Source organism: Sander vitreus, chromosome 20 (assembly GCF_031162955.1).
Source record: "Sander vitreus isolate 19-12246 chromosome 20, sanVit1, whole genome shotgun sequence".
NCBI lineage: Eukaryota > Metazoa > Chordata > Actinopteri > Perciformes > Percidae > Sander > Sander vitreus.
Window position 1 is genome coordinate 8,032,822 of NC_135874.1, and position 72,089 is coordinate 8,104,910.

Here is a 72,089-nt window from a genome sequence, read left to right on the forward strand (position 1 = left end):
TTGCCTTTGTGTGTTACAGCTGCTGATTTGTAGTGTGGCATTTGTGCGTTTGTATACCAGCCATTGTGGTGACAGTTGTGTAGCAGTTCATGGGTCCCAGGGCCCAGCTGCCAGAGTGAGGCAGAAGAGTCAGACATCATTGTGGTGTGATTTCCTCCTCTCCTTGCAGATGGAGTGTTTTTGTCAGAGCGAGGGCTACTGTGATTGCCTCTTCGCCACCGGTGTCAGCCCGGGATAATACTGCAGCCGTCCCCCCAGGAACAAAACAGGATCAGCGCAATCCATTTTCTTTTTCTCTGCCAAAATGGAATAATTTCAAAGAGACAATCCCTGGTAGTCTCCAAAGCCGAGGTAAAATCAAAAGACAACCATTATGGCAAAAATAGTGAAAGAGGTGTTCCACCTTTCCCCTTGGCTCCGCCAAATACTATGCCGAGCTCTAACTAACAAGCATGGCCACAGATGGACAATGAAAGTGGATTGAAGAGCAAAGCTAGCAATCTCACAAAACACAGCACTAAAGAGATACATGAAAGATGCATGCACACAGACTGCAGATGAAGAAACAGTGGCATGGCCCCTCGTTTTAGGCGCCACACTCCGATCTTTACATTCAAAATATGATGGTTTTATCTATGAGCCTTTACATCTGCAGCAATCCGAGTTCTATGGCAACCTGCCCTTTACAATCCTAATGACACTTCAGCAAAGTGTGGTGGCTAAGGGAGGGCGGGAGCCGGGAGGCTTTCCCTCAAAGAGCTAAGAGCATCTTATTGGGAAAAGGGGCTAAGAGTGTTGTTGTGATGTCTGACTCAATATTCTTGGGTCATAGATATTCAAGAACCGCACCTCCCTTTCCATTCTCTCTTCCTTTTGACATAACACGTCAGTCGGGACACAGAGTCCTATAGTCAACCACCTGCAAATGAATATATCCATACAGTGATAGCAGTGGGATGAGGTTGATGGTCTGATGTGTGATAAAGATGGGGACAGGAAGACACTTTTAAGGTGCTTTTTTTCTTCTCATTATTGTGTAACAGAAATGATCAAAAGCGACTTAACTGCATTTACCTGTAGGTTTTTTTTGGGTATCTTTTTCAAGAGAAGTAACTCTTCACATATTTCACTTGGCATGATGTTTGAAGCTCTGCTATGCACAGGTGCTTGAAGGACAATATCGGAGTAGTTGTCTATTATTGTACAGTGTGAATGAATGAAGTGTGATTGAGTGCAGTACTCCACACCACCTATATAAAGCAGTAGTATTGCAATGTGAGGGCCAGAGAGAGAGAGAGCGAGAGAGAGAGAGAGAGGGTGAAAGAGCTCTAGAGGCCTAAAATGAGGTGAAGGGAAGTGGAAGTGTCCAGTAGGGGGTCTGCTGCTGTGGGAAGGGAGAGGAGGAAGTGGGGGAGGAGGGCTTGCTCTACGTACCGCCTGGGCCAATGCATGAGGGTTTGGGGCTAAGTGTCTCATCAGCATCCAGCTCAGGTGCTGCCAGGGCCCACGCACTAACTATGCCCTGACTTGATTGTAATTGCCTGAATTCGACTCCTGCTGCTCCCTCCTGGCAATATCACAGGCACATTTAACTCCAGAGAGCCTGGGGACCGTGCAGCAGGACCACAGAGAGCAGCTGACTGCCTCTTGTTGAAGCCTGTGTGTTGCAGGGGGATCCTCTCTTGTGCTGTCTGCTTTGTTGGGGGTGGGGTCACAGGTGCATGTCCCCCCCCATTGGGTGTTTGTGAACATGAAACAAGTGTGGCAGCACTCTGACAGTGATGGCATGAGCATGACAAAGGTATTTGCTGTTTTAATGTTGACTTATGGGGAATAGAAATTCGCCCAGTAGCTATCCTGCATGTGCAGGTTTTGTTTATACAACCAAATCCCCAGCAATGGTTATTCATGAAAAATTTTGAAAACCATAAATTATTTAAAATTATCTTTAAAATCCTCACACAGTTGGCTCAAAACAAATAAAGCAAACACTCTTGTCAGCCTGTGTTTATTATGTCCAATTCAAAGCCAAATGCACTTGATTGCTTCGTATTGCCACCTACAGTACTTTTATTCTACATAGAGTTGTGAAAACCATTATCATGCTGTCGTTATGCTAATGTTTTGGGGGTTGAAAATTGCTCAAATCTTCTTTCAAAAGAAGAAAACCCCTCCTGATGCTAGAAATAATTGAGTGAAAAACACAATACCACCATCAACAACATCTTTACAGTAAGTACATTTGGGTTGTCTCCTAACAATGCATATGAATTTGGCTCCAAATTTATAGTTATAGAACATTCAAGCTACCTACATTCGAGTCCCTTTGTCTGTGACATTTGTAACTGACAAAGGCATGGATGAAGTACTTCCCTCTTGTCGACAAAAGCGCTTATTCAAAAACAAGATACAAAATTACGATCAGAAATGGATTTTCCGATGGTAATACGTAACCTATGTTTTCCAATTGGCCAGCTTTGGAAACTGCAGCAGGGTTAACTTTAAAAAGTTAGCCTGTGGCGCTCCTCAACCTGTGATAATAGGCCTGTCTGTAACGAAGAACAGGCTTGTTGCCAACAGGTGGTCTCTTTAAAAGACCAGAGCCACAGCACTCAGGGTGGGGAAAAAACTGCCATGGCAAAATGTGTCAGAATCTAATGTTCTGCAGAGTGAAAAGCCTGTTTTCTGTCTTTTGTTCCCAGCTAGAGATTTAGGCTTGTTCCCCATTGTTCAGGGCACAAACGAGCAACAGTCTTTTTTGACACGGAGCCACAGATGAATAAAGACTGGAGCTGACTAGTCACAGGAAAGAGCTTTCTTTTTGGAGGGCTTGGAGCCCATTAAGAGTTTGTGAGATATGAATGGATATGAATCCTCTCCATCGACCCCGCCAAAAAAAATACAACTGGACTCATAGAAGACGAGGAACACCTCTGTGTCTTTTTACCGAGGTTCCCAAGGACATTACAAGAAATCAGGCAGAGGGAGGACTGATTGACAGGCAGGGATTACATACAGTAGAGTCAATGAGGAAGTGGCTCTTTGTTAATTTGAAAGGGTACTCTATGCCCACCCAACCTAACACTGACGCTAATGTTGACATATTGACTTTATTTTCTTGAACTAAGCTGTAGGAAATAAGCCAGGCAATTACAGTGATTACATATTGCATTATTGTCATCTAAACTTTAAAATACTGTATTTAGGTAAATTCACTGTAGGAAGCTGCATATATAAATATCTACTATCTACTGTGCCCATGCAATAAAACAGACAGGATAAAGATAATGAGATATTTAGTGCACCACTTGATGCAGATGCTGGTCAGTGTGCTCGGCTCAATGGGCAGATGATGGGTGGACCCCAGCAAACGCAACCCACAAAATGCAACCTTTTGTCTAACTCCATAATCCATTTGTTACACTTTGACCAATTTGTCCTCATTAACCCTCATACGGGGGACTATGTTTGAGACAAAAGCTCCTGGGGAACAATGACCAACACCCCCCCACCCCCCCACCTTAAATGTCCATCCACATTGCTGTAGCTCAAGTGCTCCCCTTCCCAGCACATTGTGGCCCCTTGTTACCCAGAAGGTTCCAGTCTATGAGCAAGAGACAGACAGAGCTGAACAAGCGAGGTACACCTGAAAGAGGGGGTGAAAAAAAAAAATCCCTATTTCCGCGTTAAGAATGAAATATCTTCCGAAAAAACACAATGCAACGTCTTCTGTTGTATTCAGGTCACTCCATCAATCAACTCTGAAATAAACCTTGACGTGACATACAAAGAGCAACTGCAAAGAAAAGGAAGGGGAGTTACAGTAATTTCCAAGGACGTGAGAAAGTAGTTTTTTCTCTCTTTGTCACACATGTTGCAGAATTAATTATAAAATGCCATTTATTTGTCTTTTTTTTCTGTGAGAAGAAGCACAAGAGGAGTTACTTTAAAAAGTTGCGTGAACCTTTATTTGCAAATAATCCGTTTGAGTTAAAAGTAAGCAAAATGTATTTACAAAGCACTTTTCACAGTTAATATCACAAAGTACATTACAAGGACAAAAAAACATACAAGAGAACATTATTATCATGTATTAAAAACACAATACACAAATAAAATTACGTAATACACAAAGTGCAGACAGATCAAATGGATATGGATATGTCATTCAGGAAGTTGCTACTTTCTTTCTCACTTTCCACTCCTCTCCTTTACACTTGGCTCCATTAGACAGCTGTGGCCGTACATTTACTCACATAACTGTACTTAAGTACAATTATGAAGTACTTGTTAGTAATTACATGTATTATTTATGCAATGTGGACCTGTGTAGGGACAAGTATATAGCTAGAAGGGCCTTTTAAAATACACAAAACTCAATAATAAAATAATACAATTTTAACTGAGTTTAAAATGATCAGATGTCTAGGAGTTGTTAGCAGTTCCAATAAAGGGACATGTTTCATTCAAATAACTGTATTGTGGCCCAAACAAGTTTAATTGATTTACACACAAAAAACAAAGACTGGAGAAAAGTCCAACAATGAAATACAAATTTGTGCGGCAAAACCTAGGACCCCGTTGGAGGGGCCCACCCTCCTAGGTTGGTAACCACTGGATCTAACTACGAAAATGTATATAAAGTACTTAAAAGTAGCTTATCTTCACCTGCTACAACAGAAAAATGCTGCTTACACACAGATGCATGAATATTAACAATCTAATATTATAATCACTCACAGGGGCCATTTGGCTGCAAATCGAGGCATTTTACTTTTGATACTTAAATTTTGATAATTATACTTTATTTTTACTTCAAGCTGATTTTGAATACGGGATTTTTATTATGGGAGTTATTATGAGTATTTTTACTTTGATTAATATTTTAAGGCAGTGATTCTCAAAGTGGGGTCCATGGCCCTCTGCAAGGGAAAGTTTTCTGATTCACTGGTCATTCATTTAAATTATTATGATATAAAAAAAGTTATCAAAGCGAGTTGTAATTAACAGTTTACTAAATTATAGTATTTCAATGACAAATTTTTATTTTTTTAAATATGAAATTACATGTTCTGGCGCCATTGGTATTTTAACAGTCATCATCATCATTTAATTTATTTCTTCTTGCTCACAGTATCTCAAACTATTGTATGTTGTATATTTTATGAAATATGAGTACAGGTAAATCTTCATTATGAAATTTTAGTTGTGATAATTACATCAACAGATCATTATGATTTATCAACCTGCATGTTCTCATCTAAACTCATATTTATGTCCACATTTTTACTATGAATCCATTTATATCTGAAAATGTGTTAATGTTAAGAGTTAACCATAACAGCTGTTAAGAAGTGCACTTTGCAGGTTTGGGCTGAACGACTTATTGCTCTGATGACTCCATGTAATGTACGAAGAATGGGCCCAGGTTTACTCATAAAAAGTGAAAAGAAAAAAATAATTGTTGCTTCAGCAGCTTTCTCAGTTAGAGCTCTATGAGAAAGCCTTTTATAAACATGTCACAGTGTCAAACACAGTTGCATCTCATTTAGTGCTGGTTTGTTGGGTATCCAATATGTTTTCCAAACAGTGTTGCAGTAATCAGGTCATTTGTTATAATGACAACCATTAGGGATGATCATCGACACACAGCAGTCAGGCATATAAATCAGGTGCTCTGAGATTCATCTCAATTACTTACACACACACACACACACACACACACACACACACACACACACACACACACACACACACACACAAATTGAATGATAAGTTCCTTTATCAGTCAGTTTTTGAGGTGCAGTTAAGTGTTGTATTATCTATATACCATTTATGACTTTTTTTTTTGCACTTTTTTCGACATACTATAACTTTTTTCGGCATTCTATACTATGACTTTTTTCTCTATTTGTGACATACTATACAATTACTTTTTCACTTTTTTTTGATATACTATACTGTGAATTATTTATCACTTTTTTTCGACATGCTCTGTGACTTTTTTCAACATGCTATAGTATGATTTTTTTTTTTCAACGTGCTATACTATTTTTTTATCACCTTTTTCGACATACTATATTATGAGTTTTTTCGGCATGCTATACTATGACTTTTTTCGACGTACTATACTATGACTTTTCGACATATACTGTCTTTTTTCGTCTTTTTTTCTCTTTTTTTGTACATGCTATTCTATTACTTTTTTTGACATGCTATACTATGGTTTTTTTTCTCTTTTTTCGACATACTATTTCTTTTTGTCCCATTATATTTTCTCATTTTAATGCTCTTATCAACATGGAAAAGTGGATCGGCTTGCTTTGTGCAAATGTGCTTCTGTCTGAAGTCATCCATTGTCGCCTGGCTTTGATGAGGGGGCGGAAAATTCGCATCAGCTGTGTGCTTGGCCATCAAGTGGACGTGCTGCGACGATAGCTCAGTTCACAACGACAAAACACACAGATCACTTTGGTCTTGTCAATGGAACCATTTGGCAACTTTTTAAAAGTAAACTTTCCATTCAGAATCTTATTGGCATCCATTTCGGCATACTACTCTTTGGCCGGCTCGCAAGCCCGAACAAGTGTGTGCGGCGTGCCTGTTGTTTTGTTTCCGGTCTAGCTAGATCCGGTGTGGTGGTGTAGTTTTTCTAACGTCTAAAAAAATTGACGCTGTTAAAATGGGTTTGCGTTAACGCCATTAATAACGCGTTAAACTGACAGCACTACTTTTTTTCCTCTTTTTTCGACATGCTATACTATGACTTTTTTCGACGTACTATACTATGACTTTTTTCTCTTTTTTCGACATACCATACTATGACTTTATCCCTTTTTCGACATACTATACTATGGCTTTATTCAACATACTATACTATGGCTTCTTTTCTCTTTTTTTGAATACTATGACTTTCATGACTTTTGTTGACACTCTATACCAGTGTTTCTCAAACTTTTTTGAATATTGTACCCCCTTGGAACTGCTTTTTTAAGCCAAGTAACCCCTGACCAGCGCAAAACATTTTTGGTAGAAAAAAAGGTCTCTTTAAAGAGGAAGAATACAGCACCTGCAGTGATAGATTTACTAAACAACAACCTTATTTAAACAGAAACAAATGTTAAGAATCCATCACTTAATTCGTTCATTATTATAGTATAATTATTTTAGGAATTATGCAGGCATATTTGTAAATTAGCATTTCTGCAAAAAATTCAAGTACCCCCTGCAGTACTCCAAAGTACCCCTAGGTGTACACGTACCCCCATTTGAGAACCAGTGCTCTATACTATGACTTTTTTCGACATACTATACTATGCCTTTTATATTTCATACTATACTAACAAAAAAGGAATGCAACACATCAACAATTTGTTTTTGGAATATTTTATTTACAGAACACAAAACACATGTCCCATAACTTTTTTCTCTTTTTTTCGACATACTTTACTATGACTTTTTTCTACATACAGTACTATGGCTTTTTTTTCTCTTTTTTCGACATGCTATACTATGGCTTTTTAATTATTTTTTCGACATACTATACTTTGGCTTTTTTATCCCTTTTTTCGACATACTATACTATGGCTTTTTTCGACATACTATGACTTTTTTCGACATACTATACAAGAGCTTTTTTATTCTTTTTTCAAAATACTATACTATGACTTTTTAGGACTTTTTTCGACATACTATAGTTTCTTTTCTCTTTTTTCAACATACTATACTATGGCTTTTTTCATAATTTTTTCAACATACTATACTATGGCTTTTTTTCATAATTTTTTCAACATACTATGCTATGGCTTTTTCTCACTTTTTGCGACATACTATGCTATGGCTTTTTTCGACATGGCTTTTTTTGACATACTATGCCTTTTATATTTCATACTATACTAACAAAAAAGGAATGCAACACATCAACAATTTGTTTTTGGAATATTTTATTTACAGAACACAAAACACATGTCACATAACTTTTTTCGACATACTATACTATGGCTTTTTTCTACATACAGTACTATGGCTTTTTTTTCTCTTTTTTCGACATGCTATACTATGGCTTTTTTATCCCTTTTTTCGACATACTATACTATGACTTTTTTGTTCTTTTTTCAAAATACTATACTATGACTTTTTAGGACTTTTTTTGACATACTATAGCTTCTTTTCTCTTTTTTCGAAATACTATACTATGGCTTTTTTTAAATAATTTTTTTCGACATACTATGCTATGGCTTTTTCTCACTTTTTGCGACATACTATACTATGGCTTTTGTTCGACATACTATGCTATGGCTTTTTTCGACATACTATACTATGACTTTTTTTGACACGCTATACTATGACTTTCATGACTTCTCGACATACTATACTATGACTTTTTTTTTCATACTATACTAACAAAGAAGGAATGCAACACATCAACAATTTGTTTTTGGAATATTTTATTTACAGAACACAAAACACATGTCCCATAACTTTTTTTCGACTTACTATACTATGGCTTTTTTTTATTTTTTTTGACATACTATACTATGACTTTTTTTTCTCTTTTTTTCTACATGCTATACTGTGACTTTTTTCGACATACTATACTATGGCTTTTTTTCTACATACAATACTATGGCTTTTTTTTATCCCTTTTCTTGACATAATATACTGACTTTTTTCGACATACTATATTATGGCTTTTTTTCTCTTTTTTCGACATACTATACTATGGCTTTTTTTCGACTTACTATACTATGACTTTTTTCTACATACTATACTATGGCTTTTTTTCTACATACAATACTATGGCTTTTTTTATCCCTTTTTTTGACATACTATACTATGACTTTTTTCGACATACTATACTATGGCTTTTTTCTCTTTTTTCGACATACTATACTATGGCTTTTTTTTCTCTTTTTTCGACATACTATGGCTCTTTTATAACTTTTTTGACATAATATACTGACTTTTTTCGACATACTATATTATGGCTTTTTTTCTCTTTTTTCGACATACTATATTATGGCTTTTTTTTCCCCCTTTTTTCGACATACTATACTATGGCTTTTTTTTTCTCCCTTTTTTCGACATACTATCCTATGACTTTTTTCGACATACTATACTATGGCTTTTTTTGACGTACTATACCATGACTTTTTTCGACATACTATGTTTTTCTTTCTTCTCTTTTTTCAACATACTATGTTTTTTTTTTTGTTTTTTTTACTTTTTTCGACATACTATACTATGACTTTTTTAAATAGTTTTTTCGACATACTATACTATGGCTTTTTTCATAATTTTTTCAACATACTATGCTATGGCTTTTTCTCACTTTTTGCGACATACTATGCTATGGCTTTTGTTTGGCATACTATACTATGGCTTTTGTTTGACATACTATGCTATGGCTTTTTTCGACATGCCTTTTTTCGACATACTATACTATGGCTTTTTTTTCCTTTTTTTCGACATAATATACTATGACTTTTTTTGACATACTATACTATGACTTTTTTCGACATACTATACAATGGCTTTTTTTTTCGACATACTTTACTATGGCTTTTTTCGACATATTATACTATGGCTTTTTTTCATAATGTTTTTGACATACTATACTATGGCATTTTTTATAAGTTATTTGACATACTATACTATTGCTTTTTTAAATAGTTTTTTCGACATATTATGGCTTTTTTCATAATTTTTTTAACATACTATGCTATGGCTTTTTCTCACTTTTTTCGACCTACTATACTATGACTTTTGTTCAACATACTATGCTATGGCTTTTGTTCGACATACTATACTATGGCTTTTGTTTGACATACTATGCTATGGCTTTTGTTCGACATACTATACTATGACTTTCATGACTTCTCGACATACTATGACTTTTATTTCATACTATACTAACAAAGAAGGAATGCAACACATCAACAATTTGTTTTTGGAATATTTTATTTACAGAACACAAAAAACATGTCACATAACTTTTTTCGACATACTATACTATGACTTTTTTCTACATACTATACTATGGCTTTTTTTCTACATACAATACTATGGCTTTTTTTTTTTATCCCTTTTTTCGACATACTATACTATGACTTTTTTCGACATACTATACTATGACTTTTTCTAATTTTTTTCGACATACTATACTATGGCTTTTTTTTCTCTTTTTTCAAAATACTTATCTTGGAAATATTGTATCCTGGATAAGCAAACCAAAGATTTGCATACGTATTATTTATTGGAGGGGAAAGAGGACCTCTTTTAATAATTCCATTGAGTCTTACAGTGAAACTATGCAAGCGTAAATGTGTATTTTTCAAAAAGTAGGGAGAAGCCACAACTTTGAGATAGAAGATATTTTCATGAACATTGTACAGTGTGATTTGAAATATGGACATACTTTCTTTGTTTGTGTGTGTTTGCATTTTGCACTTTTTTGACATACTATACTATGGCTTTTTTTCTCTTTTTTTCGACATACTATACTATGGCTTTTTCTCTCTTTTTTCAACATACTATACTATGACATTTTATAACTTTTTTTGACATTGTATACTATGACTTTTTTCAACATACTATACTATATGTATACTATACTATACTTTTTTTTGTGATCAAATGTTTTTATTCAACACACATCATAGACACAACCAGCAGTATGTTACAGGTAACAGAACATACATGTAACCCCCCCCCCACCCCCCCCACAAATAAAAATAAATACATAAATGAAATAAAATAAAAATTACATTAATGAATTAAAATGAAATAAGAACTGTACACTTAAAACAATATCAACCCACCCTCCCCAGGACCCCATGGGCTGGCAGCTGTAATCGCCTGCCATTAAAAGCCACATATCCACATTCACCATTGATGGGAGCTGTTGAAGGTTCCATATAAACTATGTCTAGAAAGGTCAGAAGCCATTGCTTAATGGTCAAAGTGTGTGGGGGGCTTCCAGCGCACCGCCACCATTTTCTTTGCAGTCGTGAGCCCGGCAAGGACTATCCTTTTCTGACATTTAGAAATCCGGAGTGAAGAAGTGTCATTCAGCAGCAGAACTGGTATTGTCGCGAAAACTGTCCCAGAGACGAATGTCGACAGTTCTGAGGCAACATTTTGCCAGAACCGTGCAACAGGGGGACACTCCCAAAACATATGAAGAAATGTGCCCATGATCTTCAGCGAACACAGTGTGCATGAACCGTCACCAATCATTTTCATCAGGCACAGCCTACGGGGGGTCAAATAAGTCCTATGAACAAAATTATAGTGGATCTGCTGGTGGTCTGGATTTCTAGAAGCCAATTTGACATTATTCCATACACTGCTCCAGTCGAAATCCAGCTCTAGCCCTGGGAAATCCCTCCTCCATACTCTGTCTAGTGGAAGTGTCTGGTGTAAGGCTTCCCTTATATACTGATATAGAGTGGATACCATGCCCCGTGAATCACTTTTAGCAATGAACAGCTCGTGAAGCGGATGTACAGGCAAGGGATGCTGCCACGGTACGCCATGTGCCTTCAGAGCTGCTCTAAGCTGGATGTAAAAAAAGGACGTGCCTGGTAGGTTAAAATCTTTCTTAAGGTCTAGAAAGGAGCACCGTCCGTTTAGATCAAAAACGTCCCCTAAAAGGTGAATGCCCCCCTTTTCCCATTGGGGGAAGGTGATTGGCCTACCCCCTATCAACAAACCATTGTTATTAAAAATGGGGGAATAAAGATGCCATCTGCAGGAAGAGTTACAGTACCTTTCCACCGAGCGCCAAACCTCAAAAAGATGAGAAATGATCGGACCAAATCGTAGCCAACACTGCCTAACCGACACATTCGCAAATAGCACATCTGTCAAAGACCAAGGGTGCACAATCTTCTCTTCCATCGCTCGCCAGGAAACCACTGACTGGGTATTAAACCAGGCGACAAGGGGTCGAAGGGTGAAAGCCCAGTAGAACCATCTAAAGTCGTTCAATCTGCCACGCTGAGCAGTGGAAGTTTTCCCTTCCAAATAAATTTGGAAACCGCAGCATGCAGCTTCTCCCAGTAACCAGAAGGGAGAGAGAGCGGGACCATGGAACCTTCAAAATTTATCCGGGGCAATATATTCATTTTTACGAGGGAAATCCGAGCCTGTAGCGAATTAGGCAAACTCGCCCATCTTTTCAAGTCACCCAGAACCGCATTCAGCACGTCAGTATAATTGTGTTTAACAATGCGATTCAGCGAGGGGAGTATATCAATACCTAGGTAAAGCAGTTGTCTTAGCTGCCTCATTCAGAGGCAGTAAAGCCGATTTTGACCAATTAACTTTAAATCCTGAAAGCGCTCCAAACTCGTCCAATATCGTTAAAAGGTGAGGGGTAGAATGTAATGGGTCTTCAAGGAAGACCAAAACATCATCAGCATAAAGTGCCAGATGATGTTGTGTGCTTTTAAGAGTAATAGGTTTTATAACTGATGAAAGTCGAATCATCTGTGCCAAGGGTTCAAGTGAGAGCGCAAAGAGGCTTGGGCTTAAAGGACAACCCTGACGAGAGGATCTCGATATCGGGAATAAGGTGGAGCAGAGATTACCTGTAAGCACCATCGCTGAGGGGTTTGCATATAGCACCTTAATTAATTTTATGAAGCCCTCTCCAAAGCCCATCACCTCCAAAACTGACCACAAAAAGGACCATTCAAGGCGGTCGAACGCCTTCATTCCATCAAGTGATAATACAGCAAACGGAGCTTTAACGTCCACCAAAGCGTCAATCACATGTAGCAGCCGTCGGACATTATGAGAGGCTAGGCGCGACTTAATGAAGCCAGTCTGGTCACAGTGCACCAGTGATGGAATATAAAACTGCAGGCGACGGGAGAGTACCTTGGCATAGATTTTAATGTCAGCATTCAGAAGACTAAGGGGCCTATAGTTACCACATTCAGTTGAATCTTTGTGGAAGAAGTAAGGAAATGACTGCAATATTCACATCTCTAGAGAAAGTGCCCTTCTCTACTGAGAAATTTATCATAGCAAAAAGTAGTGGGCCTAGGAGGTCCCAGAAGGTTAAGTATAGCTCTGGTGGTATACTGTCAAGGCCAGGGGATTTGCCCTGTTGCATGCTATGGACAGCAGCCTTGAGCTCTTCAAGTGAGATCGGCCTGGCCAGATCATTTGCGTCATCATCAGCAAGACGAGGCATGTTCAGATGAGCTAGAAAGTTTCCACATTTGTTCTTGTCGAAGGATACCTCAGATTCATAAAGGTTAGAATAAAAACTACGAAAAGTGTCATTAATTTGTGCAGGGTGAGTGGTGACAGCTCACCTGCCATTTAATTGTGGGAATGTCAGAGAATTTTTCATTCATTCGATCTAATTTTCATGGCTAAAAGATGGCTGGGGTTAGATCTGTGAAAGTAGTATCGTTGCCTGGTCATGTGGATCAAAAATTCTGATTGCTGCTTAAGAATATTGTTAATTTCTTTCTTGACCACTTCATGTTGCATAGCTATGTCTTCTGCAAAAATAAATAAAATAAAAAAAAAATAAAAAACCCACACAGATAAAATCCAGCTGTATGCAGATGATGCTGTGCTATATGTATACACAAAAGACAAAATGCAAAACAACTAACAGCTGTTATGAGTAACGTGTGCAACTGGTTAGAGAGCGCTCACTTGCACCTAAATGTGTCCAAGACTGTGTGCATGTATTTTTCAAAAAGGGTAATTAAGTCTGACACAGACCCCAATATTTTTGTAAGGGAGAAAAAGCTTGAAGTAGTTCAAGAGTTTAAATACCTAGGTGTGATCTTGGACTCACAGCTGAACTTCAAGCAGGACATAAAAAAGAACTGTGAACAAAATGAAATTTAACTTGTCCAATTTTAGATATATTACAAACAATCAAAATTTTGTATAGGCTAGGCTATACTTTGATGCAATGGTAATGTCTCACATGACCTATTACATAGGGCCTCAGCATGTAAGACAACTCAAGTCCTTAGAGACATCATATAAACTAGAAAATCTAAAATGTACCATCACTGTCAGATTTTAAAGAAACTTGAACTGCTAGATTGGGAGAACACTGTGAAATACATTGACTCTATATTAGTTTTTAAAATCCTTCATGGTCTAGCTCCACCCCCTTTACAGGAATATATATATATATATATATATATATATATATATATATATATATATATATATATAAAAAGGAACTCAAACCGCTCAACCAGAGGTAACTGCACTGTTCCCTTTAGTAGAAGTGCATTTGGTCAGGCTATTTTTTCCTTTAGAGCAACCAATACCTGGAACTCTATACCAAGCGCAATACATGAATTATCAACTCTCACCTCATTTTCCAAATAGTTTAAAAAAATGGCTACTGCAAAATCAAAGCTGTTGTCATTAGCTGGGATAATCTGTAATTTACCCTCTGTTGTTGATCTGTAATTTTTTTATTGTGACGTTTTACTATGACTTGTTTTATTTAACTTAACTTCTAGGGACCATCAACCTGTCAGGGACTAAGGATGGAAATTAGCCTTTGGCTATAATCTTGTATATTTACATTCTTCAAAATGTTCATTAACTGTCCCTATTTGAAATAAATAAACTTAAACATCCTGGAGCAAGAAAGGAGGAAGAAACAACCAGCCAAAGCAAGACCACTGCTGAGCACCATCACCTTTGTGAAAGAGGGCCAAAGACCTGTCGTCCACAGCCAAGCCAGGCAGAATCTCCTGCAGTCAGCCCAGGGATGGGAAATGGAGGTTGACCTCGGGAGGAAACTCCACTTCCCCGAGGCAGTACTGTCCACAACTCTAAGACCCGACATCATCATGTGGTCTCCAGAGGGAAAGAAGATCATCCTGGTGGAGTTGATGGTGCCGTGGGAGGAGGGCTGTGAGGAAGCAGCAGAGTGGAAAAAAAGCCAAATACCAGCAACTTGTCCAAGACTGCCGGGACAAGGGGTGGACAACATGGCTGATGACAGTGGAAGTCGGATGTGGAGGATTCCCAGCTCAATCTGTGTGGAATCTATTGACAAGTTGGACAGAGATGCCACTTGAGGAAAGCAGCCATTCGCAGGCTGGGAGAAGCATCAGAGAGAGCCTCCTGTTGGCTCTGGCACAAGAGAGAGGACCCAAGCTGGAAGCCTAGAAGAGAGGGGCAGTGACCTGGCCAGTCACTGCTGACCCTCCAACTGGAGGGTGTTGTGGTTAAGGGTCGAAACACCCAGAGAAGGTTGGGGACCACCTGACGACCTCTCTTCCAGGCCAAGGCTTCATCCATTAGAAATGGGCATATGTTAGCATCGCAGATGTATTATACAACTGACTTTTTTTGACATGCTATACTATGACTTTCATGACTTTTTTCGACATATTATACTATGAATTTTATGACTTTTTTTTTTTCGACATTCTATACTAACAAAGAAGGAATGCAACAATTTGTTTTTGGAATATTTTATTTACAGAATACAAAACGCATGTCGCATAACTTTTTCCAATATACTATGATTTTAAAAAAAAATATTTTTCGATATACTATTCTATGACACACTATACTATGACTTTTTGGGACTTTTTTCGACATACTATGACTTTTTTTCGATACAATATACTTTTACTTTTTCGAAATGTACAATGTAAATTTTATTTATGCAATTTTTTCAGTATAACAAGCACGTACAAAAGGCAAAGTAAGACAAGAAACCATCGAAAACAACAAAAATAGACATACAGCCAGCACTGTATCAGTACAAGGAAATGAAAATGTGTAAATGTACATGTCAATTCATTAGACGAAATGCCCCAAAATGTCTACTAGTTGAGTCAGAAAGGATAAAGGCAGGCCCACAGAAATTGGAATGGCACAGTCCCAGAGTGTGGATATAAGAGAAGAACAGTACAATGTTGAACAATTGAGAAAATGGGTACATTCTGAAAGAAATAAGTAAATTTAAAGAGCACAACCATTTTAATAATGTTAACACGGCCAATTAACGAAAGGGTGAGAAGTTTCCATTTATCTATCATGCTCTTAAGCCTACCAGGTCAAATCAAATCCAAATAATTAAGTTCAAAAATAATATTATATAATATTAATCCCCACATAAGATAAATGGTCATGGCAAATTCTGAAGGGCAAATTGTTGAGAAAACTGGAGTTGAGACAGACCGAGGCATAAAAACTGATTTCCCCCAATTTATGGTAAATCAGAGAGTTGCCCAAAGCCGTCTATCAGATTTAGAAGGGGTGTAAGGGATGTCCTCACGTCTGAAAGAGTCAAAATCACATAATTTGCATACAGTCTATGGTACAGTCAGATGTGCCACATCTTATACCAGAGATTTGGGGGCTGGCTCTGATGGCCAGCGACTCGAGAGCTAGGGCAAAAAGCATTGGAGGGAGGCAGCAGCGTGCTGCGATGCCACGGGAACAGGGGGGGCCTGCGTAGAGCATCTTTAATATGGTCTGAATTTTTAACCTAAAACTAAATTTATCGAGGGCAGCAAACACGTATCCCCCCCACTCTACCTGATCAAAAGCCTGCTGGGCATCTAATGAGATCACCGCCGAGTGGGCCAAGTCAGTTAAAGGGCAACTATTGTTTTTCTCAAACTGGAAAAACCCTATTTTCCTATGTTTTTATGTCTAAGTGACTGATGGGAACAACAATCTTTGAAATTGGTCCAGCATTAAGCAAGATCGGTGCAGTCGGAAGCGGCAGAACAGGCTACAATTTAAGTTATGGGGCAATTGTAAAGCTTGTACTGTATTTACCTTCACAAAAGTGCTTGTGTTGCCACTGACAGGCTCAGATTATGGAAAGGATTTCTAAGGAGGTCGACCTTTCTGTTAGATCCTTCAGTCCCTCCAGGATTTCGTGGCCTTTTTTGAGATTGTTGCGGCCCAAAATGCCTGATTTCGCGGGAGCTTTTGTAAAAGATTGCGATGAAAGTTGCGATGTCTTTTGTATGTATGTTGCAATGAAGTTGCGGGAGACGGTGAAAGTTGCAAAAAAGTTGCGATTTTGTTTTGTATAGTTGTTTTGGGGAGAATAAAATTACTCTGGGCTGAGTTTTCCTAGTAACCTTACCAAAAAGGCTCAGGATGCTGCAAATGTTGGTATAATATGAAAATGGCTGGTGGATTTAAGACAAAAAATAATAATTTATTGAATTAATCAAATTTGAACATATCTGTCAGAGGCTTGTTGATCTTTACATTGTTAGTTATTTTCCTATCCTGGCCTGGCCTGGGACACACATTCATACGGTTTGATAAAGTACTGACTTTAACTTACCATTGCACTTACAATAACGAGCGTAGCTGTCCTCAATTTAGGTCATCGTGTCGTCTCATCTCCTTTTTCTCCTGCATCCACCGTGTGTGTGTTGTTTTGTGTGTGTGCAAGCGTCAGTCGCGGTGGGTACGGAGCAGTAGCCCCACCCGCTGCAGAGAGCAGACAGCCAGGATGGAAACGGCAGCAATCTAAGCGACTTTTAAATCGTTAGTCTACATTGATGTTAAAATGTATCGGACGGTCTGAAATGTTTTGTACGGTCTTTCGCTGTACGTTTTGTAGGTAAATGAGTAACACACACCTCTCGTCTTCATATCAAAAACAAGGAAATGGTCAACCCGTTCTCACTCCCGATTGGTCATTGGCTCTCAGAGTGCACGTGGGACTGCTGTGATTGGTTGAAGTCACGGGAAACTTCAGGTTATTGGTCAAATGTGCAGAAAAGTTGCGGTGATTGGTCAAAATTGCGAGTCGCACCAAATTCATGGTGATTAGTTGAATTCACGTGAATTGGCACGATCGCGATATCCTGGAGGGACTGATCCTTTTTTTAGACACAGAAACATCCACAAAATCCCGTCCGCTAAACCCACTAGACTCCATGTAAATAAACAGTAACTTTAGCATCGTAAAATACACTTCAAAGTACACTTCAAAAAAGCCGTTTTAGGTTGTCTTTCCACTTTTCCAACCATCGCAACGCTGGTTTTGGTTGAAATAAACAGTTTTACCTATTAACCGATTTACATGTGGAAATACGTTGGCTCTATACACGCTAAAAGTATTGCTTTTTTAATTGGAGTCTGGTGGGTTTAGCGCTAGCGACTTCAGAGCTGTTTCTGGTTAAACAAAAAAGGTCCCAAAGAGGTCTCTCTCTGAAGGGATCCTTTCCATAATGTTGTCAGACACTTAGAATATTAATCAGAGCTTGTCAGTGGCAAAACGAGCACTTTTGTGAAGGTAAATACAAGCTAGACAATTGCCCTATTAACTTACATTGTAGCTTGTTTCGCCGCTGCCGACTGCATTGTTATTGCTTAATACTGGATCAATTTCAAAAATTGTTGTTCCCATCAGTCACTTAGACCCAAACATAGGAAAATCGGGGCCAGGTTGAAAAAAACGGTAGTTACCCTTTAAGTACATTTAGCAAACACCTGGTGTTTGACTTGTTACTGAATTTGTATAATTTTTTTGAAATACTATAGTATGACTTTTTTCATGGCATACTATGACTTATTAATTTGTGAATTTTTTTTATAACATAATATGCTAAATACAATAGGGTTATCACACCTGGCTCAACTTTACAGATACTCTCCCCTGCACCATCTCTGGGCCAGCAGGTCACTCTCCTTTCTCTCTCTCTCCTGGGGCCTGGGTCTGAGTTGAGTGGTTTCTGTGGGTTATCAAATGGGCACCCACCTTCATCAAGGTTTCGTCGAATTAAAGGGATATTTCACCGCTGGAAAGCTGAATATATCTTTAAATTGGGTCACTTATGTAGTATAAATGTGAATTTTTTTTAATTAGTGCCTTCAAGGCCGAGAAAAGCCAGGAAATGTGTTTTTGGCTCATGTGGATGAAAGACACCAAATCCCAGAATGCACTTGCTTCGCTGCTCTGAGTCCACTCCCAAGCCACGCTTACCGTTTACAGACAGTGATACGGTCAACTCAATTCAACTGTGTTTTGTCATTTCAACCATATACATGAAACGTTTCACCGTGGCTCAAGTGGTTACACAATTCAAATATATAAAAACTACATACGAAACACAGTGTGCTCCGTAAAGTTCAGCTAACACATACTAGCACTAGCGCTTGGTAGGCTGTAAACAGAGTATAAACACAGCCGTAAATATGCGTGGAATGGTCTCATCTAACCGTCACAAACTCCACCTTGTTGGATACAAGCACCCCATTTCTGCAACAGTCCGTGTTAAAAAAAAAAGCCCACTTCCACTAGCTAGTCTTACCTGGTGACAGAGCAGCACTGTTGTTCAGCCATGTTTCCACAACAACAAAAACACAGCAGTTTCTAAACTTGCGTTGGGAGTTTCGTTGAAGTTGGATGTGAGTCCAGTTTGTTGTCCAAGCAGGATTGATGGGACAGGTGGCCGGCTAGCGTTAGCCAGCCACCTGTTGGTATGAGCTAGGGACATCCTCCGCGTTTCACCGCTGAGGATACCCCCTTACTGGTTAGCGTCATCGTTAGCGAAGCCTGGCACAGGTGGCTGGCTAGCGTTAGCTTTCCACCTAGCTCCAACTCCTACCCTCGTCCCGCTTTCCGCACACCGCTGAGGATGTCCCCTTACCGGCTAGCAATGTATCCCGGTGCGTGTGCGGTAGTTTGAATGCACATAATTGTTGTTCTAAAATTGTTGTTCTGAGAAGCTAAGCGATGATTCAAGATGGCTGACACTCGTTTTTACCTCGGCAATCTCCGGAAAAAGCCGACAGTCCAACCCCCTATGGGCTATGCGGAAGTACTGGCTGTAGTCCTTTGCCTCTGGAAAAATGTATACCGATGACGTAAGACGACGATTTTTGTGTCATCGGTATACATTTTTCCAGACCCACAATACAGAGATCTCTCCTCTCAGGGGGACATGAGGGAGGGAAGCACAGTCATTCAAAAATACTACCGTGTTTCTGCTGATACAAAGCTTAATGCTAAATCGGTGAAGTATCCCTTTAAGCCCATGACATGTCCAAGGGGCTCGACGGTAGACCCAGCGTGCTGGGAGCATTCCCAGTGTCCTCCACTCAACTCAGTGCCCATCACCAGGATGTTTCTGCCACCGCTCATTTAACCAGATCCAACAGGATGCTGTCTCTGCCCGCTTGCTGACCTCCGCTACCAGCCGCTTCCTCGTCATGCCTTCTCTTCCCAGCATCCCAAGGCTTCGCCAGAGTGACTTCCCTGGGAAGCCCCTACTGCCAACTTCCACTGGCAGGTTCCAGGCTTTCCACCCCTGATGCTGGCACTCGACGATGAGGTCCTCTCCTCCCAGGGCACTGTCAACTCCATAAGAACGACCTGCTTTGTACTTCTGGTCCGAGGCTTGTGGTAGTTTCTCTGGGGATTTGAGTTGTTTCTTTAAGTCTACCCGCATCTCCCAGTCTCTTGCTGTGGCCAAGAACCCTCTACTCCTAGTCTCTGCCACACCCGCCTCTCCTGCTCTGAGAAAGTGGATAAACTGGGGAGCCTTAGAATGTTGTCTTGGTTTCTTCCTTGCTTGATCTATGCCAGGGGCTAACTGGGCCAGAATCTGGTTGTGTTGCCACTGGAATTTCCCATCAGCCAGGCTTGACCGGCATGAGGAGAGAACATGTTCAAGGTTAGCTGGTCTTCCACAGAGAGTGTGCAGCTGGGCGTCTCTGCCAACCCCCATGTGTGTAAATTTGATGGGGTCGGCAGAACAAAATACACCGAACATAGCAGGGACTTGATCCGGTGCCCCATTCATGCTCCAGATGTCCTGCCAGGTCAGTGTGCTCTCTTGCACACTCTCCCACCTTGTCCAGCTGCCCTGTTTGTTCATGGCCACAGCCTTGACTTGCCTACTCTCCTCCTGTCTTGCACCATGCCCTGATGCTCCTTTCCCGTCGCTTTCTTCCAGCTTGCCCTGGTGGTACAGCCCCAATCTGACCTGGGCTACGGCCCCGATGATATCGGCGTGTTGCAGGTGCTCTGCTGGCTGACCACGTGTGGCCTGTCATGACCTCGATGTCTGCCTGGCGGACTCTTTCGTCCCTGCTGCCACGCAGCATCATGGCCTGCCACGTTTTTCTTGCCTTGTACTCAACTACAGATGTTACTGCCATTTGCAGCTTGCCACCTGCGCTGTACAGTCCAATAGAGCAGAAGCACTTTGGAACACCCAGCCACCTCCTCAGGGTTTCCAAGTTTATCTTCCTCCACAGCCTTTCCACAGTGGAGATAAGAAAACTCAAACAAGCAGCGACCAGAGCAATCTGGGGAGCACCCCATATTGGTATCCCCAGGCCTTGTACTTGCCGGGTAGGCCGCTCTTGTCCAGTGCTTTCATCCAGGATTCTGCCTAAACAAGCATCTCGTTTACACTCTGCCTGTCATTGAGGTCTGCTCTGTACCACTTGCCTCTTAACCGGCTTCTCTCGGACAACATCCTCTTTAATTTTGAACCGGACACGCACATGAAGAGGGGCTTCAGCACCAGCCTTCTGGACGTTGCAGGTTTGAAATCCATTCTTGCTCAGTCGGTGAGCTCAACCAAATCCTCCAGAAGTTATTTTGCTTCAAGGGTGAGGTCGTCCATGAAGGCCCTGATGGGTGCCGCTTGCTAGTATTGCGCCTCGACATAACTTCTCTGCTGATTTGACAAGAAGGTTCATCGCCGTTTTTTTTATGGCATACCATGGCTTTTTGATGATATACGACTTTTTGTGACATACTGTGATGAATTTTTTGTATTGTAACTGAAATCGACTGCAAATGATAATACATGCATTTCATTTCAGGGGCCGCCGTTTGCCCTCGGGCTGCACTGTAAGAAACTGTGGAAGAAAGCGATTGCACATTGCAGTTAATAGTTAACAATTATGATTCCAAGTTTCCATGAAAGAAAATGTTTATTTATAGAACATGATTCCAAGTTTCCATGAAAGAAAATGTTTATTTATAGAACATTATCTCATAACTACAAAACTGTTTAGAGGCATACAGTTTTTCTGGACGTGAAATGAAGCTCATATTATATACACAGAAATAGACAATGAGCGTTGGTGTGTGCGTATGTTATAGTGGACACTGTATTCCATATCCAGAGCCAAATCCATTCACCCTCTTCAATAGTGCTGCTTTGACTGCACTGATCTTCTCATCCAGCTCTGTCAGACTGCAGGCCTGAAGGACAAAATAATAAAAAGCTGATTAAGCAATCAACAAAAGGTTAACCTCCATTTACAAATTGCAGTGAAAGGAAACAAAACGGCTAACCTGAGCAGGAGACGTCCTTGGTCGCTTGTGCAGGTGACTCTATAAAAAAATTTTTTTTTAAATTAGTACAATTTCTAAACTGATTCAAGCTTTGAGAAGCATACTGAGGTACTTCTGTTCCCCTTCTTACTTTTCCTCAAGGAATGGAAAATAAGGAATGTACTTGGAGACAAGAGACCCAATGCAATGTAAAGAAGTTTTTGCGCAAGAAAAGAAAGGTAGACATTTTATTTAGACTTTCTTGGATATTTTGACCAGTCACAATGGTTACATAATTACCTGATCGTGATGATTTTGCATAATCATTAGATTCCACAATCAGGGGAGTTTAAAGCAAATGTTACAAATGTGGCAACAAATAGAAAGTGAATTAGGTGTGTTTGCATCAGCAGGGTTAAGGCAAATAAAGTGTCTACCTAGCTGTTGGTCAGGTTCTTCTTTGGAAAGCAACCAATACAAAATGATAACAGAGAGGTGCCAATGGCTCTCTTGATTTATAGCAGAGTCTCCCCTCTGGGTGCAGCAGTGTGTTTGACAGCTCTGAGAATAGTTATGCTGGAGTTGTCACTTGCATCCAGCTTTTCTAAGTATATAATTCACATAATGTTTGGATGGAAAGCGTTAAGAGTGGAATAGATCAGTGCATAGTACAAGGTGTTGGCGATCAGATCACGGAATAAATTGAAAGTAAGTAGTAAATGTACAGTTTAATTGCCACATCATTTTGATGAGTAGCCATTGAAACAACAGTGTCGCTGTGTGGTGGACAATTAATCGTCAACGAAAATATCATGATCCTGACAGCCCTACGTGAGAAGAGATGAGAGGGGTAACATCTGAAAAATGTCCTCTGTCACACTTGAACAGGGTATGGCGTGTGTCTAAGGCTGCTCTGAGAAATGTGTTTTTACCCCACATCTGTAAAACCTTGTGAATTGCTTATTTTTAAGTTGAGGCATAATTTAAGGAGCCTCCTTTACTGTTCAGTGTTAAAATGTTTCTGAAATCGTGGGCCAACTGTTTACAGCTCTTCAGCAAACACTAAACTACAGTATTTTCAGAAACTGTAAAAAGTGGTACTCGGAATATAAAAGGCCCGATCACTTTATTCAAAGACACTCGACATCACTTGCTCTGCTCACACAAACATGAAGGGAGTCAAAAGCAGATGGAGAGCAGCGTACACAGACGTAGCAAGCTGTGTTGAGAGATACAAGCGTGAAGAGACATGCAGCATCTTAAGCACACTTTCTCACATATCTAAACACATGCTGGACAGTCTCCTTCCAGATGGGAAATTATAGTCTGTCAGGTTGAATATGAAGTCCAATAAATTAATTACTGCCATCTTTTGAGTCTGTGCTTTTCTAAAAAAGCATGGTGTAGTAAAAAAAAAAAAAAGAAAGTAATTTAATCGAGTGACCTGTTAAAGTAAATCTAACCACACGCGTTGCATTCCTGATTTAAATCAGCTCAAGTGTAACTCGACTTTTTCCTGTACTGATAAATAATATAATTTTGTTTGTGTAGACATGTTTATTCTTGTGCACAAGCTTGCAAAAGGCATGACAGATGAAATACATTTTTGTGAGTAACACTGAAAAAACTTGAACTTTTGTTTTCAAGAAAACTTCCTAGGGCACCTTCACGTTCACACTGACAAACTGATAAGAAGAGGTGGAAATCACACAGTAACTGCCAACATGACAGTATCATGATGTGTTGCTTCTGATAACGGCTGTATGACAGTACATGCAGTTCTGCAATAGACTATCAAAGACAAGAATTTGTTAAATTTGAAGTAAACTATGAAGTTGTTTAATCTGACCAACCTTTATAGACAACTGAAAATAAACTGTTTGGAACATATTGTAGAGTCTGACCCTTTGTAATGCACACACCAAAATGTTCATTGAACATGTGTGTGCCATCATTTACATTAGGGCTGAAACGATTCCTCGAATAATTCGATTGCAAAAAATCCTCGATTCAAAATGATTTGCCTCGAAGCTTCGTTAAATCAATGTTACCAACGTTGTATTGCTAACGGACGGTGTTTCCACACGGACTATTATATTCTCTCTCTCTCTCTCTCATCAACGATCTACTAGCATAAGTGTAACAGAGCTCAATCTATTTGAATGTATATATTATATAAATTAAAATGGATTGAGTATAATTAATATTTACATATAGGCCTATATACAGATCAGTCTCAGGATGAAACTTGTAGTTCTGAAAGTTAAGTTGCACAACTTAAGGTCATGTTTATGTATGTTTAATGTATGCCTTAGTGTGAGGTTGATGTCATTTCAGAAAATGTTTTCTTTAAAAAATTTACAACGTAATATGGCACTTAAATGCACTTCATAGGTTTAGTTTTTTGAGAGATGATATTGTAAGCAATGTAGCTAACACAAATGTTGCTTTTTGCGAAAATTTAACCAAACTATTGTTTATTATTGCTCTTCGATAAAACAAAAGTATTTCTTATCCAATTAATCGCTGGAATAATCGGTAGAATACTCGATAACTAAAATAATCGATAGCTGTAGCCCTAATTTACATGTAAGAGGTCCATAAACTGTTAAAAATCTGCCTGCCAAGAGAGTATACCTGGACTTTTAGTAACTTGATTACATATGTGCATATTAAATTAAGGAGAAAAATTTTAATCGCATACTAGTACAAAGAAAGACCTGTGTATGAACATTGACTAACAATTATTAAGTGCCTTTCATTATCTTTTTCAAAGCCACAAGACTCACCGCGGACTGAAAGTACTCCGGTGAGAGTCCCTCCAACTCCAGTATACGATCCTCCAGCTTCTTTAGTCTCTGGTAGACACTCAATGGAACTGGGCCCGCTAAGGAATAAAACACTCGTTGAAAAAGTCTGAATACTGATCATTTTACATGACAAAAGAATGAGATTATGAGTAAGGCCTGTGCATAAGAGAAGCAGGGTCTTAATAAAAGGAGACTTAGTTAAAAATATCACTGTTTATATCATGTAAAAACTAAACAATTATTTTTTTAAACTGACTTACCAAAAGTGAACTATTTCAGATGAATTATACTTTACATACAGACTGCAATGCATTCATAATCACATTTCAATGTGTTACATTCCCTTTACATTGTAATGGTTAATTACTATCATTCAAAACGCTGGGACTTTTTCTGAATAAAAAGGCAAATATTTCCATTTAGTTGAAAATGAACAGCTGTTAAAGAGTTTGATTTTTGAGCAGAACTTTGTAAACATATGTAATGACATGACCCTTTCAGACATGTAAAACATAACATACAGTGAGACACATTGTGTCTTTGTCCTTCTCTGACCTGTTGGGAGTTTTAGGTGAGTCTCAATATTGTGAAGTCGTTCTTCTATGGCTGCATTTCCGCACTCTCTTGCCATCGGCCCCATCTGCTGATCCCCTGCTTCTCCTTGGCCACCCCCACCACGAGTCTGGGGCCCGTAAATGTTTACCACCCGTGTAACTAGCCAGTCAAGGAAAATAACAAACAAAAGCCATAATATTAACCAGGTTTGAGTTAATAGTATGGTCTAAGGCCATGTACAAAGCATGCAGATTTATAGAGAGGTCCTACAAAATCCTTGACATTTGTTATTTAGTTTAGATGAAACTAGTGTGATGAATCTGTTGGTGTTTAAAATTGTTCAGCACTTTGATGGCAGCAAGCTTACTCAAAAACTGATTTTTGTCATGAAACATGTAATGTACTGCAGTGTGACATTTGAATGTAACTATTAATAAAACTAAAAATTATAATTAAACATTTCTATCATGTCATTTTTTTAAACAAGATTTATAAAGCTTATGGACCTATGACTTTTTCAAAATAATGTGTGCAATTTCAAAAATGATGGTTACAGTTCGTAAAAGTGAAGCAGTTAAAGGGGTGATAGAATGCAAAACCAATTTTACCTTGTCATAGTTGAATAATGACAGTTCGGTGGGTAAATAGGACATACATAGAAGGTCAAAATCCCATTGATACCCCTATCCTCTGCAAATCTCACATTTTGAAACTGCCGCTGAAAACGGGCGAATCTCAACAAAGCTGGAAGCTGACATCAGCATCCCAAATCCATCAAATAGTCTTTGTCACGCCCCAACATTTGCATAGGCTACACCACTGACCTGAGGTCAGCTTAGTCTTCTGAATCTAGCTAGGTCATGCAGATCTCCAGAGGTCCACTATTTAATTACTAAATTCACTTCTGAGACTTTTTTATGCGAGAAATCAACTATGTAGAGGTCAAATATGGGCCGTTGTACGAAAATGTATGGCTAATTGCAAATTTTGTCCAACTGTGTGTCACAGTTCAGCAGGAGCTCAGCAGGCTACGTGACAGCGGCCGGTGCTGCCTCGCCGCCCGGCGTGTCCTACTTCATAGACTCCGGCTCGCTGGACCTCCGTCACGAAGAGAAGGCCGCGGCGCTCCATACCCGCGCAAAGTCACCGGTTCTGGGTTACTGGACTACAATGCCGAGGCCCTGATGGAGCTCCAGGGCCTGCAGCTAGCTGCGATTCATAGGATTGAAGGGACAGTAGCAGCTAACAAAATCCCTAATGTTCACAAAAATGCATTAAATTGAAATTTAGCCTTATAAGACCTTGGGGTACATGTTATGTAAGTGGCGTAACGACATTCAAACTGTAAATATACGAAAGTTATGCCGAAAGTGTAGCAACGATCTTTTCCCATAGGATTAAATGGGACACATAGCCTAGCTTGCAGCTCCGGAACTCCGCGGAGCCCCGGTAGTCCAGTAGCCGAGAACCGGTGACTTTCACTGGGTATGGAGGTTTCCGCTTTCTCATCAGACTGTGTGGAGCGCCTAAAGTCCGACACGTCTTACTAAATTTGCAATTAGCCATCAATTTTCGTAAAACGGCCCATATTTGAGCTTTATAGTTGATTTCTTGCTTAAAAAAAGTCTCAGAAGTGAATTTAATAATGAAATAGCCCGACAAACAACGTATAACTTACAGTGTCTGAAATATGAGACCTGTTGTCTCGTCTCCAATGTGTTTCTATGGGGTTCGCTCAAACCAATCAGCGCGCAGCTCATCTAAATATTCATGAGCATACCATATTTGGAAGAAAAGCTCTTATTCCAAATAGAGCCATATACACAGGGTAGTTAAGGGCCTAATAAAATAGCATTCGGGCAATTTTCAGCCCAACCAATTACATACCCTATTAGGAGACCTTAAGGAACAGTGTAAAATACCCTATATAATCATTCAATCACCCCTTTAAGAAATGTCACATTGATATTTGTAGAAAATTATTTTCTTACCTTTCACGTGGCTTTTAAAACCTGGATAAGGAGTGAAAACTGCATCTGTTCTGGCACAGCTGTTTTCTACAGAGGAGAAAATTTGATTAAAAATATATTCATAACGTAATTAGAAACATAATATTCACTAATACACACATTCAATAATATACACGTAATTTATATACATCACCTAAATTATAATTAGCATTAGTGTGTCCTGATTTGTATAACTAGTGTCTCACACAGGCTTTGAAATTTAAAAAATGCCCTCTTTTTCTGGACTAAGCTGGTTGTGTTTTGAGGCAGTGTGTTAGCTACTTCAGCCCCACTCTTGGAGCAGTTCAGCCTGACCTCTCGCCTGTGGAAATCAGCTCTCTCCCAAACATTGGCAATCTATGTGCAGGCTCCCTCTCCACCCTGTCCCCCAGCCTCTTTCCCATTCTCACCCTGATTGCAGTCGATCACGTTGCAAAACTCCCGTACATTGTTTTCATTGATCTCCATCTGCTTGCGTTCCATAAATGCAGATATTCTTCGCTCAATCTAGGGTTACAATGGAAAGACAAGACATAAAATACGATGGATTGATGAGCTATTGATAGGTGTCAATAATGCAATGTATGCTTTGTCTAAAAATCTGGAGCAAACAGTAATTTACATTAAATGGAATGAGAAATATAGCAGGAAATTATTCCAGGTAGCCAAAAAAGATCAATTCCTTACCATCATCACATGATGGAATATGAATACGGTTTGCTTGGCTACCAAAATAAATGCACAACAGAATGGGACCTCTTGTCCTTCATCCACATGCAATCTCAGAGTAATGAGCATCCACTTCATAATCCATCAAGGACCTGGCCCTCTCTCAAAGCCCTACAGCAATGTGGTCTGTTTTACCCAACCATAGCACTAAAGGACCCCTTATTCTCTGCTGTGCTGAACTCGGCTTATCAGATCTCTATCAAACATTTGCTTCACTGCAGCACGTCATGTGCACATCCTTAGGAGCAATTACTTATGATTATTCACTTGCTTGACAGATAAAAAGAGGGCTCTAAAAATGTCACTGCCAGAACAGCTGACAAATCTGCTGACAGAGAGAGACCAACCTCTGACTTCCTGGCTCTGATCTGAACCATGACGTCATTGGCCGCCGTCTTACTTCCTGCAGCCTCTGGGGTGGGAGGCTGGTGCTCAGACATTGCAGTTGTCTGCTCTCTGACTGACAATGAGGTGACAGCATCGTCTGATGTGTTGTCTTTTGTAGATGATGTAGCACCATGACCATCTACCAGTGTCTTTAAGCTTTCTGAAACAACCTATACAAACAGTTGGGGCGGAAGGAATATTGCATCAAAAGCACAAATAATATTTTTAAATTAAAAACCCTTACTAACAAGCATAAAAAAACACGATACATAAAAAAAAAAAAGCCTTTTACCATCTTAAATAATGATCATCAATTCAAAAGTATTTCAGCATTAACATGACATAATGCAATTTAAAAAATATGTAGCGACATCACCTGTAATTTAGTGATATGCTCCTGCAAACAGCTGTACACGTGAGCATCTGGAGATGACAGAAGACCCACAGCATCGATGTTGACTGCTATTCTTAGAGCAGCATCACCTAACTGGAGCTTGATTTAAAAAAAACAAAAAAACAAAATGAGGCCACATTGCCCTAGACATTAGTGTAAAGCAGATTCTGTGTTTAACATAATTGTAAGTTTCTTAGATGATTAGTCAATGAGCTGAAAAAAAGCAGCCGCTATTTTGATAATCCATTAGGGTTTAATCATTTAATCACTTTTCAAGGAGAAAAGCCAATTATTTGCTGTATCAGCTTCTTCAATGTGCATTATTTTCTGCTTTTCTCTGTTTTATATCATTTTAAACTGAATATGTTTGGGTTGTGGATTGGACGGGTTATCTACATTTATTTTTCTTCGTACATTTTAGAAACAAAAATATTTATCAGGAAAGTAATCTTGACTTCGAGCCCTAATTGTAAAAACAGCAGTGCAAAGCTACTCTGATGATTCTAAAAAAAAATACTAAATATAATATTTTATATATATATATATATATATATATATATGTGTGTGTGTGTACTTGTTATTGCATCAACGTTACAAGAGATAGGACAGGGGTAGAGATCACATATATGGACCATATGAACATTAATTATATGGTGCATATGTTAAATACAGGTTGCAGGGAAGAACTACTGAACGAGCTGTGTACGGGGTTAATGACAATACAGTTTAACGTTAAGTGGAATTAATAGAATTTGTTTATGAGGCGAAGTGGCTGGTTTAGCTACGTCTGAACATGTTGATAGCAATAAGCTGGTTAAAATGAAAATCTAATTATTTAGCAAAAAGCCAAGCACGGTTACTTGTTGCAACATGCTTGTCTATGTATATAAGCATATGGTCTAAAATACCGCTTGCATCTAAGCAATCCTGCTAACGATAAACCGGGATGCTAAAAACATTAGCAGGTTAACGTTACTTAGCTAACGTTAGCTAACAACACGGACGAAAAGAAACGTAACTCGGAACTACATGGTGCACAAACAATGTCAACCAACCTTTTTCCCGAAATCGGACAAATGCTTCAGTATTGCACACATGCATTCCCTGTAGCTGGACATTTTGCTGGATTCATTAGGAGGAGCTTGATTTCCACTCAGCTTCATTGTCTCCGCCATTGCACTTCAACGGCTGCACAACACTGCCTGCTGATTAGTTCAAATGTGACCACGTGTGCGCAGGAGATGAGAGCGAGGCTGCATGGGCTGCATACGCGCTAACACGCATGCGTGCATTTAAACAACTGTTGATGTGTGGGTAGTTGTTCAGAAGAGAATAGAATAGTATGGAGTATATCCAAAGAGATTATTATACTTATACTAATTATTATAACCTCTTTTGTAATACTCTACATGTATAGCTCTCTGTAATCACACAGAAAAAAAATTTAATTTGATAATACTTGAATTAATTTGGCTCTATTCAGTGTAGGTCTCAATCTATTAATCTTTCTATATTCATTTCTTTGTTTCTATATTTTGCTTTTTCAGCAGCTATTTTAATTAGAATCAGAATTATTACCAAGCAAGTTTACACTTGCAAGGAATTTGCCTTGGTGTAGTAGGTGCTTACAATAAACAATAAACATTAAAAAGGGAATAAACAATAAAGCAAAGTACTGCTACAGTCAAAAACACAAATGGAGAATAACTATAATACAATATAGACACTATAACAAATATGGGCAAAATAACTGTTTTAGAAAGGGAAAGAAGGAGGCCTGTATGGGCTGTGCAGGATGTGTAAAAATATTGATTAGGGGATGTGCAAAAGTCTACAGTATAAATATATGTGTTAGGATGTGTGTTAATGAAACGTGTAGGGACTGTGGGTGGTAAATTGTTAATAGGAATACTCGTTTTGTAATATCTTCAAATTATTTGCGTGCCTGCAAACCAAATTTCCTTAAGGATAACATTAAAGAAGTTGAGTTAAAATACTTCACAGTCCAAGTCCTGTAATAATACATTTTTGAAGTACAGACATATTAACAGCAAAATGTACTTAAGCATCAAACATGAAAGTAGCCTATATGCATGTGTTACAGTATGACGTATATTAATAATAATTATTGGTAATGTATTAAAATGTAAGCAGTGTTTCAGTGTTGCAGCTGGTCGAGTTGGTGGTATGCCCAACAACTTTATATAGGCTACTGTTAGGTAGTTTAATTAATAACAAATAATCATTTCATAAACGGATCATACGTTTTGTGTCTCTTTAGCTAAAAAGTATAGTACCACATGAACAAATAGAGATTCAAAGGTGTGGCTTATAAGTAAGCTCAAAATCATTAATATTTTAATAATATAATAATAATTTCATGTTTATCACTTTTTTTAACTATTGTTTTTCCTTTGTTGTCATGCCTTTTATTTTCAAATCTGGATTGCCTCTGGATTTGTTTATATGTTCATATATTCATTTACTCACTGTTTTTAAGTTTGCTTTTATCACATTTAAATGCAAATAAAGCACTTGGAAACTGCCCCGCATATGAATTGAACTACATCAATAAATTTGCCTTGCTTTGCTGTGAAATAAACTGAGGATGTTGCAGGTAATGTTGATATTATTAGGAGAGGCTTCAGCAGAATAAAATCACTTTGTTTCAAGAAAAGGCACACTGGTACATGGCTCATACTTTAGATCAGTACACACTAAAGCCTTTCAGTAATTTGGTAAAATATAAAATAAATGATGCTCAAATAAGAAAATGATCTCCTGGCTGTACTCACTCAAATGAGCATAATTACAAATATTTCTACATTACCTGCATACTAAGCCTGGAACACAACTTAAATAAAGTACATTGTATTGTTGCTCACGATTTTTCACTCTAAATAATATCTGAAGTCAAATAAACAATTGGACATGGCTACGTGCAGATTGACTCAAATGTGAGATTTGAAGCCACATTTAACTGTATTCTCCATCACTTCCTTTTCAAACAGAAGAAAGAATGGTCACTCAATTATAAGAACATTGTCCGTCAGACCGCGGCGGACTGTGCAGCAGGGCATTGGGATGGGAACCTGGCCACAATGGCGTATTTTTCTGAGTTGAGTGACTGTGGGAAAATCTCCCTCCTCTATTCAGACATTTTTCCCTTCTTTTCATATAATGAGGAGAGAGACTGATGAAGGCAACAACAGAAAAAGAACAATTACAGGCAACGAGAAAGCACAACCACTCAGAACTCAATAATGCTCTCTAGAAGGGTTAATCATTTTAGGAAGGGGTCTGAAGACAAGCCTTTTTAGTTAATTCATCTCTGAGGTGATATCCCCCCCACCCACCCCCCAAGCAGGAAGGGGAACTGTAACACTTGACATGGTTTGACAGCCTGAGCCATTGCTGAATGTTCCCACACAGCAAGGAGCTCAGAATTTTTAAAACTGCTCATTTAATTTGCCTGCCTGCAGAGACCCAAGAGCTGTGATGATTTTTCTTTCCTTTAAACTGGCAGGGAGCGTGATTTAAGGTCCTTAGAGAGTTGGGTTAGGTTACATCGAATTTATTTTAACCAAATTTAAGTTACGGTCTTCAAGTGTCACTTGATGCTCTTGTGGTTCTATTTAAAAAAAAGTCATAGGGTTAAAATTGGAAAAGGCCGGTGGTGAAGCAAGGTGAAATGTATCTTTTACTTAAAGTAAGACTACCTGCACTACACCATAAACATATTTATTACAGGTAAAAGTCAATAAACAGTAAAAAAGATTCTTAAATACAGAAGTATTGCCAACACATTATAATTACTGTATCAAAAAGTAAAATTACTCATTATGCTGAATGGACCCTGTCAGTACTGTACCAATTTTTACATTGTTATTGATGCATTAATATATAAGCAGTTAAATAATACTTAAATAATAACACAGTAAAATATTAATTCCGTAATAAACACTTAGAAATGTCCTTGAGACGGAGTAAAGGTGTGACGGGAGGGTCAGTAGAAAGAGGGAGCACAATGTAGAGAGGCAAGTGGATTGCAGTGGAAAGGTTTTACTGAGAGGGGAATAATTAAATGTATTCCTCTTCTGTGGCCTTGAGACTGAGCTCCCCATGGCAGCTGATCCATGAAAATGAAATGTTGCTTTTAATAATGATTTTAACAACCATCTTTTATCATAAGAAGAGAACCACTTGTTCACCATGAAGCAGGAAGACATAAAATATGTTGAAATGCCTGGTTATTTCATTATTCACTGTTTAAAGAGTCTACAGCCTTGCTAGCAGCATTGTGAGGCTGTACTTTGGCACAGCAATGCTTTGAGCTAAATGCTAATGTTTGTTTTAAGCATGCAGAAGCTGTTGAGAATGTTATTCATTTTGCAGGTATTTTGTTTGAAACCAAAGAATTGGAAAAAGGGATCACCTGACCAAAGTTATTACAGTTCATGCTGAGAGGGACATGATGGAAATCCATCCAATAGTAGTGAAACATTTCACTCAAAATCACTGTCAATTGTAAATGTTGTTACAGCGAAAACGTTTGGGGATCACTAAAGTCATTAGGATTCATCTTCTGGGAACCATGAATATCAGTTTCAAATTTCATGGCAATCCATCCAGTAGATGTTGAGATATTTCGCTAGTTTTGCTTGTTAGCATGCTAACATTCGCTAATTAGAATTAAACAAGTAAAGCTGAGGCCCTTAAGAATGTCATTGGTCACAAAACTAAAGTATTGGACAAAAATTTAAATGTTCACCTGATAATGGTTAATGGAAAACTCAACGGATCAGCAAAGTTATCACAATCTTGGGCACTAAACCAGAAATGTCAACCTGCTGGTGGCACTAGATGAACAAAACGGCAATCAACAGCGTCAGTAGGATTCACCCTCTTGGGACCATGAATGTCTGCACAGAATTTCATGATAATCTATCCAATAGTCGTCAGATATCAGTCTGGATCAAAGTGGTGTACCAACAGACGTAGATCCACAATGCTATCTATTTCTAGAGACACACTGACCAAAGCCAGACTGCTTACACAGAGGCAAACCCAACTCCACGAACTCTCAGTGAGTTAATGTGAAAGGGAAAACACACACTCCTGTGCAATACAGTCACCACTAAAAGTGAGCCACAGGGGTAGGCAGGCAAGTTATTGCTTTAAACCACTTCTGACTGTCAAGAGCATTAATGATATGGACAAAGTGCTAAGGATCCTCATAAAGTTATTAACTGGCTTTTACTGCAGCACACTGCTGTTCCCGACACATTTCCAATCAGCAAGAGGAAGATACACGACCACCAGCACTTCAGCCCTTCCATGTGCAACCGCTTAATCAGCTTAATACAGGTTCCCTTGCGTGGATGGAGCGATTCAAGAGGTCTCTTGCCTGACCTATCTTCCATTACATGGCTTTGATTGTCTGTATTTTCTCATATCTGACACGACTGGCAAAAATAACATAACAAAATTGTTGAGATAACAAGTAAGCACCAGTGGTGAAAGAAGATGTCACCATCATAAGCTTTCATCAGCAGACACAATCTGTAAATGTTAAAAAAAATTCTGAGCATCTTAAGGCCTTTTCATCCATGTTGGATCAACAACTCCACCTCAATCCTCGAAACTAGCTGCTCCACAATGTAAACCTACTCCATTACAAATAAAAGTCCTACAATCAAAGTCTTAAAGTACTAAAGATATATACCTAAGTATCAAAAGTATGTTTTATGCAGAATTCCAGCTTTCTATCCACACATACTATATAATTGGAGTATTATTACTGATGCATTAATGTGTCTGCAGCAGTTTTAGCTAGCTGCATCGAATTTTGTAAAATGATCGTATATGCATTGTATGTTAAATCTTAATCAGCAAAGTAACTAGTACTGTAACTATAGTCAGCATAAGGATTTTAGCAATACTGAGGTCATGAGGCTGATGGTGAAGAATAGCCTACTACATCTATTTTATTTTAAGTTTATTGCTTGAAGCTGCAATCAATACCATATGTTTTAATTTTAACAATGGGTCAGATAATGTGAAAGGTGTTTCTCATTGTGATGAAACAACAGAGAATCATCACTCAACTTTGCACTTTAGACTGCAGACGGAGAAAGTTAGCGACTAGCTGGTGAAAATAGTGCAGCATTTAGCAGCTAAAGAGCCAGAGATATCCCTCAGGAGTTGGTGGAGCCCAAAACAGAGCTAAAATGAGAGTGATTGGACTATTTGCCAAATATGACTAATGTTATAACTGATGCTAATGTTGCTCCGTGTCTGCTGGAACTGTAAATAGCCAACTGCTAGCTAACAAGTTCACCATATCAACTTAAAGGTGATGTGTCAATATTGAGTTTACAGCTTGTTCTCCTGACCCCAAGTGGCCAAAAAATACATGAATGCAAATTTGAAAATGTCTAATTTTAAAATAATCTAAAAAAACATATTGCAATCAGCCTTAAAGACCTAACATGTGTAATAGGTGGTAATCGTATAGTTACCTCCCCTAATCATGCCAAAGTCCAAAGTAATATTACTGTCTATGTCCTCATTGGTAGTTATGACCTTGACAATAGCTGTCAAATAAATTGAGTACAAACTACAATATTTCCTTCAATAATGTTGTGGAGTAAAAGTATAGCGTTGCAACAAAAAAAGTCAAAATTGTAACGGAAAAAAGTACATGTACTTAGTCACTCACTCCTTAGGTAAGGAATGAAAGGAATGGAAAAAATGTTTACGGGTAACAAGTTAGTCCTCCCTGCAGCTTAGACAGGAACCAGCAGAGCCTAAACGGCCGAAGAAAAATGCATTGAGTCAGAGTGCTTCAATCACTTAGAAGTATTTCCCTGAGAGGCTGTATGTTGATAGTTCCCTAGTTATTACATCCTCAGTCAGAGCTATGGAGACGCGCCTGAAACATGGCCGTCTGCCAGAGCCAGACATACCGATCACAACATGAGATAAATGAAAGAAGAGAAATGATAAATGAATGTGATGTTGTTGGAAGCAGCAGCAATTAGCAGATGCACTGAATGTAAACTGCTCTAAATACAATTTTGGCAAAATAGATACAGTATTTGCCAAAAAAGTATTAGCAGGCATATGTACTTAAAGTATTAAAAGTAGAAGTATTCTTTATGCAGCCGGATAGTCCCTGTCAGAGTGTCCTGTTATACAATTTGACTAAACTGTGTAAGCAGCATTTATTTCAGCTGGTTGAGGTGGAACTCATTTTTTATCAGATTATATGGATGCTATAGGAGTTCAAGTTGTTAACTACATCAATGAACATTTTAAAATACGCTATCTGCTTTTGACTACATTATCATAATGTATTATAAACCATATATTAATTGTTTATGCATATACATTGTTTATGCAACATAAGCACAAGTACAGTTCCTGAGCAAACATACTTAGTTACTTTCCACCTTTGGTAGCTGGTATATGTGTACCTAAATCCTCCTGAATCTTATGTATTTAATAAAATGTTTTACATTTTTCTTGGAAATTTTAATATTTTTAACTTTTCTCTCAGACAATCTGTCTCACCTCAGCTTGTAAACCTGTCTCCCACTGCCCCTACAAATGCATCTTGCTATATCAACCCCCCCCCTTACTCATTTCATGACACCATCCCTGCCCCCGCCTTGAGCCGACTGCACCTGTCACCTGGGGGCCTCTTCCTACATTCAGGATCAATTTACATAACCTCATTTAGCAGTTCACAAATCAGAGCCATTAAGAGCTACTAACAGGAACCAAGGGTTCTAATTTAGCTTGCCTTTCACAGTGGGAAAATTGTTTAGTTCAGGCCTACAAATAAAGATTCAGGTCTTGGCTTTGATTGTTGATTGTGATGGTAAATGTACAGATGATTAGAACAAATTCCCCTCTGTATTGATTTCCTGCCAAAACACAGCAGGCACTGGGCCTGCACTGGAAAACCACTGGAGGAGGTGAGTGCAAATGGAGTTGTAGACATTGATTTGGTATTTAACTATTATTTAAAGAATCATAAAACTGCTGTGGCAAGGTGCTGCAAAATATAAAATAAAGATGTTTGGATGATCTATTAATCATTCGTGGTTGGCTAGTGTTATTTATTATGCCGTAAAAGATTTTACAAATTGAAACATTCAATTCTGACAATTCAAGAAATACTATCCAGATAATCAACAAAATATTTAATGATTAATTTGATATAACAATTTATTTACAATAACTTAACACTGTGTGATCTTTGATCTCTTTATGCACGTTAGACAGTACTGTATCCCTAAACGAAAAAGCCATACAATCATTTGAAGGATTTGCTCAAGGCTTGAATGCCTTTATTTACATTTGTGTGGCAATGTGACAGGAGCAAAACCAATTCAGGGAGCCGTGAATAGCTGAAGTCAAGAGCTGAAAAATTATTTTCAATCTGCATTTAATTTGGCAAAGATGGGGCTCATAGAATAAAGAGGCTGATTCAAATTTCCACTTGTTCACCACTAAACTTGGTGGTATCAGCATTGTGAACATGTGCTTTTAGGGGGCATTTTTGGGGGAGCAATGTTTAATTAATCAACAAATCAGCGCTCTTCTCGCTGGCGTTCCAGACACATATGTTTGCACTTCAGGCTGTAGGATAAGGAGGACGCTCTGCATGAGATGCGTCCAGCCGCCTACAGTTTTTGTCTACTGCCGTTTCAAAATGGGATTGCATAACATCAGTCATCAGCAGGCAGATAAGAGCTGCAACAGTAGGCCCATAGAGATGGCAAGGTTTAGAGGATAGGCGCTGAAAGACCCAGACACAGGCATTGACTGTATAAAAGCTTCACACAAAAATGAAAATGTTTATGAGGTGTGATTCAGTAAAGTGGCCCTGTCCAGCTTTGGTCCAGCTCGTTTTTAGTTATTTCACTTGAGGATAATTTATTACAAGTGTGCAGAGCAGGTCTATGTGGGGGTTGGGATTTAGCAGAATGGTGCTTGAAAATGCTATAGCAACCAACAAGAGGTTGTGGGCCTTTGGTAAAAGCAACTCTGACTGTGTAAAAAGGAGATAAGATAGCATTCTGATCATGATGGTGGAACATGACATTTTACCACAACAACAGAGTGCAGGTTTTTTTTTTATAAGCAAGTAGGCCGTCTAAAACAAACGAGTGTCAATATTAAGTGTTGCATAAATTGCTTTATAATGATAAAAATGGAAAATATGGAGTTTTAACTTGTTTAAAATTGGATTCAAACATGACTAGGCTAGAGAGTTTAACACATGAGCTGCTAGCCTCAAACTCGTTTTGCTTCAAAAAGTCCCAGACTGAGTGAGATTAAATGCTTCAAAAAGGGACTTGGACCCCAGCGTCTTGTCATCACTCCTTAAAAAAGGACAAGGGGGGAGACAACTGTTGTTGCTGTGAAGCCTAGACGAATTACTTTTAATGAACATGTAATTAATGGAAATAGACTCAACGGTTTGAAAGCAAACAACGAGTCTAATTGATTTGCATTTCCCTTTTTTTTGGCCCGCTCCAATTCCCTTTGTCCGGCGTCTCTATTGATTACCCGCTATGTGTATCGCTCCGCATGTGTTTTCCTTCATTAAGAGATAACGGGTTCCTGACTACTCCCATCCCTGGGTTTAATGTTGCTTAATGTCTACTTTGTTCCCGTGTCATGTCGGAGGGCAGGAAGAATAATGAGAGAGTGGGTGGGCCGTGATTTGCCTGCAGTAAGGCAATAGTGTTTAGGAGGCCGGCTGCAAGGGGATCAGTGGAGAGGTTAGAAAAGCAGAACCTTTTGGGTTGGCTGAGACACAGCATGTGGCCTCTGAGTCCGATTCACCCTCACTTACGCTGTCATTTTACTATCAACACCTGACACCCCTTTATTGAGCTGCCTGTCAGCCTTCCTAAGATGCTTGTTAGGCTTTGTAATGGTAGCCTAAGTGTTTAACATAAATGTGCCTCCATGAAGCATATAGGCTTATAGCTGCTCTTTGGGGATTATGATATACATCCTTATTCTGTCGATTTTCGTTCATTTAGCCTGTAAATTGACCACGTAAGAAATCACTATATCCTACTGAGCAATTCAGCAACCGGAATAACATACAGTGACAATTGGCCTAAAAAGAGAACTATGGCGTTGGGAACAGAATTGCATGTTAGCTAATTGTTAATTTAAGTGGCTCGCTGTGGCTAATTATGTCGGCACAGCCAATCCATTTGCATGATGGACCAGCCACCTGCCTGAAGGCGCTGCCAGGGCAAACTATGTAATTACTGAACAGCAGTGGGGCAATTTTTGACTGTCGCCGCTTTTGTGTCACATGAATTCCTCGTAATGACATATTTCATTACGGGGGCAAATATCACCCCTCCTCCTGGTTGCTGAACAAAACGCGGAAGTCTCAACAGGTCCTAATACACAGGACCTATTTACATGCACCTCCACCCTGTGTTTTTATTAACCTGTAGTTATGTGCGCCTTACTGTGAGTTAAATGTGCCTTTTCTCAGCTCAGCTTATATAGGCTGTGTTGCTCGGGTTAAAATGGGCATGGCCTTTTCTTAAAGTGATTGCAGCCTGAACTCATTAAGCTGTCAAATGTCTAGCCTTTGGGATCTTGATTGCTTATTGTGTAGCAACATTCAAGGAATTTTTTTTTTGTCTGCTCAGAGACATACCCCTCTATTCACTCACACTGAAGAATGGACTGAGTGGTGAACCATTTAGAATGGTTTGCTCAAGTTTCCCCACTTTACTGGGAGCAGGAGTGAAATTTTGTTATTTACTTATTTTAGCAATAACTCGTAACTAATTTTATGCTCAATGACCACTACAAATAAAGAAAAATATGTATATATACACACAACTGAATATTTCTGTTATCATTTTGTTACTATACTATAGTATCACTACTACTATAGTGTGTGTGCATTTATATATATATATATATATATATATATATATATATATATATATATTTATTTATAATATTCTCTTAATAAAACAAAATCCAAAAAAGCCAAAATCAGCCAAATATTAAGATCAGAAGTGAAATTACTCTACGTGTGAAAAGAAAGACAATATTAATGTTGCCATTATAAATGTTCCTAAACAGCAATAACTAAAGCAACATGTAGGCTCTGTGAGATGTATACGTTTTAGTGACTTTTGGAAGAAAGAAAAAAACTACTTTTGACTTTTTCCATTTGGTTTTAGTGACCTGCTCAACTGATATTGCATCTTTAGACAAATTGAGTGCAGTGGCATTAGTAAGCACATTCCTACCACCATAAACAACAGATTCAGTTTTTGCAACGTTCAGTGCTAATTTGTTCATTCTCTCCTAGTCATGGTATGTAACTCAACATATAGATTCTCTTTCAGCTCCATAAATATTGGTAAAGCACAGAACAAAGTTCAGTCTTCAACATAGCCTACATGATAAGCATTTTTAACAACATATGGTAATCCGTTATAAAAATGTGACAATAAAAGAGGGCCCAAGCAACTCCCTTGTTGAACACCGCAAGATGTTTTTTTTGCTTCCAGTAAAACTGCTATTGAAAAATACTCGCCGTGTTCTGCCAGAGAGGTAACTCTTCATCCAAGCAAGAGCTAAAGGTGGAAACACCACAATATTTAAGCTTGGCAATAAGAATACTGCGGTCAATTACATTAAAAGCTGTAGTTAAATCCAAGAGTGCCGCCTCAACTAGTTTCCTGTCACCCAAATGTGTTAACCATTGATCAGTCATGTACCAACACACTGCTAGTAGAGTGCCCTAGATTCTCATTATATTGTTAACAAAGTTGCATTAGATCTTAAATTGTCTACTTTGTTGATAAAGAACTCGTTAAATTAGCTTTGTCACATTGCCCGATGATGAACTGAACTAGCATTCCACATACTTTTGAGAATTGCATGAGTTCTTGCACATTATTTAATTCAAGGTTTTCTATAATTTTATATTTAAAATATTCTTTTTGGTAACCATATTTCTCAACTTAAAATAACTACTTCTAAACAGTACCCTGATTTATGAGCAGCTACCTTGGATTAGTCCCATCATCAATTCACGATGCACTCCTGTACTTAATAGAATTTTCTAGTGGAGCATGCTTATCAACAACTTCACTAATTTGTTCATGAAATTTTTCAAAGCAACATTTACGTCATTTTCCTGACATACATCAGACCGCTGATCTTAAACATCATTCACAACGGAGTCAGCATTACATCTTTTTATATGTTAAAGCAATCAAATTATGGTCAAAGCTCATGCATGTTAGTGAAAGTATTAACATCATCCATGGTTGTAGAAATTCTTGTAGGTTGAGCCATTCCCTGGGTAAGCTCACAAACATCTGCCATAGAAATCAACTTCTTACATAATGGACAATATTTTAGAAAACCAGTTAATATTCAGGTCACCAAGAAGGAACATGTCCTCCTTTACTTAAGTAAAAGTACCAATACCACACTAAAGAAAACAATCTACGTTACGAGTAAAAGATAATTAAGTAAAAGTATGGAAGTTTTGCCAACAAAACGTACTCAAAGAATTAAAAGTAAAAGTAGTCTTCATGCAGATTAATATGTAAGAGGTACTTTAATGTTGTAGTTAGTCAAGGTGGAGTTCATCTAAACTTCTTCATATAGTGTTGAGTAGTTTAATCTGTGGTAATACAATATATGTAATAAACTGGTCATAAATAATCTTAATTTGTAAAGTTACTACAGCTGTTAAATGCATGTTGTGGAGTAAAAAGTAAAATATGTCCTTCTAAAATGTAGTGAAGTAGAAGTATAAAATAGCACAAAATGGAAATACTTTGTACTTAAGTACAGTACTTATGTACTTATTTTTCGCCACTGCTCTTAATATTGCCTAACATACTTGTAATGTTAGACCTCTCTCTCTAAAAATATATATATATATATTATATAATGTATATATCTTAAGTGCCCTAATGTTTATGGCATGCAGATACATTGAAATTCACTTTAGGTCTTGCCATTTGAAAGGGATAGCCTTGGACTATTCAGACCTTCATTAAATAGAGATGTTATTGCTGCAGGCCTTTAGAGTGAGCAGCGGGACCTGGGTCAGTCTGAAGGTTTTAGTGTTAATGGGGTTAGTGATGGCTCGTTGGTTTCTAAATGACTCCTGCTGGTACTGTACACAGACATGACAACTCAGCTTTAGTCTGGTCTCCTTTAATTGGCATGTTTAACGGGAGCATACACACACACACACACACACACACACACACACACACACACACACACATTCTTGAATTTCTATCCTTGTGAGGGCCTTCCTTATAGTCCCTTATTAAGATTAAAGCAGCCCAAGATATTTAATACAGCCAGTAGTTATTCCATGTTTACAAAACTGAATCAAGGCTATATGCTCAAATTGTGTTCATGCTGCTATTGTTTCAGGTGTCTTTTTTTTTTTCTTCTTTTTCTTTTGGGGGGAGCTTTTTTTAAGAAGTTGAACAAAAATTGGCTTTTGATATTTGGACTAAATCTAAACTTCATACCTTTTGTTTGTACATGTGAAGATCATATACTTCATTATGTGTACAAATTGGTTTTGAAATGAATACAGAGTTATCCAGATAACTTTGCAAAGCTAAGTCAGAACAGTTCTTTTCTCAAGTTTTGCAGATTTAAAACATGCATTAGTGAGACATCCAGTTAACGTAGTGCCCTGTCTTGTAGTTAAACTATTGATTTGTATGCTGCTGCTGACTGATGCTTGTCATACAACAAAGTTTAATACAGACATTAACTTAAGCTCAACCTAACTTTATAACCTAAAACCCACATTAACCGTCGCCTGCATCCTACCCCGATTCCAATCTTTTAAACAAATCCAAATACTAAATGTGAGTAATCTTATATTTATCCTTTACCTTAATCTGAAACTCTGATTGCGTATTCTTAGGACAGAAGTACGACAACAGAAACACTGAACTGAATGAAGACAATGTACCCACTCATATTAGCTTAGTGAGAGGAGGAAAGTACACTTCATTAGTTTAAAGGCAAAGAGCCAATCAACAACTGACTGAAAGGGTTTGAGTATCAGTGCCAACACGTTCTGACCTCAGCAGATTTGACTTCAGGGCTGTACACAAATGATAATTATGTCTTCGTTTGAGGTCTATATTTTAAATCCTGTCCCTCAGTATAATAGATTTCTGTTTTAGTTTAAGTAATAATATTTTTAATATTATAGTTGACCTAAATAAACTTGGCTATTGCAACTGATTTGTAAGTGCTTTTGTTTTTACTTTTGAATAGTAGTTTGAACTGATGGTATGTATTCATCAGGCCCCTGTCATCAATATTTCCCAAAACAAAAATATTGTGCATCTTAGTGGACGCCATGCTAGTCCTATATTTAGCTAGCATACTTATCTACTAATTTAAAATCATGTGCATTTATGGTTTTATTTGAATCTATTCAACTTTCTGCATTATAAACATGTCTGGCATCAAGAAACTAGTTGAGACTCCAATCTGTAGGCAAATATTTGTGTGCCTTAATGAGTATTTCTACACCAACATTTCTTGCTACATGATTTTGACAAATGGATGTCACTCTTGTTCTGGGCATTTTGTGTGTAGATGTTTGTTTAGTTTTCATCTTGAACGTAGCTCTAACCTTATTCCAGTCCAATCAAATGTGATTTGGTGCGACTAGCTAACCAGGGGCAATACACAAAACCGCAATTTACCTTTAGCTAGTGGGTAGCTAGCAGAGCATTATCGTAGTAGGAGGTGTGTTTGGATTTCAGTGAAAACTTTGCTTACATTTCCAAAGAATGTGGTGTATTGCACTGTAGATGCTAGCCACGCCCACCGTGGCAATCCAATAACATATTGAGGACTTTTCAAAAATCCATCTCATAACTAACCACGCCCACATGTTCTGTTTCACTCAGACATACCGCACATGAATGAAGCTTAAGTCACTCCAACCAAGCCACTGTTTCACTGTGAATTCTATGCAGACGATACTCTCCTTAAAATTGAATTCTGAAATTATAATGGCTGGCCTTCAAAACTCCCTGAGCAGATACAACAGCTAGTTGGTTTGTTTGCTGCGCGACTAGAAAAGATTATAAAACATAGTTCTGTTACTTTGAAATGAGAAAAAGTACATCAAAATCACAGTATAGAGTAATGTTCATCAAAAGAACCCATTTCAGGCTTACAGTTTAATAATCAGGAGGTGTTAGGAAAAGCTAAATTATACCAAGCGTTCTAACTAATTGCAGAGGTAAATTTATTTTATGGTGTCACATTATCTTTACAAAGGTGATTTTTAATGCAGAATATCTTCAAGGAATAATTAACATAAAACACTTCCAGCTGCATTTAACAACTTGAGGTCTGAGAAGATGATCAAGGAAGAGTTTATACCTGATAGCTCCTTAAGGGCTAGAGTGCACCAGTATTTGCTTTAATATTTGATTTAGGTTATGTTGTATATTGTCCATAAATTATTCAGTTTTTCTCCGATTTCGTTCCACATTTGTAGTAGGTGGCAAAATAAGTATATTTTACATTTCTGTTAAAGACAAAATCTTGACAGATTTGCTTTTCTTTAAGAAATTAGTCTTGCACACTGTCAATAACTATACTCATTTTTTAACATGTCTGTCCTCAGACCTTTAGCAGGTAAAATATATATGATATTGTTTCCTTCTCTGTCTCTTAGAATTTAGTTGACTTTATTTTCAACTTTGTTTCTGTATGGTTTTGAAGTTTTGGTTTTGTTTTCTGCAACCTTTTGTGATTTCAAAGCTCATTTTACAAATAAATAAACAGGTATCGAAATCTGAAAGTTTTGTGGGTATCATTGTGAATTTTAACCAAAGAAACACTCAACATCCAGGCTAAAAGATGCAGGTTCAACCCCTGCAGCAGTCACAGTCTTCCTGAAGTGTCCTTGAGCAAGAACCCACAGCTGTCCAGTATCATTTAAGCAAGGGCCAGTCATGTCAAACTGATAAACACATCTATTTACAAGTTTTCAGGCTTTTTGGGGGGGCTTATATGAAGTCAATTGCTAAGTGTTGAATTGAGAAATCTTGTGATTTGTGCCCTTTCTTTGGCTCCAGCAGTATTATTGAAGGAAGATAAATTGCAGCCAGTCCAAGAGACATTTTCTTCAAAAGAAACAAAGCCAAATGAACACCGAAGATGTATAAAATGTGCTTTTTTCATCAGAGGGAGGGAGTGAGGGAGAAAGGACTCCACTCAGTGAGCTCTGAATGCTGCATTTCATGCCTGCAACAATTATGCTGAAAGGTCAAGTATTACAGCATCTTGTGCTCCGCTTTGCATGCAAAGTATTTCAGCTCACAAATGACCCTCGTTTGCGCTCTTTTAACAATGACTTGAAGAACCAGATAAACGTAGGACAATTAAAGATTTTTGCTGCTAGCTGACAATAACATTTACCAAAGGGGGTGATTGCAGTTGCTGAGTAATTGTCCTATTTGTGATGCACATGAACGTATTGGCCTGCTGCTATGAAATGTTTAGGAACTTAAGAAAGAGGAATGACAGCGGCTTGGGTTAAAGAAGAAAAAGTATTTTTTTATATTCTCTAAACTTATTATGAGAATGCCTTGGAACATAGTTATGTAGGGTTTCTGGTTAATGTTTTTTTGTATAGGTCAAGTCAAAACTAACACATCATAGGTCTATTTACATATTTTAGTTAACATTGCTCATCTTTGTACTTATTTTCTATTTACATCTATTTCAGCACCGTGGACAGCACCCAAGTCCGCCTCTTGTATCTTTAGCAGATTTTTTGTACTAAACTATAAATGATTTAAAACTGTAAAAACACAATCACTGCTAACAGTTTTATATTTTCATTCGATTTGTTTGTTTAGGCTTATATAGATTTCTAGCCTACTTAATCACAACGCAGTGTTAATGCCACGGACTTCTGCGTGATATCCTCATATATTCATCAATTGATCAATAGGAATATCTGTCAGAAAAATCACACTTGCATGTTCACTTCAAATCAATCAGCGAAATCGCATGTTTTGGTCTAATATTCTTAATATTTTTACTTTTGTTATTTTAACTTTATTTAAGTTTAAGTTCTGTGACTCTTGTTTTGGAGAAACCAATTATTAGGCTAGTTCTACACACACACGTAACACACCAAAAATATCCATCCTCGCATGATTTAATGTGAATGGGTCATTTAGGCCCACTTGATGCGTACACGGACTCCCCCAAAGTGCACTATACTGACACTCAACTTTAGAACAGTGAAAACCAGTGAAAATAAACCTACAATTTATCACTTTCGTTAAGAAAAAAATACAATTTAAAAAATAAAAACAGGAATTAATCATGGTTATTTGTTAAGACTGCACAATTCCCCAAATTAAAATCTAATTTCATTCTTAAAAACGATATAAACTGCTTTGCTTGCACTTGTCGGCGCTACTGTAGAGATTTAAATCAACTCGTGTGGAATTTATTGAAGCCTCAGTTTTAAGACGCACACGTGTTTGATATCCTCTTACACTTCAAATTCAGTCTTATCGTGCCATTGATACACAACACGGGATTTCTGGATGCTACACATCACCCAAAAGTAATACTGAAGCTAAACAGGCGAATAAAATTCAACAGCTAGTCACTAACTCACATATGATTACCTTGAGATTAGGGACTAATTGCTTGGGGTTCGTGGAGAACAGCCCACCATAAAGCCAGGAGGACTTGGGGAGTTGCACTGGGTTTCTACAAAAGAGAGCGATGAGAGCACACACGCTTCCAACAAGTCATTCTCAACAGCTACAAGCTGCACACAAAGACCACACACCGCGCCAAAGACATGTTAATGTAATCCCAAAGTTCTCACTTTTTACCCGAACAAAACCAGCTCTGCAAAATACCTAATAGAAGATAGTTTCTGATGCCGTTAAGATTTCACTTAAAAGTCCCCAAAAGGCCTTATCGGGGACTAGGATGGGGGGTTCTGCCTGGTGGCCTAAAACTGCTGCTGCCTTCAAGAGATAGCCTACACACAAAATAAGAGAAGATTGGTTTCCATTTTTGGTGCGAAATCTCATTTTCTTAATAATAGGCTAGTTGTGTAAGAAATACTTTTTTTATGTTACATGTAGGAAAATAAAAGTGAGTTTCGCCTAAAATTATTCACTCGAGTAAAAATCACTTCACATAGGCTACACTAACAATATGAGCCAAATGCTGAGTCCGAGTGAAGGCTTTAACACCAAACCTCTGAGGGGTTTTAAAGGGTTTTTTTCCAAAAGAGGAACACATTCAAAAGGTTGCATTAACGCCAAAAGAAGGATACCGAGATAGCGCATTAGGCTATATAGGTCATAGCATTTTACAACATAATATCGTATGGATGAAAATGCCAGCAAATAGACGGGATAATGAGCAAGAAGGCCTCTATAAAAACACAGTGATCCAATGTAAAAGTCAGGTAACCTATTAGAAGGAAAACAGGAGTCAGGTGCAAACTAGGACAGGAGGGCTGATGCAGCTGCACATGAGCGATCATCCACGGTACATTTGGACAACATACACCTTATACTTTTTTTTATTTGTAGCTTAACTGGTAGGCATTGCAGTAACTTATTTTTGGGTTTAGGCCAAACAGACGATGGGTCAGCCGATTAAGGGAGGTTTTCGTTCTAATTTTACGCCTGAATTAAAGCTATAAGAACAAAACAAGTCGTTTTGGTGAAATCTGAAATCAATTAGATGTAGGTTCAGGAAGGCCACATCGCATACGAATAGCTCAGCGCTTTCAAAATTGGGCCATATACAGAAATGATCATTTATCCCCAAAAAATCTTTGAAAGAAATTGTGCCCTTGAAATTGTCATTAAATTAAACTATAGGCCTCAAGCATCTTATGAGGCTAAATCAAGAAATGCTGGGCTGAAAATAAAAGTAGATCAATAAATGTAAATGAATTCAAGTTGGACTGTAGGCTATTTCATTCAGACCAAAACTAGCTATGTGAAATTATTGTCAGCCGTAAACGACAATCACCTGTCGTTATACCTCCGTCGCTTAGCAACCACACTGTTAACTGTTACACACATATAGCGCAATTGGTGGCTGGAGAATAGTCCCTAATGATTAGGCTATTATAGCTAACAGAATTGTAGGCTTTACAGAGCCTACAATTTAAGAAAAATAAATTGCTGGTTGTATGTGTTCATTACTGCGGCCGTTTTAAGAAACATTTGGAATATCACACAGCCTAAAATACAGCCTAATCTTTCAAACAAAAGTGGTGGTGGTTTGTTATCGACAGCCTTTAGCCATTTCCTTTCAGTTCCCCTGATTGATTATTGATAAACCAGCTGATAGCCCCGCGCCGACAGTTCGCCCTCGCGAGTTATGTGAGAAGAATACCGCGCTGTTTGGTCACGGATTTCATCGATAAGCTGTTCTTTGAGCAGCGTTTGTGTTTGAAGTTGGGAGCCAAAAGACCTCACCTTTCTGACTCACACAGTCAAACACACAGAAAGAGAAAAGGAAAAAAGCTCGTAAAGGCTCCGTTTACTCTGCAGGGCATTGCTTGTGTGAGCTGCCGCCTGTAACGATAAGCCTGAGCGGTGTGTGGTTTGTCAGAGAATAAAACTGAAAATTAGGCTTCACTATTTAATTGCCATGTCAAAATAAGAGCCTGAGTGTTGATATAGGATATTTAGTAGGCTATTTAGTCTTGTCAGTTTGCCAAACTGAACTTAGGCATTTTGGCGATATAGATGTCTGGTTCTTAAATATTTTCCCACAATACCAAGCACAATAAGCCCAAGAATCAATAGAGATTCCTTTAAAAAAAAAACGGAACAAGCAAATATTATAATTATTATTATTATTATTATTATTATTATTATTATTATTATTATTATAATAATAACACCGCACTGGTTTCATTGTTGCTCGAGACTATTCACCCCCCAAGGCATATTTCCGCCATTTAATACCGCATGTGTTGACATATTTCACAAAAAAACCTTAACTGACTTGTTTCCATAATTTATTAATAGGACTGTTTTGTAGTAGGAAGTCAAATATCTATATAAGTTACAAAGAAATTAAACGTACAAATACCAATGAAACGACAACAAACCGGCAATAGCGTCAAAAACTTTGTACAACAGATAGCTAAAATCCAAACCTTTTACAGAAATATACAAGCTAGATCTACGGCTTACATTACATTCTATTATAAATCAGTGTCATGTGTGTTTCTGACGGGGAATTTAACAGCACCCATACACAGCAGTTTCCCTGTTCAGGTTCACTTTTCCCCCCAAACTACTGCGGCCTATATGACTGCGGAGTCTTCTTTTGTCTCAATATAATTTACATAAATAAATCCCAAGACTTCCGCAGTTTCTGGTCAAAAGTGTTTTCCCTCTCCTTCCATCCATAAAGGCTAAGTCACACTTCCTTCCAAAAGGTGAAAAGAGCTGCACCGATTTCACTCGGTTCTTGTTCAGATGCGCACATTTACAGTGGAACTTGTCGAGTCTTGAAAGAAGAAAAAAAATGTCTTTTTTTTTCTTTAAATAGAATAATTGGTTTAAATCATAGCCGGCGTCTCCTGTCACCACGTCCTGCCGTATAACAGGGCTGAACACTGCAGGGCCGAGCCGTACTCTGCGCCGGGGGAATTGAGGTGAGAGAGGCCGGCCACTTGGCTCTGCAGGGACGGTGGACTGGAGGAGTGCGGCGCCAGATCTGGAGAGTGACCTGTGCTTCCCACCTGCTGGCTCTGATGCTGCCCGAGGCCGGACGTATTGTTGGACATGATCATGACATTGCCCCCTTGCTGGTGGAGGGTCTGTGCGGAGGATGTGGGCGTGTGGCCGCTGCCTTGGCACGGCTTCCCGTCCTTCACCAGCACCGGCACGGCCACCCTCCGCGGGGACTGCTGCTGCTGCTGCTGCTGCTGCTGCTGGCAAGAGCCGGTGTCCTGCTGCATCTGCTGCTGGGACACTTTGTCTTTAGCCTGCCTCTTCATCTTGTACCGGTGATTCTGAAACCATATTTTCACCTGGGTCGGGGTGAGATGGATCATACTTGCCAGGTGTTCCCTCTCCGGCGCCGACAGGTATTTCTGCTGCTTGAAGCGTCGCTCCAGCTCGTAGACCTGCGCCTGGGAGAACAGCACTCGCCTTTTTCTCCTCGGGGTGCTGGACAGAGAGCCCATGCCTTTACCCACGTCTGCCAGGGAGCTGAGGCTGCCCATGCCGCCCATGTTCATGCCCGACGACGAGCCCATGAAGCGAGAGACTGAGGAAAAAAGAGAAATAGAATTCATACAATAAAATGGCAGATTTTATTTGCAACCAAGTGTTGAACAAAGCTGTTCTGTACTTATGCAGGAACGCTGATAGAAAATTGGCTTTGAGATCAAAGATTGATTGAAAATATGTTATTGGCTTATAATTACAACGCTGATAATTACTGACTCAACATGGTCTGCATTTTGAAAAGCAGCTGACTAAAAAAATAGTCTTAAAAAGCTTTCTAGAGGCAGCTGCCCTCATCTATAAAAACAAACTCTAATGCGTGTCAAAGTCCATTTTGATACATTATCAAACTGTATGCTAAATCTCTGCGCACAAATTGCAGCAATAGCTCATGATTGATGGCTCACTGACATTATTATTGGATTAACATGATAAAGTATTAAAAAGTAAATGATCTTAAATAAAGGGTCGAAGAGGACATTTTCGGCATGAATGCTCCTTATGGTGAAACTTTTCCAGATGTTGTATGCCGTGGATGAAATTCATGTTATCTTCATATTTGCTCTCCCTAATAATAAAATAAAACCTTGCGGGTGAAATATAAACTGGAGGAGTATGGAGAGTGCCCTTGGCGCACAAACACGCACAGGTAACAGAAACAAGCACTGAAAATAATGCAGTGTAGGCTAACTACGAAGCATGCACAAACAAAACGGATTTTCAGCATTATAGACCCTCAACACAACTGAAAGCTTGAGTCAAAGTACAGGTGCAGGCTACTCACTGGTGGAGAAGCGCGGGTCTGGGTTGGCTCCGTACCAGCCGGTGGCCGTGGTGCTGCCCCTCATGCCGTCCTGGTACGACGGCAGGTCGCCCATGTTGCCCAGGTTGCCGTTACAGTAGCCCCCCATGGCCGTGTGTGACAGCTGAGAAACACCTGCCGCAGTCATGTGGTAAGCCGCAGACACAGTCCCATTATGGCCCATGTGGTGCTGCTGCATCGCCGCCTGAGAGACCTGCGGCTGCCGGTACGAAGTGAGAGGTGCCCCCAAGTTGTTATTCTCCATACTTACTTTCTTATAGCTCTCCTCAAGAGGACTCAAGATATCGGAAACAGAAAAAGGAGTCGTATGCTTAGGGCTCATCGACATTGTTCTGGGGCTGGAGAGGGAGAAATTAGAAGGCAAGGCAATCTCTCCTTCTCTCTCTTTTTTTTGGCCAAAGCCCCTCTGGTTCCTGTTGTCTCAACGTCGATCCTGGTAGATGAACACGTAGGAGAGCGCCTGGAGTCCGCCTTAATTGGATTGAGTGGGAGCTCGGTGCTGGCTTTGGTTTGTTTTAGCTGGGTGCCAGGTTTAAGGCTACCATCAGAGGCGGGGCATCGGCAACAATACACAACAGCTCTAGCCTCTTCTCGCCGAGCGTGATTTCACTTACAAGACATGTGCTCCCCTCCCACTAACAATAACATAAGCGCTGTACATGATCATAAATGTTCGCTGTCCGGGCTCGCTGCTGTAGCTGCTGCGTTTGGAGTTTGTGACTTGTTGCAGTCGCTGATAAACACAGCGCTGCACCTTGGGACTGCACTGACCACAATACACTTTATTAACTGTAGTGATGTTTACGAGGGCCTCTTGATGAAAGGAGGCCTATATGGACTTGAGAGTTGGATAACCACTCCTCAGTTGAACTACTGACTTGTAATGGCCATGAGAGGCCTCCAGTGATTGCAGGATTGTTTGTGTTATGCCTTATCATACTCAGACATGCAAAAGTGCACTTGCGGGGAGGGAAATTGACTGATACTGATAAGTAAATAAATACACATCCGTGTGTTAAGTGGCTGCGTAAATGATTAACCCCCCTCGTTTGTTTTCTTTTCATATCATTGGACGCAAGCAGCGTGTTACCTAAATTCAGATGCACACACTCGTCTAAAAGACCCAGTAAAAAAAGTAAAAAACAACAAAATAGAGTCTGGAGGAGGAGAGGCTCTCATGTGAAGTTAACGGCGATCAAGTACTCTCCTGCAGGCAGCACAACGCCAGGTAGCCCTCAGTAGCATCGTGCCTTAATGCTCAAGGAACCATAACAGTTTAACTCAATCATATCTCTTTTTATTTATTAATTTAACACATGAAGTATAAGAAAGGATTTTGGCTTCTTCAAGCCAGCTTTGAGGTCAAGAAATGTATTCTGTGCCCTTGCTTCAGAGCCAAGTCCAAGTCCACTCTTACGCAAAGCTTTAAGGCGACTTTTTCGTGCCATTTTTCACCCCAAATACGGAATTAAAACATATTTAAACCAACAATTATGAAATTACTGGATTAATACAGAATTCGTTTATTATTATTGTTATTATTATTATCACTATTATTATATTTGTATTGGAATGCTAAATATTTTTGTATGTGCATACGCTTATTTTAATGAGCAGCATCTTATTTCACGTTTGTCAATATTTTAAATGTAAAGCAATAGCTTTAAGTACAAGTCATTATTCGATTACCAGTTTATCCGTTCCACTGATTTTTAGATACAAAATAGGCTATTATTAGAACATAAGCAGTGAAGAATTCATTCATGTCAGAACCATACCGGAGCTGAACCTGTGGCTACTGTAATAACAAACAAAAAAAATAAAAAATAACAGAGCAATTATCATTATTAATAGATTTCGGTTTGGTAAAGGTCTTGCCGGGAGGATTAACGTCAGTCTTGCAGCAGGAGTCTGCGCCTGCTGGTTGAGCCGACATCTCCTTACACAGGAATTAAAGAAACACAGCGTCTTCTGGTGGTAGACACAATCATGTGTAATATTATGATCAGTTTTATTCCATCGTGACTCTGAACCTGTGCTCCTTGTTTCATTTCTAAAATACAACTATGACATTTCTAAACTACTTTTATTGTTTTTTTACTCAAATGAATGCTGATGCACCCTCAGCATATAGCTGTCAAACGGCAGCCTGCCGCCTGCAGCAGCAGTGTAACGTCCCATTTCTGCAGTGACATGCAGATCACTGGCAAGTTTGTCACGCGGATCATCAGCCACAGCTCTGTATTTTACAGGCTTCTGGCTGCAGATTTCATGGCTGCCTGGCTGTCATAACGAGATAATCTGTGCACTGTTTGCAGCGCTGCATGCGTGGAGGTTCACTGCTCCAATTTAAGGAGCCGTGCACACTATGTATACACATCACAACAATCCATATCCTCCCATTGCCTTACAATTATCTTTAATGAAGCAATATTATCATATAGGCTAGTCCAAGGCTAAATATTACAGTTGAAATAAATTGTTTAGATGATAGCCGAGGTGCATGGCGCATAATTCGCAGGCCATCTCATCGCAGCAATTAAAATTACAGCATGTTTCTGCATCCAAGGTAAATCTTGCGTATGCCATGCCTTAATTACGACATTTCACAAGACATTCTTAATCATCTAAATCAGTACTCTCCCCCTGATCTGGCACACGGCTATTATGGGCAATTAGCGATAATTAGTCCAAATGTTCCGGCTAATTCCTCAGAATAATGAGGACACTTTGAAGTGGCGGGTTTGAGGCTATCGAGCCTTTGTTATCGAGGCTTCACGTCGTTGTTTATGAACTGATTGGCGCATGAACAACTTTAGACGAGAGGGAAATAAGTTTGTGCAATGAAAACTAAAAAGAAAGTCACCTACTGTTATAAACAAGGGTTTCTTATTAAAGGTACATAATTCAAATATGTATGTCCACGTGAAAATATCACAGGCAAATCTATACAGCGACACACTGCAAGTACGAAAACATTAAATGCACCTCGATAGGGAAAAAAAACAATCTATGCATCAAGTGCAAAAATATCACTTTATAATAAATGAACCACAAATTGATCACAAATGGTAGGCTACATGAAATATATCCGCACACGTATCTCCGTTGCACATGTCTCTAAGGGTAGGCTATTTAGGCTAAAATAATACATTATATATCTAATTATGTTACATTTGGGCTATTTTGCATTCCAAATCCATATGGACATTTTAGGTCTATTTTAATATAAATAGTTGTGTTAAATAGTATCAATGGTGTTTAGCCACAATACCAAGCCTGCGTGGTAGCCTATCCTGCATTCTAAAACAGACCATAATAACCTCATTTTAACGGATTAAAGGAATAATGGCCGCCTCTTGCTCTGACAGTAGGCCTTCACTGAGGATTTTTTTTCCTCAAAACTTTTTCTGACTTTTTCCTGTTTTCTCACATGACAACTCTTCTCTCAGGAAATGAGTTGCAGAAGAACACAGACGCTGAGAAGGAGGTGGCAAAAGAAAGAAGAAAAGCTTCACCATCACCTTATTTCTTTCCCTGAGGAGTGGACTACAGGGTGAGATCGATTAATAATAAGCCATCAGTTATCCAATCACCTCACATTTGAAAGGGGTGACGATGTAAAAATGTATTTCAAACCAAAAATTCAGCTGTTTCTCGGACCCTCCATCGCAGCGAACTTTACATCATAAAGGGCAAAGAACTGGACTCATTACAGGGCAAATACTGACGCATGACGTCACGCCAAGCAGCCACACGTCACTATAGTGCGGCCATCTGCCTGCACCCAATCAGCAGAAACATAGTAGTGGGGATTCAAAGAGTATAAAGCATGGTGGGGTTTTTTTTAATGGTGAAGCACGGCCCCTAGTGGATCAGCGGCTGCCTTCATACAGAGAACTAAAACCTCACCGTTTGGTCTTAGTTCCTGCAGGAAGTGAGAAACGTTACGGTGTGTTAGTGCGCCATCTAGTGGAGAGTCGGATCACTAACAGTCAGTGTCAGTGTCATTAACAGCTCAACATCTAAAGGATTAGGCTATATTTCTGAAAGTTTTAGGCTAAGAGAGGATCACCAACTATTATTAAACAAATTCATTTTTTTACATATTATGCAATATATTTGATATGTTATATTTCTGTACTATAGGCTATATAACTTCATTTCACCTTATATCATATTTTGTATCCCATACTATGTAATACTGTTTTATTACATTGTATACTATATTGTATTACTATATCTGTACAGACAAACACTAAGTATCATTAATCATATTATATATTAGTGTGGTATATGCTGTTATAGCTTGCAGCTATCACATACAGCCAGCGTCACTTTTACCTTGTACTTTTGACTTCTATTCTTATCTTATATACCTCTTATCTGTACTTATTTCTATCCCTGTGCTGCTACAACCAAATTTCCCCAGTGGGGATCAAGAAAGGTTTCACTTATCTTATTTTGTGGCCAGTGTGTAAACGTAAGAATTTCTTCATGTGTAGACTACATGTGTTTTGGACAGCACATCACTCAAGAGCTCTAAATCAAACTTAAGTCTCTCACGTCACAATAGTGCAGAGCTCACTCATACTGGCTTACACAAGTTAATGAAATGCTAATTTAGTAGTCGGTGTTGTCCATCATATAACCAAAATAACTTAAAAGCTGCAGTAATTCTTCAAATATCAAATCATTGAAAGCTAAATAAAATAAAAGATTAAAGTTACATACAATTTTAACTAGTTTTCTGTTTCCAAGAGCCTTTTAGAACAAGATGTTGAGCTGTTTTTTGACAATCATACTGTTGAACAAACTATAACAGTTTTACAGCAAAAAGCTTGCCGATAAGCGACCTTTGCTAAAATTTGAAAAATAGAATCAGTCTCTCTAACTCAGAGGGCCATTAGGACCTAATACACATGAAATGTGATTTGCAGCAACTTAACAAAACTCCTCCTGTGGCCTAGTTTATGTGGACCTTATAACTGTCCTAAAAGGGGCCCCCTGGGCAGGCCAGTGAGTAAAACTATAGGATGGGCAGGCTAATACAAGGCCATCCTTTTCAGACAATTCCTCTGACCAACTTAAAAAACCAATGGCAACCTCTAAAAGCCTGTCTTTGTCACCCTTAAACCCCAAGATGCTCTAAAACACCATTGTGCAGTTAAACCTCATAAATTTGTCGCAGGGACTGATTAAACATCACGGGAATTGAAACACTGAAGATTTTGTCTCAGTCCCTTTTGGGTGAGGGACAAAGGTCCATTCACGGGGAGACACGCAGACAAAAAGAGTGTTTAAGGGGAGATGCAGCGGGCTGAGGGGTTCGGCCAGTCCCCTCCATATGTGATACAAGGTGGCCCCAGCAAGGGGGACAAAGGACCAGGTGACAGGGACGATGGGCTGCAGGGTCACAGGACGAGCAAACAACATTATAGGGGGCGTGAAAGCAGAAGACCCCCCTCATCACTGATGAAATACTGACATGATTTTAAACACTGAGGCATATTTTTCATGAGAGAACATTTAAATGAGAGCAAAGGCGGATAATTGTAACTTTTAACTTTGAGAATACGATCAACGGGCAGCTTTTCTCTAAATCTGTGCTCACTGGAGGTAATTTCACTGTTGGGAATATTCAACAGCACATATGACTGTCGATGAAATGTCAATACTTGTAAAATGTGCTGTGTTTTGTACTAAGCAGCCAAAAAAACATCAATAAAAGTGTTCATTTTCTTGCTTATGTCTGGCTATAAAAAGCATCTAGATACTCAACTGCTGCTGCAATCTGTTCAGTTATCTATATTTAGGATCGGTGCTTGGAGAAAGTTGATCTGCCCTTAATTCAGAGCCTGCTGCACCATTAAAATTCATAACCTACAGTACACAAACCAAGATCTTCACATAAAGCCTGAGTGTATATCCCACTCGCCTCAAAATAACAAAAGTTAAATGTATGAAAGTGAAAAGCAGCCCAGACGACAAAGTGAAAGAAGCTGTAATGTTTAGTGGGCATTCTTATGCTTAACCAAATCCAGGCCTTTTTAGAAGAGATGTTTGCTCAGCTTTTGGGTGCATAATTAGTATTTTAACATTATAAAGGCCTCCAGGCCCCAGTCACGACCTGCTACATAGTTTACATTCTGCAAATTAAATGTGTTTTAGACTACATATTATAATTTTTAAAGCATTAAACAGACTATAGAGACTAACTGAATACATTTGGGAGAAGTTAAAAAGTATTTTCCAAGAAACAAGTATTTTTAAAAGATTTGTGTAACAGTTTTTTTTTTAAAGAAATGGATACAAATGAATTATAATTATGCAAATTAAATTAGGAAAAGAAAGCACAATACACAGGAAAATGTATCATACAAAATATGAGAAACCTTTTATTAATAATTTCGTTCACAAAAATATAACAGTTTAAACAGTTAAAACCTTTAAAAAAGTCTCCTTAAAGACAACAAATAACATTATCTTTTCCTTCAAACAAACATTCAGGCTAATAGTGGCTTTTCTTCTATCACCGCCTAAAGCCTACTGCACCTCATCTGTCTTCAACAAAAGTTATTTATACAAATATTATGTTTCAACAGCTTCACATACAAATACATGATCTCATCGGTAAACTTAACATATACAGGCTACACCATTAAGCCCATGTGTGAGCAAATATCAGCATTTTAAAAAAGAAACATCAAAATAAAATGTGCAAAATATCCTTCGTTCTATAATGAAAAATCTAAATGTTTAAGTTGCTTGAACATTTGCAAACATTCAGAAAACATTTGATGCTATTCTAAATGAGTTTGTGCATTGAAATGAGGCCTTCACTTGAAAGAACTAAAGTGGACCGAGTCGCTCCAAAAGTCTCTCCAGGCGAATCTGGAGGCCGCTGCGGTGGCAAAGTGCTGGTGGTAACGTGGAGGAAGAGCGACCGGCGACGGATGCTGCAGAGACGGGTAGGCTAAGTGAAAGGGTAAAGCTTGAGAAGGAGCTAAACAGCCAGCTTTCTCCGTGTCAAGTAAGCAGGTGTGAAAAGGTTTCCCATCCCGTACCAGGATCGGAACAACGACCCGGCGCAGCACCGGGGGCTGCGCTATCTCCATGTCCAGCAGCGCTCCCTCTGCCCGGCCTCTCTTCATCTTGTAGCGGTGGTTCTGGAACCAGATCTTCACCTGGGTCGGGGTCAGGGTGAGGAGCCGGGCCAGCTGCTCCCTCTCCGGGCCGGACAGGTAGCGCTGCTGACGGAAGCGCCTCTCCAGCTCCAGGGTCTGGGCCTTGGAGAACAGAACCCGGCGCTTCTTGCTCTTCTTGCTCCTGTCTGGTTCCGAGTCCAGGGACGAGTCATCCGGCTTTGTGGAGTCCGGGGAGGCCTCGAGACTACCTTCGTCAGACGCTGTAAGAATAAATAAGGCATGTTAATCCAAATTCATATAAAATAATGCGATATTACACATTTATTTAGCCTCCCCTTTTCTCAGGACGTCATCCATCTTTTCTATCTCTCCATCTATATATATATATATATATATATATATATATATATATATATATATATATTTATCTCTCCATCTATATATCTATATCTCTCTCTCTCTCTCGGTCCATCCATTCATCTATCCCTAATAATTATAACAGCATAGGCTAACAATAGCCTACTTCCTGAGGAGGGAGCATACTTTAGGCTATATATAGGCTATCAATCTAATTATGTAAGGTTCCTTATAAATTAAAAACTACAAGCTGTTAAAATTAATATTTATAAAGGCTATTTCTAAATTAGGATGGATGAGTGATATGCAGCATGCACTCACATAAGCAAGGACTCCGGTCGCACTCCATCCAGGAGCTGTACGGCGAGCAGGAGGAGTAAAGCGGGGAGGACCGCGGCGCTGCCTCCGCATCCTGTTCAGGCAAATCCAGGATGCTCCTGACGGAAAAACTGAACTTGGTCGGGGCAGCCATCGCGTCCGTGCGTGCAATCCGGGGTTTGTTTTGCGTAAAAAATAAGTTTATCCAAGGAGAGAAAAAAACGCAGCGGATCCTATCCACTTTACGCGCTGTCCAAACACCAGCTCGGAAACCAATGTGTGCACTGGGCTCAGTGTTTACACAAACAGCACTCAATAAGCTGCAAACACAAGGCTGCTCCGCTTATAAAGCCTCCTCCTACCGCTGAGTACCTGAATGGCTGGAGTGCTGTCACCCAATGCTGGTAGGTGCGGAGTAAGAAAAAGGAGAAAAAAAACCTTCAACAATGAGCGAAGGAAACACTCGTCATCATTACAGATTCGTCCCGTATCGTCAAACTGGGAAACAGATAATGGTAATTGTTGGAGCTGAATCACGTCTTGGGTGGCAACTGACAACAGAGCCCGTCCCATCATCAAACTCCCCCTCCTCCCCCCATGCTCTCGCCCAAACAACGTGTCCAACATTTGCATACAAAGTGAGCAATTAGCGTGATGCCTGAAAGTTGGTTTAACTAATACGGCCATTAGAGGCGGATTCATTGCAGGCGTAAGAAGTTTTGACGTTTATGGATGGTGGAGGAAATGTCCTATTCCTACATATTTAGGGAAGGCTCAACAAGAAATTCTTTGTTTTTGAGTGTTCTGGATGATTTGTGATGCTATATATAATATAGGCTATACAAAATAAAAATAAAAATTACAAACTATATTTTATCATTTAATAAATAGTTTCTAACACACTATAATGTTATAAGCAAATATAAGTGTTTACTAATGTATTTGTCAACATGATATTAGATTATTTACAGTTGTGACAATACAGAATATGTCTTAATAGGATTGTACTTCTGTAATTATAGTATTAGAAACATGTTAAATGTGTAAATACATGTTAAATAAGGATGTTAAAGTAAAATCCATTGTACAATACGACTCCAAACATGCTTGGTTCAGACTTTGACAAATTTAAGCAGTGACCGTTGAGTTGACTTTATTAATGTGTTATCAAGATAAATGATTGACAATTCATCATGCTTTACGCGCAGAATTCAGAGGGAACACAGTGGCTTCTAATGCATTGGTTTTCTTGATTTTTATCTTTACTGCGATATAAAAACTTTTATCCTAATATCCTCGTATTAAAGTGGTCCGATCCTTCTCTACGCAATGTGACGCCTACTCCACACATATAAAACGCATTAAATGCAAAGCGTGAATCCAGCCTTATGTGGGGGCTTGCCCCCCCCCCCCCCGTTATTTGATATTGATATCGGCCCTCATCCACTTCAGCGAGGTGCATAAGGCCGGGGAGGAGAGTGGTGGTGGTGGACATGCCTCCCCAGTCGTCCTGGGTGGTCGGACGAGAGGGAACACAAATACATGCCAACCAGAGGAGGGGAACAAAAGGAGAAAATGTAGCCCCGCGTCCGAGACCCGTTGGAAGCATTTGTTCCAGTCAAGATTTTGCATTTGTTCAGTCCTGCAATAATGCCTGATTGACGCCCCGGGACAATGTCCTTTAACTTTGCAGGATAAATCCGAGCTTGTTCCGTGTTGTCATGGTTTTGAATGGAGTTGAATAGGATCTGGGTTACTATCTACTGCTCTGCGTCTACTGCCACCAAGTCTATAGTCCGAAGCAATATTACATGTGTGATTCAGGGCGTATTAAATTCTTGTTAGATTTTCAGAGTTCAACAAAGTCGGTGACCTGTATACATATACATATCATCCACATTTATCTCCCGCTTTTACGCACATTACGCACAAGCGTTTCCTTGCAAAACAAACACTATTAAGCAACTTTAAAGATGACATTTGATATCACCAAAAAGTGAGGGGCTGACTTCCCATTCAGGCATCATGTCTGTCTTTGTACACTGCAGCCTCCCAGCGGTTGACAAACACCAGCGGATTACAGTACCGCAGGTTTGCTGGAGTGGATAGTTTACATAGGGCACTCGATTGGAGAGCAAAAACACGCAAAGGCAAAGAAAAGTCATGTCCAAAGAGCGCGAATTTCTCTGTCCACAATGACCCAACAGCCACTTAATCTATTTAACACCCGCAAGGCTTCAGCCAGAGAGGGTCCTCTGCAGCTCCCGAGAGCTCTCCATTGCCAAATATTTACTCTGTTGTTCAGCTCTCCATTCCCAATCCCTTTTTCAGCCAAATGGAGATTTTTCTCACATGGTTCTGGATTAAGCAGCTGAACTGACAGTTTTAACATGAATATCAATGAATGAATTGATATGAATGAATATTTTGCAGACTGATCAACCACAAGCCTGTAATTGAACACTGTACCACATAAAGTGCTTCATTGCTAAAATTTGCTCCAGTGTTGACATTTTATATATATATATATATATATATATATATATATATATATATATATATATATATATATATAAAATCTCATTTTACTTATTGAAGTCTCCTTCACTCCAAAATGTTTGGTTTGCTTATTGTTACTTCAGTTGGATGTTTGACTTCCACTGAGCTGAATGATCTAGGCTCGTGTAAGTGTAAGTATGAGATGATTTTGTGACATCATTAGTTTGGAAGCTAATCCAATAAGTAATTTACACAAGTGTGATGAGGAGACTTGAAACCATCAGTGCGCAATCACTAAGAATGGATTTTTCAGTGAAGTAGGAGAGATTGTGTCTAGAAGTTTATCTTTTGAAATGAAATATATCTGCTTATTCATAATTTCTGATTTTCTTTCAATGCGGGAGAAAGAGTAGATGTAAGTTTAAGAACTTATGTAAAAAAAAAACTGAACTTATGTAAAAAAAACAAACAAACAAACAAACAAACGGACAATTTCTGAACTGTTGTGTCCATACAGTAACTTAATGTCTGTCAGCTAACCAGTGTCTATTCTATTAAAAATGAACACATTTGCTTCTAAAATTTGGAACTTTTACTACATCATTCAATTCATATACTGTATTTATTTATTTTTTATTATCAAAGCCCACTTATATCCACTTGGTGAGTCTAACTTTATTTAGCACTTTAATAATAATATTATATTGTTTGTTCTTTGCAGTGCTGGAAGACATCATAAAAGACAATTACACATACAGTCATGTGAACAAATTAGGACACCCATGCTTAAAGTTGACTAAAAAGAGGAATAAAAAAAAATCATCTTTAGGAAATTGATCTTAATGCCTTAATTCATTTATTCAATTAAAAAAATGAGGAAAAATCCAACCTTTAAAGACACCAATTTTCTTTGTGAATGAATAATGTATCGTAAATAAATAAATGTTCTTCCTTAAAATACAGGGGGAATAACTAAGTACATCCCTATGTTAAATTCCCATAGAGGCAGGCAGATTTTTATTTTTAAAGGCCAGTTATTTCATGGATCCAGGATACTATGTATCCTGATAAAGTTCCCTTGGCCTTTGGAATTAAAATAGCTCCATCATCATTCACCATACCTAGAGATTGGCATGGCTTTATTTCAGTTAGCCTAATAGCTGGTTTGATTTGCACTGAGAGATGATTTTATGGAAAGTACCCCATGCCAAAAATTGGTGTCCTTAAAGATTGGATTTTTCCTCATTTTTTTTAATTAAGGCATTAAGATCAATTTCCAAAAGATGATTTTTTTTATTCCTCTTTTTAGTCAACTTTAGCTTGGGTGTCCTAATTTTTTCACATGACTGTATATGAACACCAGCATGAAAAGAAGGTTATGTAAACAACAGGAATATAAACAAACATGAAACATGGTGGTAACATGACAGAGTTGTATTACGCGAACAAATAAGTGAATACAAATGTGTCTTTAAGATTTAAAAGTTAAAATGTTTCAATGCCAATGTGGCAGCATCGCTGCAGCAGAACCAGAGAGTCTTTTTTTATTATAATCATTCTTCTACCTCACTTAACGCCTACATTGCCCACAACGCATCTTGACCACTACTTATTGTAGCCTTGAGCCACTAGCCCTAAGCAGAGATGAGCAGTGGGCTACAGAGGTCTGGTAAACTGACTTCCGTCTAACTTCACACCCCTAGATTTTTTAACATTATCAAACTTGGAGTCTTTAGCCCCAACTGACGATAAATTGCCTCAAGTGACATCAGGTAAGGCCATCAGACTTCACACTGCTCCCTCTGGAGCCACACAAGGCTTCATACACCTTTTTTCACACACGCAGCAGTACTACCAACACACGTGAACAGACTTTGATGGGTCAAAATCGATCGAGTAAGCAAAGAGTTACAACAGTCCAGCCATGAAGATATAAAAGTGTGAATATCTTTCTGTATTTTGCCCTTGCTTGACTGTTTTTATTGTGAAGCCCAAGACTCAACTTGAGTTTTGAAAAGTGCTGTATAAATACATCTATACAGAATTTACATCCAATATCACTGTTTATCTAAGTCACTGTCTTTTAACCAACACGCACACTGTCACCACGATGTCCTCTACTTTACGGTTGTTGTCCAGGTCTAAACACTATGCGGTGGCTCAAATTGTGAGCTTGCAGTTTACAAGTCACCCAAACACAAAGCTAAAGCCCAGGATGTTTATCTGATCTCGGTCTGACTGATTATCCATCACCTAAACAGCCACAAAGAGCCCTCTGTTACTCCTCAGTGTAGCATGATGCTCCAACAGCTGCACCTGCCGCTGGTGTCCTCTCCCTTCTCCCAGTTCTGTAAATACCATTAGCATTTTGGAGAGGGGCTACAGGGGGATAATTACTTGGCAGCCACATCACTCTCTCTGCAGTAAACTGGGGTCTTGTGAGGCTGCTTGGTCATGTGGCAGCTGTGTGTGCGCTGCTCAGTGAAAGTGTGTCAAAGAAAAGTCAGGTTTGTTTATACGGTGCTTTAAGACACAAAACTTAGTGTGTACCGATGGGATTTTCATTAAAGGAGTTACAAAACAAGGGGAAAGTGGGATAAGTTCGGACATTATAGAAATAAAGTGTGTTGTAAAAGGAGGAATTGAGAACAAAGGCACTTAAAACATCATGTCACACACCAATTGTTAAGGACTTTGAAGTTCAAATAATTTGATATTTTGAAAGAGCTATTCCACAGTATTGGGGAAGGCTATTTCAGATCAGCTTAACATAAAGAACTCCCATTTTAAATGTTTTAGTATTGAATTGAAGAGAGAAAAATCATGAAGAATAAAGTGATTTTGAAGTTCTGTGTATGCAACACAATGCATTATTAATATTCTACCTTGATTACCAAATAATAAAGTCAGCAATCAGGTCATTGTTCCAATTAGACACAGTGTGATGAAATATTAACACTTCAGTTCGTTGTGAATGTGAAAACAAACAAATGCAAAAGTCTCTAAAAAAAATAATGAAATACTTCTTACTTTTGAGCAGTCGTTTCCACACCCGCCATCATCAGTGTTGATATGAACCCCAATAAGTTGAAGATATCAGGCCGACGTTGCTTCATTGGAGGAAATATAAGTACATGTATGTACCTCGAAAAAAAATCTACCCTGTCTATTAATCATAACAAAACCAAGAAATAGAGTTCCAGACTATTAATTATTAATTAGTATTAAACAACCACATACTGCACATACAGCTAACAAGAAGTCTCACTGTACTTACTACCATCTACTTTCTATAATGTCAACATGATGCTTTGAAGTAAAGAAATATAAGTTGACTTACATGCATCAAAACAGGCTTGTGAGAAGATCTGCAGCTCCTGAAACTCAGATGATGGTCAGCGTAGAATTTCTACAACAGAAGTGGCATTACTCATCGGTTAATACTGTTTTTAAAGAAACATTGGCAAAAAGATTACAATAATAATAATATTTTTCAAACATTTGATTAATAAGAAAATCTGATTTTTATAATTAAATGAGAAAGCATAAATGGGAAGTAAAGGAACTGTTTCACTGACACGGTTACTTATCATACCCTCCAGACTTTGACATGAGGTTGTTTGGAGACAAAAAGGTTATTGTTCATTGCAACTCCCATGCAAAATAATGTCCATTCTCTACCTGTTTCAGTCCTGTTCCAAACTGCGATGCACTGTTGAAACAGAGGACGCAGGTATCAGTCACAGACTGTGATCATGGCGCTGACAATCTCTGCACAAATCGGACTATCCTGAAACAAATAATAAAAAACTTTTTGTCTCTTACTTTCTGAACACAAAATGTGTAACTTCTGAGCACAAAGACCAGCTTAAAACTCTGGACTGTCATAGCTACATCTGACTTGTTGGACATGTGTGATGCTTGGTTGCCCTCTACAGGACAGACATTAAAACTGACAGACAGACTCATGTTGCTCTCCTTCAACCCTTTCCAACCAACCACACACTATGGGTGGAGTTCTGAGGAACTTTCACATCTGTTTGCCTACAGAGATGAAGGGAACTGAAGTGTCTGTTTGGTACTTTGATTGTATTAAAGAATGTTTGTACCTGTTGCTACTCATTCTCGGCAGCCTGTTGTGTAACTGAGGGAAGAGCAGTGATCTCACAGGGTAAATATCTGAAAGGATGAAATGGGATCCTTTATTGCTGTAGCACTGCAGTTAGTGTTCAAAGCCTTACTAAAAGGAACTGCATATGTTGAGTTGTTGCCAGAATTTGATTTTGTTCTGATAAACTGAAGGATGAGTATGTGCTGAGAAAATTCTCCTACTTCTTAAGCTAAATAAACCCTAAATAAAATCTAAAACGTTGGATCAGCTGGAAAATGCATGTCTAAAAGATGATTTGTAGGACATTCTGCAAACATCGCTTATTTTAATGTACATGTATTTATGTATTTATTTATTTATTGTTAAATGCTGCAGAGTATCATTCATTGTTGTGATTTTTGGGTGAACTGCCAGTGAAAGAACAATCCACACATCACTTTTATTACTATCACTTGGTCAGTTTAAGATTTTAAGATGCATAATTGTTATGTATGTTGTCTTATATGTCAGTGCCAAAAAATGTTGTATGCAAATCTAACGCATTATGAAGTAATCTGAATCACAATGCTGAAAACAGGGCTGTTTTTCAAAGGACAGCGAGGCTACAAAGACCATGATGCATTGCTGTAGATTAAACTACCCAACAATATATAAAGGAGTTAAAGTTAGCGCAACCTTAAACATCTACAGCAGTAAAATGCAACACTTTAATGCAGCAGCAATATTAATCCAGAAACATCAAATGTCCACAAGATGGCGCCACGGTATTTGGGAATAAACATGCTGTCTGGTCACAGTCTTGACACTGTCTGCAGCTTCAGTGACCCTCTGCAGACAGTCTGACCAACAAAGACACACAGAGAGACTTCAGAAAAAGAAAGACGTTTCTTGCTCTTTTGGCTCCCAGAAAACACCTGGGAATCTGATTTCAGGAGCATCTGTTGCTCAACGAGTACTGGATGTTCCCACTTATTAAAACCAATTCCCCCGCTGTACCTGATTCTCTGGCTACATACAGTATGCAGCTTCAGATTCCACTAACATGTCATTACATTTTGCCATAAAACGCATCAGCCTTACCGCCATATTTCCATACTGGGAGTGTCACCACGCTGCATGCCGAGCGGTTTGAGGAGGCCTCAGTGCTGCTTCAATCCCGTGAACTGTAGTCTTCTTCATTAAGCAGAATGAGTTACATCACACACAACTGTACTGAGGGTAAAAAAAAATGGACGAAAAGGTTATTCAAATTGCTATCATTTCTAACTAGTATTGGTTTATTTTCCTTGCAGGCTCCATGTCGGCTAATTAAATAACACAAATATATCAGAGGACTTGTACTTTGACACAATTCTCACTGACATTATACAGCTGACTCTCTGTTTGTTTAGGAGGATATTGAACACTCAGCTCACTCAGTAATCGAATAACATTGTGTAAAACTCTGACGCTCGTGTGCCCAAAACGGACTAATTGCAGGAATGTTTTTGCGCGTATGCGGGGATCTTAATGGATGAGGAAATTTAATATAAATCCAATCCAGGTATGACTCAACGGTTCCTCGAGTTTAGCGCAGAACGGGGCGCTGTGGCCTGTATCAACACCCCATTTGCACTTTTCTGCACAAAGGAAACGCCGCGTAAAAACGCACTAAAGGTACAGCTCTCCATTTTTTTTTTCTTCTCCAGTGTCCTTGGTTCGGGACAAAGACCGCTCCAAATTAGGGCAGAATAAAATATCTAATACTAATGGATGCCAGGTGCCAGACGAACAGATGTCAAAGTGATGTATGCTTAAAAGTGTCGTAAATATTGTTTCTTTTTGTCCCTCTCTGCTGAAACCCGGGTCTGGCCTCTGAAACACGACTACATACGTCGTTAACCCGCGTTCGTCCTCATTAAGGCCGCACTAAAGTTACCGGGAGAAGTGCTAACCTGCAGAAAGACTTTAATGGTGTCACCGCCGTTTGGGCTGCAAAGGTTAGAGTCATCAGTGCGGGTTATTTTAAAGGCGCAAAAGTGATGGCATTTCCCCAAAAAAGCAGCGGCCTCCGCACATTTAAGCTCCATATAGTCTTATCTTATTTGTATCCAACAGCTGGAGGCGACACCACTTCTCTCTGCGCCCTAATACCCCGGATTAGAGGTGCTTTTGTGTGACAAACTGCTGGGCCTTGAAAGCCGCACGCACGCGCGCGTATCTTATTGCAGTTGTCAGTCAGTTTGGGGACAGTTAGTATGAGATGACAGACCTCCAACCCCTCTGTGAAACAAGAAATCACTGCGCGTCCCCATAATAACCTATTAGTGGTGACTTGGATTTCCCGCAGGATCATACTGGGAACATAAAACCTGGAACCGGTTTTTTTTTGCACCGCTCAGCAGCTTTTCTCCACGGAGACTCTGAGCAGCACAGCGGCTCTGCACCACTGATAAGAAAAGCTGTCCTGCACTTATTTTTTTTAAAACTTATTTATTTATTTATTTTGGACCACTAGGAAGAATCAGTTGGCGGATTACAGTCAAAGCGTCTCAATCCATTTCCGTGTGTTGAAAGTTTTAAACGCTAGGCCCACTGATACAAAGTCATGCATGATGTCAGGTTGCAATCCATTTAACGCGGATGGATCCAATTATGACAAAAACAATTCACTGCATGGCAAATAGTCTGCACCGCTGTGACAATACTACTACCACCACCACCACCACTACTGATAATAATGTTAGAAACTGTATTGTATAATATGGGGATGTGACTCTCATAGTCTAATTAAATACAGATTATCAAAATGACAACACAAATTATCGATATTGTTTTTCCATTTTCCAGTTGTATTTTATGTATCAAAATGTTACTTTCCATAAATTAAGCTAGGAAACTTTTTTTTTTGGAAAGTTCAATATCACGATAAAATAACCAATCTTTTAAGACTTTAAAATTGTATTATCTCGTTTACCAATCTGAACCTCTGACCAGTGGTGGAATGTAACAAAGTACATTTACATTTTATTCTACTTTATACTTCTACTCCACTACATCTCAGAGGCAAATCTACTTTTTACTCCGCTACATGTATTTGATAGCTCTAATTACTCATTACTTTGCAGATTTAGATTAATACAAAGTATAAAAAAAACAAATGCATGATGATATATCATTATAGATGAAGCTATCCGGCAGTAGAATATACAACTTAATTCAAATTTGCACCACATTTACCAGCTGCAACATTACAATGAATAAGACATTAATGCATCAATAATTATAATCCAGTAATATGATTCTAAAAAGGGCCATTCGTGATATTTTAACTTTGTACTTTAGCTACAGTATATTATTTTGATGCTAATACTTTTGTACTTTTACTTAATACCTTGAATGCAGGACTTTGACTTCTAACGGAATACTTTCACACTGTAGTATTGCTATTTGTACTTAAGTAAAAAAATCTGAACACTTCCCCCAGCCCCGCCTCTGAAATTGTGTTTTATTATTTATGACTTCTTGTGTACTTTGATTGCGCGTTGCATAATAAGGAAGTTAAATAGGATTAGTGATGTCAATTGATTTCTTGTCAAGTGTGTCAGTTTATTTCTTGGTCTCAGGTTTCAACTTCCAGCAGAGCTGAAAGATGAAGATACAATGTGACTGACTTATGAGGTTGAAGCGCGAGAAGCGATGTTTGGTGCCTCAGACTATATAAAAAACAACTAATGAAGGAATAATATCTGCGACCTGCTTCTAATTAATCGGATCGTAGGCGTATTAAGCTGCTTGGTGAAACATTAAGATGGTTGATGGCTGAGGGAGGAAGCGGGATGCCCTCCCCATCATCATCCTTTGCAGAGAAAAAGTCCATTTGACAGGTGCTGAATATAAATGCGCACGATAACAATACATCCCAAAAAATATATCCAGTTTTAAGTTTTGAATCTGACTTGAGCGTGAAATTATTTTTGGTTTCAAAGCTAGATGAGAAAGATGGAGACGTCGTGTTTTTGTCATATTTGAGTGTTAATTCCAAAGTGTATACATGATCTAAATCTCACTGTTCGATGAAAATATAGACCTATACGTCGATTATGAGACAAGTTTTGGTTGAGATTAATTTTGATGAGGTAAAATATAGGACTAGACACTCTTCGGGAGAAAAACACTTTTCTCATCAAGCGATTGATTTACGTTTGATTTTAGATCATTAGTCACTTTTTATTTACATCGGATCATACTAATCTCCACTGATGAGAAATGGAAATGTGGATCCGCTAAATATTTCGGTACATACATTTAGGTTCCTTTATACCTTCTCGATCCGACTGAATCGAAATCCTGCAACTCTTTTGTCGGTTTCTTATCTTACTTGATGTGAAAAAGTCCGAGCGTCAGAAAACAGGACAGGTATGTTTTTCATCTCTAGAGCTGCACTGCATCTCTCTCTCACTGTGGTGACAACAAAAAGTTCCCTCAAGTCCTTACTTGTTGGAAAATGTGGAACTGAAAAACAATGGTGGTTAAGTGAATCTGCTCACACTTGAAGAAGACAGTTGAGGTGGGAGCGGCACACTTTATAGCTCTACACTATGCACATGTAAACAAGCTCAGCTGGATCTTTTTTTGGAACAGTAGTTTTCTCTCCTCTGGTCACATCTGGAGCCGCTATATGATTTATAATTGTGGATATTTGGCATTGAAGCGAGAGCAGACCGCCTGAACATGGTTCTTCATTTTCTAAAAGTGTGATCCTTGAGAGTGGATGATTTGAGTTCATTTCAGGGAATAAAGTGGGTGAACCATGACATCCAGTTACAGTAATTAAGACACATTAAAAGAAATAAAATGTTTTACTCACTATTTACATTTGAAAGATGAGCAGCTTTAACCTGCTAAATGCCGTCAGCCTGAAATATGGATGAGTTTGAGTTCCATCCTGTCAGTGGGAATCTTCTCAATGTCTATTATTTGGGACTAACAGCACCTGAATGACAAGAATCTAAAAAAAATAATTAAAGAAAATGACAAAAGTAGCACAAAAATCTCTTTGGCCTACACCTTCTTCCATCATCTTGAGTCAATAAGGACCTCCTCCGCCTGTGAAATCAATTATGAGCAAGGCAAACACTAGGACATGAAAGAAAGCTGTGATATAAACAGGTACAACATCAGCCAGTATACTTCACGAGCCAGCTGGGACAACGAGCTGTTTGCTCAACAGATTCCACAGAAGGTAAATAGAAGAACAAACCTGTAAAATAGACTAAATGAACACAATGTAATGGATTATTCATTTGGAATAATTAGGCGTATCCTGATATAAATCATTAGCTATATCTTATTTTTTTATAATATATTCACAATGTTCATACTGTATGTATCTTATATTCATATCGACCCCTTACTCTTTATTCTATGTGCATTTCTCTGCACGTTACGGCTTCGTTGCCTCAGTACTCCAATGACAATAAAGTTTAATCTAATCTAAAATATCTCACATTTCCAAGAGTTTAAATATACAATTGGGCTACATTTTCTTGTAATGCTAGTTTGTAGGTTGAATAATTTGAGCGCAGTTGCAAGGTAATGTAAAAACGACCTTTTGAAGAGAAACATCAGTAAATAAATTGGTGAGAAAAACCTTATGTAAAAACGTGTATTGGAGGCTGCAGGTCACTTTGCTGCAAACAAGCAATAACTCAGAAACACTCAAAAAGTGTCAGAATATTGTGGAAATTGCAGTATTAGACTGGTTAAAGGTGAATTATGTATGTCACATTCACTACAATATGATATTATTTCTACAAAATGTCCCTGAAGCCTTAAATCAGAGATTATGGAGGCGCACATAAACCGTAAAAGCACCGGACACACAACAGTGCTATGCATGTTTGTATAGTCTAAAATCCATAGCCTAAAACATCCTGCAGGATTTAGCCAAGAACACTTTCAAAGTAAAAAAAAAACAGTTTAATTATTGTTTGTTAGCCAAGAAAGATGTGTATGTGCTGCAAATTGGAGTATTATTATGAAAAGGACCACAGCAGAATATGTACAGGCGGATAAGTGTGCTGCCAAATCCACAGAAACAGTGGGAATGAATCGGCCGATACTGTCTCCCGCAGAGACAGTCCAAGCTTTGAGTCCGTCCTTACACAATTTGTCTTAAACAATTCAATTCGACATGGACGAGTTCGGGCTTGTGAGCTGTACAGGCATGTGACAGCCATGTCGAGTCTGGATAGCATTATTAACAAACCATGGCAATGCGCTTTAAACTCTAACGCATAATATAATAATGATAATAAAAATCGCTGTGCAATGAGTCTTCTGACTTT

General features: G+C 38.7%; 3 protein-coding genes across 4 annotated transcripts; all 3 read right to left on the minus strand.

Annotated features, from left to right (window-relative positions):
• Positions 1-21,963: 21,963 nt before the first annotated feature.
• On the minus strand, positions 21,964-30,378 carry mbip (MAP3K12 binding inhibitory protein 1). The gene is made up of 9 exons (XM_078277975.1): positions 30,225-30,378; positions 29,152-29,268; positions 28,736-28,945; positions 28,070-28,166; positions 27,642-27,707; positions 25,651-25,809; positions 25,075-25,172; positions 22,307-22,345; positions 21,964-22,213 (listed from the first exon to the last, which is right to left on the minus strand). The coding sequence occupies exons 1-9, from the start codon at positions 30,342-30,344 to the stop codon at positions 22,106-22,108; spliced, it is 1,014 nt and encodes a 337-aa protein (XP_078134101.1). The 5' UTR covers positions 30,345-30,378; the 3' UTR covers positions 21,964-22,105.
• Positions 30,379-49,855: 19,477 nt separating this feature from the next.
• nkx2.1 (NK2 homeobox 1) lies at positions 49,856-51,655 on the minus strand. The gene is made up of 2 exons (XM_078277845.1): positions 51,289-51,655; positions 49,856-50,544 (listed from the first exon to the last, which is right to left on the minus strand). The coding sequence occupies exons 1-2, from the start codon at positions 51,653-51,655 to the stop codon at positions 49,856-49,858; spliced, it is 1,056 nt and encodes a 351-aa protein (XP_078133971.1).
• Positions 51,656-57,706: 6,051 nt separating this feature from the next.
• On the minus strand, positions 57,707-68,456 carry nkx2.9 (NK2 transcription factor related, locus 9 (Drosophila)). Of its 2 annotated transcripts, XR_013503686.1 has the most exons (5): positions 66,841-68,456; positions 65,331-65,439; positions 64,990-65,058; positions 64,680-64,759; positions 58,646-58,735 (listed from the first exon to the last, which is right to left on the minus strand). XR_013503686.1 is itself a non-coding variant. In XM_078278303.1 (2 exons), exons 1-2 carry the CDS (start codon positions 59,302-59,304, stop codon positions 58,167-58,169), a joined length of 720 nt encoding a protein of 239 aa, XP_078134429.1. In that variant the 5' UTR covers positions 59,305-59,669; the 3' UTR covers positions 57,707-58,166. The 2 variants fall into 2 exon arrangements, 1 of the variants encoding a protein (XP_078134429.1); XM_078278303.1 differs by lacking the exons at positions 64,680-64,759; positions 64,990-65,058; positions 65,331-65,439; positions 66,841-68,456 and adding an exon at positions 59,154-59,669 and having other exon boundaries at positions 57,707-58,735.
• Positions 68,457-72,089: the final 3,633 nt, after the last annotated feature.

Excerpts from the sequence above, each read along its gene's own strand:
- mbip (XM_078277975.1), bottom strand. The coding sequence starts at position 30,344 with ATGGCGGAGACAATGAAGCTGAGTGGAAATCAAGCTCCTCCTAATGAA. Across the intron at positions 28,946-29,151 it reads AGCATATCACTAAATTACAG|GTTGTTTCAGAAAGCTTAAA; the intron begins GTGATGTCGCTA and ends CTGTTTGTATAG. Across the intron at positions 22,214-22,306 it reads CAAGGACGTCTCCTGCTCAG|GCCTGCAGTCTGACAGAGCT; the intron begins GTTAGCCGTTTT and ends TTTGTCCTTCAG.
- nkx2.1 (XM_078277845.1), bottom strand. The coding sequence starts at position 51,655 with ATGTCGATGAGCCCTAAGCATACGACTCCTTTTTCTGTTTCCGATATC. Across the intron at positions 50,545-51,288 it reads AGACCCGCGCTTCTCCACCA|TCTCTCGCTTCATGGGCTCG; the intron begins GTGAGTAGCCTG and ends TTTTTTCCTCAG.
- nkx2.9 (XM_078278303.1), bottom strand. The coding sequence starts at position 59,304 with ATGGCTGCCCCGACCAAGTTCAGTTTTTCCGTCAGGAGCATCCTGGAT. Across the intron at positions 58,736-59,153 it reads CGACCGGAGTCCTTGCTTAT|CGTCTGACGAAGGTAGTCTC; the intron begins GTGAGTGCATGC and ends TTATTCTTACAG.